Source organism: Electrona antarctica (assembly GCF_951216825.1).
Source record: "Electrona antarctica genome assembly, chromosome: 10".
Classification (NCBI taxonomy): Eukaryota; Metazoa; Chordata; class Actinopteri; order Myctophiformes; family Myctophidae; genus Electrona; species Electrona antarctica.
The window spans coordinates 28933393-29005481 of NC_136791.1; the positions used below are offsets into that span (position 1 = coordinate 28933393).

At 41.4% G+C, this 72089-nt stretch overlaps 1 protein-coding gene across 2 annotated transcripts; it reads left to right on the top strand.

Annotated features, from left to right (window-relative positions):
- The first annotated feature begins 9706 nt into the window (after nucleotides 1-9706).
- rab11fip2 (RAB11 family interacting protein 2 (class I)) lies at nucleotides 9707-36955 on the top strand. 2 transcript variants are annotated; one of them, XM_079512428.1, is made up of 8 exons: nucleotides 9707-9878; nucleotides 10354-11083; nucleotides 18726-19162; nucleotides 20891-21251; nucleotides 23324-23387; nucleotides 29123-29173; nucleotides 29277-29426; nucleotides 36248-36955. In XM_079512428.1, the coding sequence occupies exons 2-8, from the start codon at nucleotides 10731-10733 to the stop codon at nucleotides 36323-36325; spliced, it is 1494 nt and encodes a 497-aa protein (XP_079368554.1). In that variant the 5' UTR covers nucleotides 9707-9878; nucleotides 10354-10730; the 3' UTR covers nucleotides 36326-36955. The 2 variants fall into 2 exon arrangements, with proteins under 2 accessions (XP_079368554.1, XP_079368555.1); XM_079512429.1 differs by lacking the exon at nucleotides 29123-29173 and having other exon boundaries at nucleotides 29226-29426.
- Nucleotides 36956-72089: the final 35134 nt, after the last annotated feature.

The window sequence follows — 72089 nt, forward strand, 5'->3', positions numbered from 1 at the left end:
TCCACGGGACCCCCAGAAAGGTCCACGGATGGGTCCATTATCAATAATCTGCGTTTTGGGATGCAAAATGCACCCTATTAGCATCACTGTATAATATATCATCACATACCTGTCTGTATGTTTTATACTTTTTTCTAACCACCACCTGCTGTTATTTGACCAATTCAGGTTCTAGACCACCTAGGATCTTGATTCCGGTGACTAATCCTACATTGTCAAGGATGAGGAATACAGTGGTACTATTTACATTTGTCTTGTCCTGTGACCATGTGGCATTTTTACTTGCGCAAGCAGAGCACGCAAGTACTGCGATCGGCTGGGTATGTATGTCGGTGTATTCCATCGGCCAATCAGGGAGCAAGAACAGTGATTGGCTGGGTATGTACTGTACTGTATGTCGGTATATTCCACCGGCCAATGAGGGACCACTGTTCTTGATGACGTAACTAAAGTATGTTTCAAAATTGGTATAGGGTCAATAGGGGGTATGTACTGTATCGGCTGGGTATGTGTGTATGTTGGTGTCCTCCACCCGCCAATGAGGGACCACTGTTCTTGATGATGTAAAAAGGGTATACATTTCAAGGTTGGTATAAGGTCAATAACGGAAGGATTTAGAATAGCAGAGAGCTCTAGGACTCAGAGCAGCAGTCGTACCCAGACAGCAGCAGAGAGCTTTAGGACTCAGAACAGCAGTCGTACCCAGACAGACAGCAGAGAGCTCTGTAGGGACTCAGAGCAGCAGTCGTACCCAGACAGACAGCAGAGAGCTCTAGGACTCAGAGCAGCAGTCGTACCCAGACAGACAGCAGAGAGCTCTAGGACTCAGAGCAGCAGTCGTACCCAGACAGACAGTAGAGAGCTCTAGGACTCAGAGCAGCAGTCGTACCCAGACAGACAGCAGAGAGCTCTAGGACTCAGAGCAGTAGTCGTACCCAGACAGACAGCAGAGAGCTCTAGGACTCAGAGCAGCAGTCGTACCCAGACAGACAGCAGAGAGCTCTAGGGCTCAGAGCAGCAGTCGTACCCAGACAGCAGCAGAGAGCTTTAGGACTCAGAGCAGCAGTCGTACCAGCAGTGGTAAGCCCACCTCATGGTGTGCTCTGCTTGCGCACAAGTAGGCCATACATGGCCTACTTGTGTGCAAAGCTCAAGTTGGCATCTCGACAGAGTGCATTTCTAGTTCATAATGGCCGTCAGCTGCTGTTATCTATTCTAGTCAGTCTGTCTGTACACTTCACTTCCTTAGCACAGAGAAAGACTGCTGCTCGCTTAGGGCGCCTTCTCAAAACGCCACGACGCACGGACAGCCTCAAGGAACCTAGTGCCGCACAGCCCTCTCCTCCAGCCTCTTTACAAACACCAAACATTTAACATGTCACATGCACTGTGATGCAAATGTAACCGGTTTGAGCTCTGCGTTGTGTTTAGATGCTTAGGACAAGGGGACTCGGGATCACTCTTTAGCCTTTGGCATATATATATTTCTGCATGAAATAAACACACAGCACATAATGCAGCAGGCATTAGCACACAGCACCCCTGCAACACACCAACTCTCTCCAAGCTGGCTTCAAGCAAGAGAGAGCCAATAACTTAAAGGCTAATAACGGGGAGTTAGTTAGAAGTGCCACGTAGGCTTTTGTTTTTATTTGATCGGTTCACCAGTAGCCGTTATGTTTATTGGTTCGTTGGACACCCAGCAACTGTCTGTCCGTCTGTCTGTCCGTCCGTCCGTCCGTCCGTCTCTATTAGCCTACTTTTGTGCCCAACCCAAGTTCATCTGTAAACAATTCCCTCCCTATCAGTAATGTGATCTATTACATCGCATTACCCACACTGTACATCAATTGCTGTTCATATATATTCAGAACGGGTAAGGACTAGTTTTACCAATAACTCAAGTTCTAGACCACATAGGATCTTGACTCTGGTAACTAATCCACATGTTCAAGGATGAGGGTTTATTTCAGGTGCAGGTTGAGTTGCGACTGACAGGACATTACAGGAGGTGGGCTTTAATCTGACCTTTGACTCGTCCCTCTCAGGCACAGTGTTTGTGGTGGAGAGTCAGACTTGCCTCTCATGACTCATGACATCGTTGCTGCAGCAGTTGATCTCCTTACTGCGAGCGGTGGCACACTCTGCAGGTCTCTGGGGCGTTTGTTTCTGCTCCTTACTGCGAGCGGTGGCACACTCTGCAGGTCTCTGGGGCGTTTGTTTCTTGGTGGCCTCCTGCCAGTGTTTCTCCACACTTCTCATGAGCTCTGCATGTGTTCTGGGGTTATAGTAAACAAACATGGTCTTGGCTGACGGACGGACGGACACATGGACGGACACATGGACGGACGGACATACTCTCTCCCCATGCAAAACATACTCTCTCCCCATGCCTTCGGCCTGGTGGAGACAATAAAAACTAGGCTAAAATGTTAGGGATGGACTATTGGAGAACTAAAAGACAAGTCATTTTATGCTTGGTTGCATCCTTGTAGATGTGCCATTTGCAATATGCGTGTACTGTATGTAGGCTATACTGGAAAACAACATGATGTCCTCAAAATTGATTCTGATGTATAAATACAAAATCATATTGGAGTTCAATAAACTACAATATACCATACCAGAACTAATATATAGAGTACTATATTAATGTAATTACTTTATGTGTGGAGAAAACTACGGTAATACTTTTGGGACTTTTACAAGAACAGCTTGTAGAGAGTACTAGAGGTACTCTACAAGCTGTTGTAGTTTTTAGCCGACTAAAATCGTCTGATATTTAGTCGACTTAAACTAGACTAACACTAAAACATTTCAGATGACTTTATTCAAAAGACTACGACTAATCGTCACTACTACAGTATTGCAATGTACTTCAATACTTCAATACTTCTACCTGCTTACACCGTAGTTTTACTCATTACAGTATACTTACTATTATTGTTAGTAGTAGTACTGTGTGTGCGTGCGTGCGTGCGTGCGTGCGTGCGTGCTTGCGTGCGTGCTTGCTTTATATATTATTTTATTCATCACTTATTACTTATACAGAATTATGTGTACTGTGCTCTATTTCTGCAACTCTTTTGCTCATTTTAATGATTTTCATTAAATTCGACATATTTGTTTTCTGTTGATTACGTAAAATGCTCTGTAACCGTCGGTGCTACACAAATAAACATTATTATAATATTGTTATTATTACATCTAAACGGACAGACTAATCCACAAAAAGCAATATGACATTTTATTGCTTAATAATCATGAAATGTCATGATTATTCCTTTATAGACATACGCCAAAATAGATTATGTTGTCCTCATTGGGCATTCATGAATGCAAAAACTGCCATTGTGGAGTTCAATCTAAACCGTTTGCAAAACATTTCAAACCAAACTGATGGCGGGGATAAGATCAGGAAGGTAGGCAGATGCATGAGTTTAGTTAGAAGCAGGCCAGGGACTCTCATAAATACAGATATATGCATTAATGTATGTAAAATAAACATGCACATATCAGACGGTTATATCTGTATTAATCACAGAGAACTGTTTTAACACATTTAATCTGTGTCATTTTAGCTTTTAACCACTTTAACCATTATTTTGAACTTTATCTGTTGAAAAATAGCAGAGAAATCAAAAACATTTGGTGCAAATCTTTTAGTTCACAGTAAATGGTAAATGGTGCATTTATATAGCGCCTTTATCCAAGGCGCTTTACATAGATTGTGCATTACATTCACCCATTCACACACACATTCATACACCGATGGCGGCAGAAACCATGCAAGGAACCAACCTGCACATCAAGAGCAATTACGGGGTTCAGTGTCTTGCTCAAGGACACTTCAACACTAACTCTGGAGAAGCCCGGGTTTGAACTGGCAACCTTACGGTTACCATCCAGGCTCCAGCCACTCTACCCCTGAGCCACCGCCGCCAGTGAACGTTTTTAACTCAAATCTTTGCTTCTGGGCGGCCCCTGCATGGAACAACATATAAGATGGGGGTCGGCGGCCAAATATATATAATTCTACAGGGTTGGTTCTTGACATAAAAATGTTTAAGCACCACTGATATAGAAACGTAGGATTTTCAGAAAACAGTTTTAGAAGACATTTTAGAATTGTGTGCTCAGGTCTTAATGGGTTAAGATGAAGAGAAATAAAGTGTTAAATACAGTAGGAGTTGAACGTAGCAATTATGGGTATATGGGCAGATGAACTTAACCCATCACAATGTAATACGCAGGTCTCCCTAAAACGGACGTTTGCAAATAAATTACATAAACATGAATCAAGTTGGCAAATAAATGCTCCATGTTCTGGTAAGTTAAAGGCAGCACAACTGGGAGAAACCTGTCTGATCCTATCATGAAGTTCCTGTTGTTATGAAATGATATAATACTGTTTACAGTATGCATCCCAGTTCTTGTCCTATTTACATTCACTGGTCGTCCCCATTAGACCAGTGGTTCTCAAAGTGGGGTCCGGGGACCCCCAGGGGTCCTTTAGGGCAGTTGTTCCCAAACCTTTTCATGTCAAGAACCCCCACATTGACACTAATTAGCCCCGCGGACCCCCATTTGACAAGATATGTCATGCAGGGACCCCAATAAGAGAAGATCTTTATGTCTTTAGCAGTGATTTTCAACCCGTTTAATTTCAAGGACCCCCAGTTTTAGGAGAAAACTATCGCACACCTAGCAATCAGGCGTATGCACAGGTGCGTAGGCCAGTGGACATCAAAGAAAGCAATAATGTACACCCGCACACTGTGTATCTGCTCGGCACAAGAGTATTGTCTTATTTAATGAAGCAACGTTTCGGTCACTAGGGACCTTCCTCAGGCAACCGAAACGTTGCTTCATTAAATAAGACAATACTCTTGTGCCGAGCAGATACACCGTGTGCGGGTGTACCTTATTGCTTTCTTTAAGGACCCCCAGTTTGACATGCATTAGTCTACGGACCCACATTTAATAGCATTTCTATCTGTGGGACCCCCAATTTATATTGTAAAATCAATGCTAATTTAACTCTGAGAGTGTACAAATGGAAAAACCCATTCATTCGGTCCATTTGGTTCCATTTTTGGTTCTAATTTTTGTAAATTATCACCTATTGGGATCTATACCGTCATAATGCAACAAGTCAAGTTATGTCCAGAGTAGAACCGCTGCTCCTTCGCCTGGAAAGGAGCCAGCTTCGGTGGTTCGTGCATCTGGTTAGGATGCCTCTCGGGCGTCTCTCTAGGGAGGTCCTCGAGGCACGTCCCACTGGGAGGAGACCCCAGGGCAGACCAAGGCACAGTTGGAGGAAACACATCAACTCACTGGCCTTGGAACGTCTCGGAATCCCCCAGGAGGAAGTCACTAATGTAAGGAAGTCTGGAGCACTCTGGTGGAGTTGTTGCCCCGTGACCCGACTACGCATAAGCGGTTGAAGATGGATGGATGGATGAAGTTATGTCCAAGTCACACTTTCAATGATCAAGTCAAAGCTGAGTTCATACCTTGATTGTGACCAGGGACGTGCAGAGAGTGTTAGAGAGGCAGGGGCTGAAATCCCGTAAGAGGGCACTTTTGGACGAAAATAGCAGCTATTTTCGGGGTGCAACCCAGCACTCTTTTGCTAGTGGAGATGCGGGTGTGTAACGACATGGATTTCTAAAAAAAACATTTTCAACGCAAAATACTGTGTTCAAGTTCAGGAGAAAAGCAATTCAACGCGACGCATTGTGAGCTTGTATAGATCGGCTATTTTCAAATGGCCAAAATGTATAGGGTTGAAGTGTTTTCTAATCAAAATTAAAATCTCCAAAGTAACTAGTAACTAAGGTTTTCAAATAATTGTAGTGAAGTAAAATGTTGGCTCTGAGATGTAGTGGAGTAGAAGTAAAAGTACTGGAAATTGGAAATACTCAAGTAGAGTACAAATACCTCAAAATTGTACTTGAGTACAGTACTTAAGTAAAAGTACTTAGTTACTTTCCACCACTGGTATATTTGGTTGCTACTTTCACTTAGTCTGTTCAGGAGAAGCCTCGTCGTGAGGCTGGAGCTGACGGAGGCCTTCAGGGAGCCACTAGACTGACATGTTCTTTAGGCTTAGCAACTCTTTTTAGCTCCGCTCGTCACGCGCCAGTCGCACATCTGCACCTATATATCAAAGCCATGCACAGAAACATTCCTGAGAGTAAAGCAGATGTGATTTGTGTGCCTTTCTCCTTCTTTTTTTATTAAATTTCATCTGCGTTCTAAATGTCCGCCTGGCTAAAAAGCGAGGGCCTTTTAAATCAGTCAGCCGTCCCGAGCCTAGACCTGTACCACATTAAGACCCTGCACTGACATCACGACCGTTCCGTTCCCTCTCTCTCCCCACGGTCCCTCTCTCTCTCTCTCCCCACGGTCCCTCCAGCTTCCTTCATGTATGTTCTGTTGTCCTGCGCACAGATGGACAATCTTGCAGCCAGAGAGATTTTTTAAAAGTGTTTAATAAATGTAATACAACCAATATAGTGTTGAAGAAAGGGCTCTAAAGCAGAAACATCTGCCTGGCCGCGGCAAGAGACCCAAAGTGGATGGACGGCCGTTAAAGGGGATGGCTAATACGGCTGAACATGTGGAGCTGGGCCGCCATGCAAACGCAGGTTGACTTTAGACATGCTGGACAGTTTATGGCCGTCAGTGTTGGAAAACAGAGCGAGGCCATACGTTGCTGCTTACTTATTTATGGCGTGACGTATTCCCCCCCCCCCCCCCCCCCCCTATATATATATATATACACACACAATGCACAGTATATATATACTTTGCTGAAGGAGAACAATAAAAGGATACAGGTGATGTTGGAATGTGGTGTCTTTCATGTTTTATCTCACTAAAAGTAATACAGATGAGGTGGTACTGTTCTTCGGGGGAGAGGGGGGTGTTATACTGCATATGAAACTGTCACGACCTTGGTATAGTGTGTAACGCTTGCCGCTTGTTATTATTATTATTAGGTTTTTTTAACAAGGTTTAGGCTGACAAGAGTTACTAGTAACCACAACATAAATTAGGCTACAGATATAACATAACATAAATTATAATCAATTCATATTATTCTGTGTTATCTATAGTCTAGGCCTCTGTTGTTGTAGTGCAACCGTCCGAAAAAAGTTAAAAACCGCTGCTATAATATCAGTGGCGCCAATATGTATTTGACCGCCAACCCCCATCACAAAATGTCCTTTATGTCAGTCCTGTTTGTATTGTTTGATGTTTTGATGTCTGGGGACTGCAGATGGAAATTAGCATGTTTTGCTAAATCTGGTATGTTTACACTGCATTTTTAATGTAATGTTCATCAATATACACTGTCCCGACTAAATAAACGAATAAAGTAAAGTAAAGTAAATATATTTGTTCTATTATAGGGACCCCTTGAGATGCAAAGAGTTAAAAATGTTCGCTTTAAATATATATTTCATTTGCACAAAGTGTTCACGATTTTTAGAAATAGCAGATATATAGCTAAGCACATGTAGATCTGTAGATGTGCAATTTGTTGAAAAGCCAACCAATGTGATATATATACTGTATGTTTATATATATATATATATATATATATATATATATATATCCCTATATATATGAGGCTTTCTTGGTTTTAATTTAACGGTTTAACCCATTTAAAAAATGTCTTCAAAATCCTGACAGTTTTCTGAAAAACCTTATGTTTCTGTATCAGTGGTGCTCAATATTTCATGTCAAAGACCCCAACAATTATATGTAATATGTCTCCGCCCCCCATCTGAAAATATGTTGTTCCAGGGACCCCCCAGAAGCAAAGATTTGAGTTAAAAACGTTCACTCTGAAAGAATATATATTCGCACTACATTTGCACTACATTTTCACGATTTTTCAAAAATAGCAGACCTACAAGCTATGAGCTTGTAGATCTGCTATTTTTCAATAGCTAAAAGTATAACATAATGCTTCAAACACCAAAAGGGGTTCCCGCCCAGAATGGGTCAGCATATATACGTCTAGCAGCATCTAGCGTCTAGCCTATTCACAGTTTCAGGCTTTATTTTTTACATTGTTACATTTTGTTTTACATTTTCATTTCAAATTAAAATATTAGCAAACTTGAATAATTAAGTCAAAGTGGGTTAAACATTATTACATGGTCTTACATTATGGACATTTGAATTTCATTTGCAAATACACCTTTTTTTTCAGTGACTATTATGCAGCCGACCTTTTCAATTTTGTTTCATGCTTTTATCTTGCATCCATTTTATTGTGTTTTGTTTCCCCTGCTTTTATAGTGTATAGATTTGTTGTACAGCACTTTGTGACCTTGTCTAGAAAGGTGCTACAGTATATAAAATTATAAATAAAGTTATTAACTTTATTTAGTTGGTAACTTAAAGTTACTAACTTAAAGTTACTAACTACTAACTTATTATTTTTATTACTGAAAATGGGTTAAAAAAACACAATGATAACATGATTTAGACAAAAAACTATCATCCCAATATACTTGGATTACATACATTTACATGCATTTACATGCATTTACTTGCATTTACTTGCATTTACTTGCATTTGTGGCTTCCTCCAAAACAAACCATGGCATCAGAAAACGGTTGTCATTGGCAGTAATATCACATATACTGTCGTCATAGATAGTCAATGTGCTAAACATGCCAGATCACCGGCATGGTCCCTTTAAAATGCAATTTGTTCATGATGTTTTGCATTGCACAAACGGCCTGCCGTTTGTGTCAACAGCAATATGGGTGAAAAAGGCAGACATGCATTTGATTCAGTCCTAAATCTTTTTTTTTTTCTCCACAGCCTAATATTTCACTAAGCCCATAGCATTTCATTTACAGATGCACTCTTGATAAGAACAGTAATCCTACTTTGATGGATGGCCCAACCTGAACCGCAGGCCTGTGGTATGTACATACGGCAGACGGCAGTATGATAAAAGCAGCCCATATAGGCAGGTGTGTTTGGTTAAGATGTACTTGTCAAGTAGGGTGACATGCACGTTTGGATTCATTTAAGTGCAGCACTCTTATCTGTACCTCCGTGTCCCGTCCCTCTCATGGAGACAAAGGCAGTCCACCATGTTTATATGGCCTCATACCTCTTTCATGTCAAGTGCCACATCAGCCACTATACCCCACCACCATGCCCCCCCCCCCCCACATCACACATACACACATCAGCCACTATACCCCAACACCATGCCCCCCCCCCCCCCCCCACACACACACACACACATATCAGCCACTATACTGCTCCCCCCCCCCCCCCCCCCCCCCCCCCCCCCACACACACACACACACACACACACACACACACACACACACACACACACACACACTCTCTCTCTCTCTCTCTCTCCAAAATAAATATGTTGTATCATAGCGATTAAAGTTATGCTGGCTGCACAGTGCACACTGTATAGTCAGTGTAGTCACGGTATCTGACAGTATTTCACATGTGAGAAAGAAAGAAAGAAAGAAAGAAAGAAAAGAAAAGAAAAGAAAAGGAAAGAAAGAAAGAAAGAAAGAAAGAAAGAAAGAAAGAAAGAAAGAGACAGACAGACAGACAGACAGAACTCAATCAATCAAATAAGAATATTCGTATTGCTACTATACTGTAAGGGGTGGAGCTTGAACTTTGACGTCACACAAGGAAGTGAAGCAGCCGGGCTGGAGCTGTGGAGAGAGCAGCAGCACAGTCTGACATGGATCTGATCAACAGCTGTTAGCTGCCTTGTTGTGGCTCGGATCACAACGCAGAGATGCAACTGAGTAGCCAGTCCTTCTGAGGAAATGAATAACTTACTGTCAGTGAAAATGGCATCGAGGTATGTACATGTACAACTGCTGCTGCTGAGTGGGAGCTCACTTCACTTGCATGGTGGTGGCAGCTAAGTGCGTTAGCCGTCCTAGCTAACACTATAGTCCCATTCCTTAACACTAAAGTCCTGTGTTTAATATTGCATGGATGGACGTGTTTAACATGCCGTTTATAGCTGCTTCTAAAAGCGATGCAAGTTGTATATCTACTGTATATCTAGGCTGTTACTGTATCCATGACAAAGCTATACTGTACGACCAGAGAAGCAGGTAGCATGCTGTGTGTTAGCTGTGTGTGTGTGTGTGTGTGTGTGTGTGAGAGAGAGAGAGAGAGAGTGCTACAAACGCAAGCTGAAACCATTAGCTCGCAGCAGCAATGCCAGTGTTCTGTTCTGGCATTGTGAGTCATGTTGTGTTAACTCACTCTATTGCTGGGAATGATGCCCTCATCTCTCTCTCTCTCTTTGTCGGACACGTTTTCAGATGACTCAGCAGTGGCTTGGACATTTTGTGATGCTGCTGAAACATACAAAAGGATGACGCTAGCAGCAGCTCAGCCTGTCAGATCTGTCACCATCCCTTTGGAAGTCTGCTACTACTGTTGTATGCACATATTAATATTAAGACACAGTAACAAACACATGACCACACCATAATGCATGATGAGCAGATGGCTCTTGTTTTGTTTGTTTTTTGACAGAGAACGTTTTGATTGAAAATTTATATATTTTTTTGTTTCACATTGACATCGATTTTGAATGGCTGACAGTTAACACACACACACACACACACACACACACACACACACACACACACACACACACACACACACACACACACACACACAGAGAGAGCTGACCATGTCACTGGTGGAACAGTCTCAAAAGTGGTTCCCGACCCATGTCCAAGCCACTGTTCTTCAAGCGACCACTTTGCAGCCCAAGGGCAAAAATGGCACCAACGACGCCTACACCATCATCCAGCTGGGCAAAGAGAAGTACTCCACCTCGGTGGCCGAGAAGACCCTCAACCCTGTCTGGAGAGAAGAGGCCTCCTTCGAACTGCCCGGTCTCCTTCTGGAGGGCAACCCGGAGGTCTACGAACTCTGCCTGATCGTGATGCACAGGTCCCTGGTCGGGATGGACAAGTTCTTGGGCCAGAGGACCGTCAACCTCAACGAGATCTTTGACAATAAGGAGCGGAGGAAGATCGAGTAAGTGTGTGTGTGTGTGTGTGTGTGTGTGTGTGTGTGTGTGTGTGTGTGTGTGTGTGTGTGTGTGTGTGTGTGTGTGTGTGTGTGTGTGTGTGTGTGTGTGTGTGTGTGTGTGTGTGTGTGTGTGTGTGTGTGTGTGTGTGTGTGTGTGTGTGTGTGTGTGTGTCCGGCACAAAGTCCAGTTCTTCCGGTTTTCAACCCATTTCATATCGAGGCCCATTATTTATTCGGCATTTAAGCTGATGAGCTTTAGCCTCGCAAACGCAAAACTATACAATATTGTGTTGTTGGATAAGATTTTGTCCACAATTCCTTCCATGCTGTATTGATGTTGGTACCATAGGAGATGGTACCCGGGAGGGTCCATTTGGTTTCATTTAATTTTACGCTCTCAAGAGTTAAAGATCTATAAGGGTCTATAAGGGTCCATTTGGTTACCAACTCTCCATCATTTAGCTGGGGACCCCCTCAAGGGGTTCCAGGTGGTGGTGGTCCCCGGACCACTGGTTGAAAACCACTGATATACTGTATACCATAACTGCCCAACTCTGCCCATCAAACCAGTATTGTACACACAGCATACTAGGCTAGTATAACTGTTGTACACAGCATACTAGGCTAGTATAACTGTTGTACACAGCATACTAGGCTAGTATAACTGTTGTACACAGCATACTAGGCTAGTATAACTGTTGTACACACAGCATACTATAGGCTAGTATAACTGTTGTACACAGCATACTAGGCTAGTATAACTGTTGTACACACAGGATACTATAGGCTAGTATAACTGTTGTACACACAGCATACTAGGCTAGTATAACTGTTGTACACAGCATACTAGGCTAGTATAACTGTTGTACACAGCATACTAGGCTAGTATAACTGTTGTACACACAGCATACTATAGGCTAGTATAACTGTTGTACACAGCATACTAGGCTAGTATAACTGTTGTACACACAGCATACTATAGGCTAGTATAACTGTTGTACACACAGCATACTAGGCTAGTATAACTGTTGTACACACAGCATACTAGGCTAGTATAACTGTTGTACACACAGCATACTAGGCTAGTATAACTGTTGTACACACAGCATACTAGGCTAGTATCACTGTTGTACACACAGCATACTAGGCTAGTATAACTGTTGTACACACAGCATACTAGGCTAGTATAACTGTTGTACACACAGCATACTAGGCTAGTATAACTGTTGTACACACAGCATACTAGGCTAGTATAACTGTTGTACACACAGCATACTAGGCTAGTATAACTGTTGTACACACAGCATACTAGGCTAGTATCACTGTTGTACACACAGCATACTAGGCTAGTATAACTGTTGTACACACAGCATACTAGGCTAGTATAACTGTTGTACACACAGCATACTAGGCTTAGCCTGGCGCAGCCACACTTCACCCGCCCCTATTGCATATGCCCCGACGTAGCCCAGCGCAGTGGTATATTAGTATCGCAACGTGAGGCTATACTAGGCTAGTATCACTGTTGCTTGTAAGGCAGTCTTTGGCATCTTTGTGAGGAGGCCCATCTTTGTGAGGGGGCCCATCTTTGTGAGGGGGCCCATCTTTGTGAGGAGGCCCATCTTTGTGAGGGGCCCATCTTTGTGAGGGGGCCCATCTTTGTGAGGGGGCCCATCTTTGTGAGGGGGCCCATCTTTGTGAGGAGGCCCATCTTTGTGAGGGGGCCCATCTTTGTGAGGGGGCCCATCTTTGTGAGGGGGCCCATCTTTGTGAGGAGGCCCATCTTGGCTTTCAGATGTGTTTGAAAACTGTAAATGTAAACCAAACCACAGCTTTACCCTGATTTAGATTCAGTGTTGATTCGTCGACTAAAACTAAGGTGAAAAATGTTCGCCGACTACCTTTTTCCACTGATAAACTAAATAAATGGAAACTAAATAAAAACTAAGCTATGATGATTAAAACTAAGACTATAATTGACAGTTTCGTCAACAAATAAAAACTAGACTAAAGTGTTAGGAAGGGACTAGTAGACAAGAGATCCAGTATAAGTCATTTTACAATCGGTCGCATGCTGAAAATAGCCGATCTACAAGCGTCGCAGACAGTGCGGCGTGTTGTGAGTCATTACGACGGCATCAAGGCCCGCCAAAATGCATTTTAGTCGACTAAATATCATACGGTTTTAGTCGACTTAACACTAAGACATTCCAGGTGACTAAAACTAAATGAAAACGATTCAAGAGACTATGACTAAAACTAAAATGCAGAATTTGCTGCCAAAAACAACACTGATTAGATTGTATGTACAGAAGCGTACATAATGTTTGTCTAGACAAGACAAACATTAAACCTGTATATAGGAGGGGCTAGCACCCCTCAAAAATGGAATGAAACAAATGGTAAGCTAATTAATTCTTGTACAACAAGAGCTGATTAAACTCATACAATGAATTATGCTGGAATGCATCTTTCAATAACGTTTAATTTGAATGCCACCGATGTGATCTGTCCTGTGAAATATAATTATTTAATGTTTGTTACTTTATAAATACTTTTCCTACTGAATGACATGAGAACGTCAGGGCTTGGTACTGTCTGTACATTGTGGGACTTCCTGATTGAAAGTACAGTACAGTGTACAGTAAATGGTGTTGTGTAGAGCTGTGGTGAGTGACACAGATTTGTTAGTGGGATAGGAACAGGGTTAGGAGGAGGAGGAAGTGGAACATTATTTGAACAACTGTCGGTCATTCTTGTGCAGAATTGGATTTTCGGGTTATATTGTGTTGTGGCTTTAACTGCTCTGGTACAATACACAAATATTTTAGAACCTGAGTTGTGGGTTAACCCAAAAGGGGTTCCCGCCCAGAATGGGTTAACCACTTACAGTAAGCCCTATAGCAATTTCAAGAATAGCCGATCTACACGCTCACAAATACATTGTGAGTTGTGACATGTTGAGCTTAGATTATTATTATTTTTTAAGTTATTAAATGTTTTGAAAATGTTTGTAGATAATTGCATGCCCAAAATAGGGATGAGAAGGTGAAAGTGTTTTTTTAAGAGTTCTACTACTAATATGATTTGTCATAGTGAGCATTCACACCTTGGCTATTTTATCTTTTAGTTCTCTTTCCCATTCTAATCTATGAGTCTGAGATAGCCTCTGTCTTTTATGTTTACTCTTTGAATCACTGTTGCATTTTCTTATCACTTGCTGTTTGATTTGTAGCTCAAACATTCTTTTTGATGGTAGTGGTGGTTAGGCCTACTGGGATATTATGGGCGTAGCCTGGTTTGGCAACTGGTCTAGCAAGAAGGACACCAGTGAGGTTTCTTTATGATTCCTTGGGGCGACTCACACCTTCGCATCTAGCATACAACAGTGATGCATGCTAGATGTATGAAAGGGTTTACTTTGTTTACATCTTGCCCCAATGAATTTCCAATGGAAGTCACATGGTTTGACACAACATTTGTGTTGTACGGCTTTTGGGCCCCCCACCCCCTCATACAACACAAATGTCAAACCATGTGACTCCCATTGGAAATGCATTGTGAGCTTGCATCAGTCAATAAGTCTCATACAACGAGCATACATCAATCTGTTGTGAAGGTGTGAGTCAGGCCCTTCTGTTCAGCCCATACAGTGGTGGAAAGTAACTAAATACATTTACTTAAGTACAATTTTGAGGAATTTGTATTTTGTACTTTACTTGAGTATTTCCAATTTCCAATACTTTCCCTTCTACTTCACTACATTTTGGATCCAAATATTGTACTTTTACTCCACTACATTTATTTGAAAACTTTAGTTACTTTGGAGATTGTAATTTTGATTAGAAAACATCCATTAACCACTCCAGCCTTATATACATTTTGGCCATTTGAAAATAGCAGATCTACAAGCTCACAATGCGTCGCGATGCGACGCATTGTGAGCTTGTAGATCTGCCATTTTCAAAAGATTTTGTACACATGTTGAACTTGTGAAATGGGACATTCTGCAATAGGAGTACTTTTACTTTTAGTACTTTAAGTACATTTTGATGCCGATACTTTTGTACTTTTACTTGAGTACATTTTGAATACGGGACTTCTACTTGTAACGGAGTAGTTATACATTGCAGTATTTATACTTTTACTTAAGTACTTTTCCCACCACTGAGCCCATACAGTACATTCAGTCATAGAGCAAGAAGTGGTAGCGCTGAAGCTCATGTTTAGCTACCGCAAATAATTGTCTCTGGTTGTTGCGACTTGCGAGGTCTTTGTTTGTGGTTTCTTTATTGGTTAATAACTGAATCAAGAATAAGCTTAACTATGAAATGTGTACTGTCTGTATATTGTTATGATTTACATGGATGTGGTTTTTGGTGCGAGCTCTGCCATGTTAGACCCAACTGAATGTGGTGGAGCTGGCCAAACATGTCCTGTTAGTCATTCTTATTAAGTTGAACCCACATGGAAAATATTTTTAGAGATGTTGAATGCACTAGAAAAGAAACTACACACCCGTCCCATTATATCATACTAACATAGCCTAGGCTTATTGTATGGGGGCGTGTGTTCTGTTGGCTCTAAAAGCACAGGGTCAGACAGTCACACCCATATGCAGTTGCTTTAAAAGAAAAGAATGGCCGGATTGGGGTCTGGTGTTAATTAGCTCACGGCCACATTTCAGCTGCATGCGAGAGGACATTAGCACACTTCCCTTCTTTTTTTTTTTTTTTTACCCATCAGTTGGGAAGAATCACAATATGTCATAATCAGTGGGGATGGTTGTATTTGTTTTAGGTGCTTGAGCTGATGCACCTCCAGGCCCCGTACAGTTTAAAATACGGCACTGTAATGTAATGGATATGGGCCTCGTAGCTTGTTGGCCTAATCCCACACTGTAGAAACACTGACAATGAGGCTTAAATTCCAGATACTATATCCATGCACTACAGTGGTCCCGTGTTGCCGCACCGTGGCCCGGCCACAGTGTTTTTGAACTGACATATTGGGGAGGAAAGTCCGTCTCCATATCCGAGCACGCAGGCAGACCCTAATTATCGCACACCTGTGTTTGTTGATTGTGAGGAGGTTCCCAGCGGTCCGGGTAGAGTGGGAGTATTGTGGTTCCGAGCTGAGGGAGAGTTTATCTTGGCCTTGACACGCAGGCACGTGAAGTACAGCGGGGCGGCCCCACTGCTGCGGCGCTCGGCTTGCTGATCAGGCTCGGGATGGTGCACGCCATGGCATGGGAATTAGAACCCCGCCAGGCCCTTTCATCATGCCATGGCTCTTCTCTTGGGCTGAGACGGCTAGACGGCTCTGACGAACATGTACTGTAGACTCAGGTCTGTAGCCTATTCATCAGTCACTGCTGTCACTTATCCCTCCTTAGAAATATATCCTAGGATAACATTAGTAGGAACATCACCGTTTAGGACTTTAGAATCAGCCTCAACGTTTTCTGAAAAACCTATGTTTCAATGTCAGTGGTGCTCAACCTTTTTCATGTCAAGGACCCCGAGAATTATCTGTATTTGGCCACCGACCCCCATCTGAAAATATGTTGTTCCAGGGAACCCCACCCAGAAGCAAAGATTTGAGTTAAAAACGTTCGCTCTGAAAGAATATATATTCTAAGGTTTGCACCACATTTTCACGATTTTTCAAAAATGGCTATTTTTCAATAGCTAAAGTATAACATAATGCTTAAACACCAAAAGGGGTTCCCGTCCTGAATGGGTTAACCACATTAACATGTACTTATTTTGGGGCATTTTGTTGTAGGCCATTTTGAAATGCAAACGTTTATCTACAAGCTCACAACATTGCAACGTGTTGTGAGCTTGTAGATCAGCTATTTTTTCTACCAGTCAATCGACGATGTATGTAGCGCTCAAGTGATTCAATCACACTGACTAGTAACGAGGATTTCTTAAATACGTTGCAAACTAGCAACTTGCAAGGCCTGTTAAAAAAAAGGCCTTGCAATGTATGAGTGCTTCTCATTATCATGTATGAACTGCCGGTTTGTCCTATAGCGTGGCTTAGACAATTTCCCAATCGCTTGTCGTTGCAGATCTGAACAAAGGCCAGATTTGTGCAAATGTCACCTTTTTATGTTGCTCACAGTGAAGGCATAAATCCATTACTTCCAGTAGAAAAAGCACAGGGGTTAAGCACATAGGAGCCAGAAAGAAAGCAGCTTGAAATGGTGGCGACGTGTTCTTGCAGAAGGCCATTTTCTGTATTCAGTTTGCAAGGGATAGTGTTTATCCTTTTTGAATAATAAATGGATGGTTACTTATTACTTTTTTGTTTTTTTAACCCATTTTGGGCTGGAAACCCCTTTTGGTGTTTTAACCCATTTAGACCTGAGGACGATTCTACAAAATGTCTTCTAAATCCTGACAGTTTTCTGAAAAACCCATGTTTCTATGTCAGTCGTTCTCAAACATTTTCATGTCAAGGACCCCCAGAAATATATGTAATTGGCCGCCGACCCCCATCTGAAAATATGTTATTCCAGGAACCCCTCAGAAGCAAAGATTTGAGTTAAAAACGTTATATATTCAAAGAATATATATTCAAAGATTATTAGATAGCAGATCTACAAGTTCATAGCGCGGCACCGAGTGCCGCGCTATGAACTTGTAGATCTGCTATTTTTCAATAGCTAAAGTATAACACAATGCTTAAAACACCAAAAGGGGTTCCCGCCCAAAATGGGTTTGTGTCGAGAAATGTTCAAATTATTCAGGCCTGTGTATTTGTATAGCATTCGGAGAACATGGAATGATCCTTCTCTCCATGATGCGAAAACCCACCAGCTCAAATGTATGCACCACGTAATAATTAAAACATGAAAAGCTATGTCTGTGGGCCATTGTCTTTTGTTTCTTTCACGTTGTTTGTATTTGGTCCTAATCAGCTAATCAAATTATTCGGATTCTTAAGATTTTCACACTTGTACTTTAAAACCCATTCAGGACGGGAACCCCTCTTGGTGTTTTAAGCATTATGTTATACTTTAGCTATGGAAAAATAGCAGATCTACATGCTTGTAGATCTAGCTTGTAGGTCTGCTATTTTTGAAAAATCGTGAAAATGTGGCACAAATCTTTCAATATATATTCTTTCAGAGCGAACGTTTTTAACTCCAAATCTTTGCTTCTGGGGGGGGGTCCCTGGAACAACATATTTACAGATGGGGTCTGCGGCCAATTACATATACTTTTTGGGGTCCTTGACATGAAATATTGAGCACCACCGACATAGAAACATGAGGTTTTTCAGAACTTTTTTTTTTAAATTTCGACGTCAGGCCTACATGGTTTAATATAATTTTACAATATAAAATGTAGAGCATACCTACACGCACCTTGACAGTGGGTGCAGGGCCAATAAGGCAATCGTGGAAGGAGGTAGGGGCCCGCACACCATTATTTTGGTAAAGAATTACTTTATTGAATAACCGACAACGTTTCGATCTTAGTCAGGTCAGTATGAAGATCTACTAAGATTGATTCGAAACGTTGTCGTTTATTCAATAAAGTAATTCTTTACCAAAATAATGGTGTGCAGGTCCTACCTCCTTCCACGATATAAAATGTAACCATGCACCCCTCACCCCTACTCCCCTGTCAAGCTGGTACTCGTTGGAGTCGAGGCCGGGGAAGAAGAGGAAAGAGCGCGGCCGCATCCAGGTCAGCATCCAGTTCGTGCGGAACAACATGACCGCCAGCATGTTCGACCTCTCCATGAAGGACAAGCCCCGCTCGCCCTTCTCCAAGCTCAAGGACAAGATGAAGGGTCGCAGGAGCGACGCCGGCTTCTCGGACACCTCTTCGGCCATCCTGCCTCGCTCCTCCGGTCTGCTCTCCGACTCTTCGGAGCCTCCGCAGCACCACCACCTCCCCGCCGACGCCCAAGAGCCCCCCCACCACGGGGGGCAGCCTGAGCCCAAGGCCAAGAGGTCCCTGCTGGCCGGGTCTCACAAGCTGTCCGCGGCTCACTCCATGTCGGACCTGATCGGAACCCACTTCCGCCCCAAACTGGACTCCATGAACTCCATTGAAGAGATTGGTGAGGATATAAGCATTCTCCGTTTATGTTTAGCTATCGAAAAATAGCAGATCTACAAGCTCATAGCACGGCACCGAGTGCCACGCTACAAGCTTGTAGGTCTGCTATTTTTGAAAAATTGTGAAAATGTGGCACAAATCTTTGAATAATATATATATATAGTCTGTCAGAGCAAACATTTTTAACTCAAATCTTTGCTTCTGAGGGGTTCCTAGAACCACATGTTTTCAGATGGGGATCGCGGCCAAATACATGAAAATGTTTGAGAACGACTGACATAGAAACATGGGTTTTTCAGAAAACTGTCACGATCTAGAATCCTCCTCAGGTCTAAATGGGTTAAAATGTCTTCCTAAAGCCCACACCACACCTAATCTGAGGTTTTAAGGTCAACCACACCAATGCAACTCATTGAGTTGCATTGGTGTGGTTGACCTTTTTAAAAACCGTTTTGTCCCGACCTGACCCTTTGGTGTGGTTTTTATGTATTTTGGCATTATTCTTGCATTGCTGGATTGATTGAATATCTTTTCTTAAGAGCAAAATGTATGGATTTTGTCACATCCATAAAGTACAGACATAAAAATGTACTGGAGTGATACAAGTGCCTTTCCCTTTGTCACCACCTACAGTTCCCACAAAGCACCAACATGGGTCCAGTATTACAGTATTACATTATACTTCCACTGGGAAGTCGTTGATTTTGGACTTTGCACCCACTTTGCAACCATAAGATCCTTATTCTGGGAGGAACATTCTGCAAGCTCACAACTTATCGTGATGTGTTGTGAGCTTGTCGAGCAGCTATTTTGGGGCTAAGAGATTTTGTGTAAACTGGAAGAAAGAGCAGACCAAGTACAGAGCTGACCCCCCAGTAAATTAGAAGTAGACAATCTAATATCTACAGTAGACTTCACCCTTGACGTTTAGAGCACTTTCCTGGGAGTCTTTGTGTGTAATATGTGTTTTTAGATATTTTAGATTTTAGCAGTGAGCCCAGTGTCTCTGATGTCATGGACACTGGGCTCACTTCCTTCCTGGACTACATGTTGTCTCAGTAAGACAGCCCTCCCCCTATCCACAAGGAGGAGCAGGAAGGAAGTGAGCCCAGTGTCCATGACATCAGAGACACTGGGCTCACTGCTAAAATCTAAAATATCTAAAACCACATATTACACACATAGACTCCCAGGAAAGTGTGCAAAAAGGGTGAAGTGTCCCTTTAAGTGGATAAAAATGACAGTATAATAAGTGTTTTTTTGAAACATGAGAAGGAAATCGTATTGAAACATTTAGCATAAATCTGCTTTCTCTTAGAGTTAGTTCAAATGGAGAAAAATATATATATATTTGACTAAATTTGACTGAGGGACTTTTTTTTTTTTTTAATTCTTCAATATCATGAAAGCAGGGAATCATAGCTTCAAATAGAGATATTGGTTGTTCAGTTTGACCCACCAGTTTTGGAGATATGGCTTATAGTGTAATGTCTTGCAGAAAACAGCGAGTTGAGAAAACAAGATTGAAAGGTTCACTTCTGTGGACTCTAACATTACACCTAGCTACATGTTTAAGCATTTATTTCATATTTACATCAGCTCTGACACTTATTTCAGACATGCTCTAGTATGTGAAGAGGCTGCCTGTGCTATTAACTCATTTTGGGAAAAAGCTGGAGGTTGCATATATATATATAATATATATATATATTGCGTTTTTCTCAAACAGGTAAAGATTCAGCTAGCCACACGCGTTCCCAGAGCGAGGTGCCCGGTGCCTTTCAGGACGGAGAGGCACACAGCGACCCTTTCAGCGACATCAGTGACAACCTGCCGCAGAAGTACGCCACGCTCCCACGCAACCGCAACCCCTTCGAGGGGGAGTCGGCCGGGGGGGGGCAGCTGTGGGACCGGAAGGACAAGAAGGAGAAGGTCAGCCTCCTGGAGCGCGTGACGGGCAAGAAGGACGGTCGCAAGGCCGGCGGCAACGTCGGGGGGCGTTCGGGCAGCTCGGGAGACCTCCACTCCTCGCCCAACCCCTTCAGCAGCGACGGAGACACCAACCCCTTCATCTCCGGATACAAAGCCAGGTAGAAACTTCACGTCATGTCCACATTAGTTTAGAGTTTTTGAGTTCGACGCAGGCAGTTGTTGCCACTTTCAAACTGCATTAGTTTAGAGTTTTTGAGTTGGACGCAGGCAGTTGTTGCCACTTTCAAACTGCTGTCATTATAGGCAAAGAATTTCCCTTTTTTTTTTTAAATAGATGATCTACAAGCTCACAATGTATCGTGACCTAACGTGTAGTGAGCATGTACAGTACTGTAGATTGGCTATTTGTGTCACACAACACTATTATGACAAAGTACAGTGTTTAAAAGGGTCCCTGGCTAGTAAGCATTATTTATATGCCTTCTTAATACATTGTAATTGCCCTATATAACTTAAATTAGAGATTAAAAGCACCTTCTATTTTATTTATTTTAGAAATGGTTCATCTTTCACTCAATAGGTTCGGCTGTCCACAACACATGCCCAATGGAATGTATGGAATGCATGATGTGCTACTAAAAGACAACTTAATACTCCCTAAGGTTAATATTAGCATCAAAGCAATATTTTAAATACTTTTTTAAGGTGTTTTTAATTAAAAGGTGTAGTTATTGATGTATTTTAAGGCATATAAGGCTTATTAGCCAGGGATCCTTTTAAATTCTGTATTAATTCTGACCCACTCTTCATCTCTATACTCCTGATATCTTTATTTTGTTTAAGTGTCTTTAAATACAACTGCTCTGATACAATACACACACATTTCAGAACCTGAGCCAAGTCGTTTCTCCTCCTAATGTACTGTATTGTTGGGAACACTTCAACTAAGCCATCTGTATATCCATGTCCCTCATTCCACAACAGATGTACACTAGTTGGTGAGCACTGTGGCTAAGTTCTGGTTTTATCAGAATGGAAGGTGTCATTAGTGGTTCTTTAGAGAGCCCTGGCTTGATAACGGAGCCCTCAGAGCTACGGTAATGAGATCTTCCGGAGAGATAGACTACCCAATTAACCACTTATCTTTCTGAAGGCACTAGTCTATCATTCTTACTGCAGGAGCTTAGTGGTCATCTGTGTTCAGACAGAGATGAGGTGGGGGAGTTGAGCTATAATGTTTGATACAATATACTTGCTTATCCCATTCTGGACAGGAACCCCTGTTGGTGTTTTAAGCATTGAATTTAGCTATTGGAAAAAATAGCAGATCTACAAGCTCATAGCGCGGCACCGAGTGCCGCGCTATGAGCTTGTAGGAGCTTGTAGGTCTGGTTTGGTAAAATGTGGCGCAAATCTTTGAATATATATGCTTTCAGAGCCAAAGTTTAAATTAAATCTTTTTACATCTTTTAAAAGCTTAAATCTTTGCTTCTGGGGGGGGGGGGGGGGGGGGTCCCTGGAACAACATATTTTCAGATGGGGGTCGGCGGCCAATTACATACAATTCGTGGGGTCCTTGACATGAAAATGTTTGAGAACGACTTAGACATAGAAACATGGGTTTTTCAGAAAACTGTCTTAGAAGGCATTTGTAGAATTGTCCTCGGGTCTAAATGGGTTATACTTGCTTAATATACTTGCTTGTGCTAATACAAGCAAACAGGCTAATGACACTTCGATGTGTATGATCACTCTTTCCCACTGCCTCGGTCGGTCATGCCGCTTTGTGGCCATCTATGTTGAGGCAGCATTAACAGTTTGACCTATAATATTTGTTGATAATAAGCTCTGATGCATTACCAAGAAAACGGAAAATGCTTTATCTGTTGCCTTGTCTTCATGTATGAAACTCCCTTTCCTCTTAACGTTCAAGTTGGGTTTCATCAACATAATGTAGGTGCTCAACATGTATCAGATGTAAGTAAATGAACGATGCTCACTCACATCCACCGTCACAAATAGCAAAATTCGTATTAACCCATTTAGACCCAAGGACTATTCTTCAAATGTCTTCTAAATCAGTTTTCTGAAAACCCTATGTCTGTGGTTCTCAAAAGTTTTTCATGTCAAGAACCCCAAAAACTATGTGACGTGAGGCGCAGGATTTCATAGTAAATGACACACGCCTTCGGTCGCAATCACAATAACTTATTGTACATTATTTTTGCAGTGATAAAAAGCCGCCCATGGGCAAACAAGGACGTAAAACCAGAGAGGACTACAGCAAAAAAAAGGTAAACAAAAAAATATATATAAAATATGTTTATTTTGTTTGTTATTTAATCATGGAGTGTGGTTCTCTTATGCCTGGCTAATGTGTGATCGGTGCCAGGTCTGCAAGTGGGAAAGCTACAGTTTTCTACTGAGTATGTTGTCATGTCATTCTGTTCTGTTGTGATTTTATTGTTTATCTTTTGGATTTGGAAGAGCCCTGGACATGTTATTGTTTCCACCACGTCTGACTAAAAGTTGACCCACCTCGGTGAATATTGGTGAAGTCACTACAGCTCTAGCCTCGGAAACCCAGACGTTTTTATTTAGAGGGAGAAAGAAAAAAAGTCTGGGACCGAGTCCACTTCAATTCGGCATAGAGTAGCGCAAACGTCGCTCACTCTCTGCTGATTTCTGATTGTCTGCACCTTTGTTAAATTGACGCACACGTACACACACACACACACTCTCTCTCTCTGTCGCTCTAATTAATTAGTCTCATGTCGCGCAGCTGCGTCTAGATTCTCCGCTGGGAGCTACCCATGCCATAGAAAGCATAGGTGGACCCCAGGCTGCTACAGCTCTTATTCTAGAAAGAAAATACACTTTTATTGTATGATATTGTTATACAATAATTATCTATACGATATATAATGTATATAATATGTCCCCAATGACACTTTAATTAGGACTGACAAAAGCAATGCTTCATTATATCTGCATTGGGAATTGAGCCTCATTTGACATTTCTTGTCACTAGTGAGGTTGATCTCCTTTGAAATGTTCAGAGGTGCCATTCCACTAATTGGCAGCTGAAAACATCGTCCATCATCTCTAATCTGATCGTAATTTGAGGCAGTGTGAAATGTTGGTGTCAAAGGTCAAACATAACAGATGTATGTGACTACAGTGATTCAGTAATTGCAGCTTTTGATTTTTTATCGAAGAGCGGGATTCAACTGCTGACATATTTTTAACTTCATATTTTCCAATGAATTTCAGTTAACATACCATTTCATTTTTTTTCTTACATTTTTATCCCACGATCCCAGTGTCAATTATCTAATGTAATCCTTGGCGCTACACTTCCTCTGCCAACCTGGGGAGGGCAGCGGACTGACCTCATGCTTCCTTCTATGCTTCTTTTCATCTGGCTGGCCAGGGGGAGGTAGTTTAGAGACCAGGATTACTGCATGTTTTTGTGAGGGTACCTACTCTAGGGGACACGGGGAGAACATGTGAGGGTACCTACCCTAGGGGACAGGAGGAGAACATATGAGGGTACCTACTCTAGGGGACACGGGGAGAACATGTGAGGGTACCTACCCTAGGGGACACGGGGAGAACATGTGAGGGTACCTACTCTAGGGGACACGGGGAGAACATGTGAGGGTACCTACCCTAGGGGACACGGGGAGAACATGTGAGGGTACCTACCCTAGGGGACACGGGGAGAACATGTGAGGGTACCTACCCTAGGGGACACGGGGAGAACATGTGAGAGTACCTACTGTACCCTAGGGGACACGGGGAGAACATGTGAGGGTACCTACCCTAGGGGACACGGGGAGAACATGTGAGGGTACCTACCCTAGGGGACACAGGGAGAACATGTGACGTTACCTACCCTAGGGGACACGGGGAGAACATGCAAACTCCACACAGAAACAACATACTATTTTAACATTATTTTGCCTTTTTATACGTGATGAAGCACTTTATGTATGGAAGGTGCAATACAAATTAAAGTTATTAAATAACCAAATTACATTTTCAAGAGCATCAGGATATTGCGGCCTATTACAGTGAAAAATTGGTATTCGCATGGTAGGAGTTTGAACAGTTTGCTTAAGTGACGTCTAAATGAGAAGGAGAACGCTGATAATGGCTTTCCTCACCTCGCTGTGGGTGTTGAGGGCTGTCGGTAGCCACACGTGGCCCCATGCGTCTGCAACGGCGGCCAGCAAGAAATGGCAGTTCCCATTTCCTCTCCTTTCCAGGCCCTAATTAACCACCCAGGGGGAGGGGGAGGACAGCGAGAGATTTCAAAGGACCGAGCTTTTAGATTCTCAAAGCTGAGCTCATTAGAAACGGTAATGAGACAACTGGAGAATGCCAAGTGTGTGTGCCTTATCTTCCCCTCACTACCGATCGCACAAAAATGCTCATCATTACTTGGCCAGTTCATGGTCACTTCCAGGCCTGTCACCAGCCACTACAGGTCTTGATTACTCTGTGTGTGCGTGTGCACGCACGCGTGTGTTGCATTTGTGTGAAACCAACATCCACTTCCCTGTGGCTGTCAGCACTCGGGGGTTGATTTATGCTTGGTTGCTCGCCAGCCGAAAATGGCCGGTCTACAGCTCATGAGTCGAGCTTGCAGATCAGCAATTTTTGGCAAGCAACTAATGTATAAATCACCCTTTATTCGAGTCCTCAAATAGGCTAAGACTGATTATCTCATAACTGTTACTTTGTACTGTTTGCAAAGAACTACTTAGTGTTTTTTTCTGTTTTACTTTACTCACAGTAGATGTAATGGCAACAAATGTTAATTTTGCTTTGTAGATGTTCCTTTGCAATTCTTTCATTCCATACTAGTCCATATTGTATTGTAATTGAAGCCTCTGTAACTTTATTAATAATAATAATGAATTGCATTTTATAGCACTTTTCCAAATGCTCAAAGCACTTTACAATGGTGGCGAGCTCACACTGACTGACTCATTGGAGGCAACGTAGGGTTCAGTGTCTTGCCAAAGGACACTTCGACATGTGGACAGGAGGAGCCGGGATTCGAACCGCTGACCCAAGGATCATTGGACGACCTGCTTTACCTCCTGAGCCACAGCTGTGCAAGCTTAAATTGACAAAAATACAGGATTATATCGGCACGCAAAATCTCTAAGTGACAAAAAAAAGAACAGAACGTTGAAATATGGAGATCCAAGGGTTCTGCCCGACCGCGACTATAAACCAAATCGATTGGACAACATAGTGAGGAGAAAAATGGTTGAGGGCTAACAGTTTAGAGTTTTCTTAATTTTATAGTGGGAGTTTTGGGTGGTAGATAGACTGTAATGCTTAGTTTGATTTTAATTAATAACAAGCTACATTGACGTAGATTAATTATTTGCCTATCCAGGGAACTCTTGACTGTTATTTTAACTCTGAAATAGCAAGTCTGCTTTTATACTTTCAAAGTTATAGAAACACTCAGGATTTTGTCTCTTACAGTGAGTCAGACCATTGCATTTCTATCTACAGTACTACAGTATATCCCAAATTAAGTTTCAAAGAGTAAAATCTCATTCAAACACTCAGTGATCTTACAGTGTGTTGACTAAATGTCTTCCTGAAGACACAACTTTTGAGGGAAATATAAACGACTGCATTAGCTCTCACTGCAAATCGGTGCAAAGCAGTTTAGGGTTCAAGGGATATAGGTGAGATTGTGTACATAATAAATCAACTGTGGCTTTTGGTGAAATGTGTCCTTAACGGAGCTGATAAGATACGTCCGTTTGTCAGTTCCACTCTTTGTTTCTCTCCCAGTCTTTACACATCACTAGTAGCTTGACGAGAGCCTGGGAGTGGAAGCGATAAGCTGGGTATTTTAAACAGGGTGCTCCCTATCCGTTAGGGGAGGATGCACAGTACTGAAGTGATAGTGTGGTCCCTCATTAACCCATTTTAGACGGGAACCCGTTTGTGTTTATAGCATTATGTTGTACTTTAGCTATTGAAAAATAGCAGATCTACAAGCTCATAGCACAGCACCGAGTGCCGCGCTACGAGCTTGTAGGTCTGCTATTTTTTTAAAAATCGTGAAAATGTGTCGCAAATAAATATGCTTTCAGAGCGAACGTTTTTATCTCAAATCTTCCCTGGAACAACATATTTTCAGATGGGGGTCGGCGGCCAATTACACATATTTTTGGGGGTCCTTTACATGAAAATGTTTGAGTACAACTGACTCAGAAAACTGTCAGGATTTAGAAGGCATTTGTAGAATCTTTTCTCAAGTCTAAATGGGTTAAAAAGCCTTCCAGATCTTCTGGTGCACATATTGTACCATAACACCCTGGTCCTGCAGCAGTGTCCCACAAAACACCACTTTTATTTCCCTAGGGAACAAAAACAAAAGACTGTTTCAGCGTCTGTAATTGTTGTAATCAAAAGTGCTAATACTGTATACAGGCAACCCCTGTCTAGTGTCTGCTACCTTTGTTGGACTCAATAGATTATAACTTGACAGTGATTTTTTAACCTTTTCTCGAGCATAGGTAGTTTAAACCCATTTAGACCTGAGGACGATTCTACAAATGTCTTCTAAATCATGAGTTTTCTGAAAAACCCTATGTTTCTATGTCAGTGGTGCTCAAACATTTTCATGTCGAGGAGCCCCAGAATTATATGTATTTGGCCGCCGACCCCCATCTGAAAATGTGTTGTTCCAGGGACCCCCCAGAAGCAAAGATTTGAGTTAAAAGCGTTCGCTCTGCCCAGGCGGTGGCGTAACCGTCTGGGCACCCGACTGGTAATCCAGTCGCAGTGTGCCGCGGGTTCGACTCCCGAGCCCGACACGGCCTTTACTGCATGTCTTCCCCCATCTCTCTCCCGTTTCCTGTCAGCCTACTGTCTGTCCCTTCAAAAACCAATAAAAGGCGTAAGCCGCAAAAAAATATCTTAAAAAAAATAAAAAAAAATAAAGCGTTCGCTCTGAAAGAATACCGGCATATATTCAAAGATTTGCGCCACATTTTCACACATTTTCAAAAATAGCAGACCTACAAGCTCATAGTGCGGCACTCGGTGCCGCGCTATGAGCTTGTAAATCTGCTATTTTTCAACAGCTAAAGCATAACATAATGCTTAAAACACCAAAAGGGGGTCCCGCCCAAAATGGGTTAAAATGTAGTAGGCCACAAGCCTCCATTTGATGAAACATTTTCAAAGTGTTAGTTTAACCCATTGCCTATACGTTCATATACCTGTAAAATCATTTGCAATGTATATAGCAACAGGACTTTCTTTGACATGTTTGGAATAATAAATTCAGGTTTTCGAGACGTGATTCATTATTTGACACCAACAAATAACATCCGTCATAAATATTTTGTGACGGTAACCCTAGCCCTCTTATCATAAGCTCTCAATCAGCCTTGATTAGCAACAGGGAACATAAGAGAAAAACACATGACAGATTATTTCACATTCTGGCAAGACATCCAATTACCAGTAGTCCATTTCAGTTTGACCCACCAGTTTTGGAGATATGGCTTATAGAGTAATATGTCTTGCGGAAAACAGCGAGTTGAGAAAACGGTCTTGAAAGGTTCACTTCTGTGGTCTCTTAACATTACACCTAGCTACATGTTTAAGCATTTATTTCATATTTACATGTCTTCTGTGGACTGGATAAAAAAAACTGTTGCGGTCTCTGTATCAAAAAGAGAGTTTTTGAACAGTGGTTCTCAAAAATAGCAAGCTCACCATTAATACAAGCTCTCTGCAAGTTTGTACATCATTTTAGAAAAATCTTGAAAGTGTAACATTTTTGAAGAACACAAATCTTCTCTTCCAAAAACCTTCGCTCTGAAAGAATATATATTCAAAGATTTGCGCCCACATTTTCACGATTTCTCAAAAATAGCAGACCTACTGCTATTTTAATAGCTTAAAACACCAAAAGGGGTTCCCGCCGCCCAGAATGGGTTATTTATCCATTTAACTTAACAGTATTTGTGTTTTTCAGGAGACTCCCCAGGAGAGTGTGGCTGCGTACAGCAGCCTATCCTTCGAGGAGGTGGTGCAGGAGCTCCTGAAGCGCATTTAACTTCAGTATTTGTGTTTTTCAGGAGACTCCCCAGGAGAGCGTGGCTGCGTATAGCAGCCTATCCTTCGAGGAGGTGGTGCAGGAGCTCCTGAAACAGAAGGAGGTGGTGAAGAGGAAGGACGGCCAGATCAGAGAGCTGGAGGACTACATCGACAACCTGCTGGTGCGTGTCATGGAGGAGACGCCCAGCATCCTACGGACACCCTATGAGCCAAAAAGAAAGGCGGGTAAAATTTCTAAAAAGTAAAAAGAGTTCTAGGCAACAACGTTGTATGCACACCTATTATGCTCTGAGACGGGTGCGTAGGCAGGGCGCAATGTACTCAGAAGACCTGCACATAAGGTGCACAAAGACCCACACACAGTCGGCACTTGCAATACGAACTTTATTTAGACCTCCTTTCAGGATGCCTGAAGAAGGTCTTTGACCGAAGCGTTGCCTAAATAAAGTTTGTATTGCAAGTGCATGAGTATAAAAAGTAGAGTTCAAAAGAAAGATGGAACAAAGTGTTAAAAAATAATAATAAAATAAATGAAGGTTTAGCGGTAGATGTAAAAAAAATAATAATAGAATAATGCCAAATGTAAGATTAGTTCTTTGTTTTTACTTTTTTATTTTATTTTATTTTTTTCTTCCAACATTTTTATTCAATGATATAGTTTTTATATCTCGATTTTTGTACCTTTTTGGTTACTTGTTATATTGTGTGCATTCGAACACAGACTTCATCCCAGGAGTGGATCATGTTGTTCCACTTTATTATTATTAAGCAAGCCGTGTCTTCATCTGATCATCATTAAATTAGGTGCGTACCACTGGGGACCTTTTGAAAAGAAAAAGGAGAGGATGTTTACTAGTCACAAAGGTGATGGTTTGTTGGTTCTGCACACGGTTGGTTGGCATTGAAGTTGGTAGGTACTCAACTCTTTGGTTCATGGAAAACGTACCGTATCTCATTCGCTCAGTACCATCTTAAAATTCTCTTTATATCTCTTATTTGTTGCAATACGGTATACAGTATATTCTTACTGTAGTTAGGTACGCACTAAAATGAGGAGAGTCACCTGCTTCTAAAGTCAAAGCAATTCATACTGTTTTCTTTTTTCCCCCCATGTACAGTATGCGTTTGATAAATCACATGCACCAATTGCAAATATGGCTACCATCTTGTATTCAACGCAGAACGCTCTTACAGTGTGACTGTAGCCAGAGTCCTGTTTACCAGATGCCGTAGTATAGCAGTTTGTCTGCTTCTTGTAGTATAGCGGTTTGTCTGCTTCTCGCGTGAAAGAGGTGTCAGTGGTCAAAGTGGTTGATAAGATGGAGCTGTTAACGACTGCGTTTACTATTCAATACAAAGCTTGAAATTTGCTACCCAGATACCTACTGTACGTACGCTGTACGGTATAGGTAAACACTTGGCTAGTCGGTGTCAGGACTTTCTTGAGAGACTGTATCCTATGCTGCAGATGTTCTCTACCCTGGCACACCTGCTTATCAATGAGTTACAGTCCAAAATTGTGTGTGTGTGTTTGTGTGTGTGGCTCAGTATTCAATCTTACATTTGAATATTATAGTAATCATGTTACACATTTGGAAAACGATTTTACAATGAAACTCTTGAAGTACTGCTACAGTTGAAGAATGAATGAATGAATGTTCTGTGATTTAAACAACATGGTGGTCCGGTTGGTTTTTCTACCCAGTGATGTTTTACAGAACACAGTTGACAACAAGAAAACAAAAAAAATGTACCGGTATCTATAGATATCTCACATCCAGCACTTATATTAACAAATTGTCAGCTTTGTTTTAATTTTTTCTTTCTTGTGATGACTATCATTTTAATGGTTCCAAGACCAGGGGGGTCTTCTAGTCACTACACATGTCATAGTTTTACATAGAATAAGTGCAATAATCATGATTTTAAAGCAAGTTTGATAGCTATTACATTATGCTGTTGGTGAAAATTGTTTACATTCTAATAATTTTCTGAAGTTGAGCGCATCTTCCATATTGCTAATCTGATTCCATTAGAATGTGATTTGTTACTGCAGTTGTAATTGCAGATCTACAAACACATCCTTTTAAAGATTGTATTACGGTACCAAGTTGCATTATGTACATATCTGCTTGACAAACTATTTATAAATGATACACTGCCCATTTATGGATCAATATTATTTTAACTTAATGTATTGTATGTACAAGTAAATTATTGTTTGGCAGTGAGCCCCCCTCGCCCCTGCGCTGCTGGTAAAACAGTGTTTTATGTATTAATTAAAAGTTTGGCTTTTAATTTGCAACACTAAATGTATCAACATTGGCTAAGAAATCAATTATTCTATGAAGGACTGATTTATGGAAACAACTTTATGTCGCATTGTTTGTTGCAATTCTCGCTGCAATTGCATTGAATGAAAGTTTATTTTCTGCTGTGCCTTGAAGTGATATTTCCATTTGGTAGATCGTCATCGTATACTGTATGCCCTGTTTGAGCCATTTAGCAGTTCACCCATTTTGACCTGGGAAGGATTCTACAAATGTCATCTAAATCCTGACAGTTTTCTGAAAAACCCTATGTTTCTCCCAAAATTATCTGTATTTGGCCGCCGACCCCCACCAGAAGCAAAGTTTTGAGTTGAAAACGTTTGCTCTGAAAGAATATATATATATTCAAAGATTTGCACCACATTTTCACGATTTTTTAAAAATAGCAGACCTACAAGCTCGTAGCGCCGCGCTACGAGCTTGTAGGTCTGCTATTTTTCAATAGCTAAAGTATAACATAATACTTAAAACACCACCATTATTGCTGCCCTGGTTATCCTTGGTGAGATCACTTAATTTTATTAAAGTTTAGAAGGACAGACAACAGATCCATAACAAACACAGTACTCGGATCACTCAAGTTTTTTTTTAGTTTAAAAAGTCATAGTTCTAAGTGAACTAACTTTATGAAATAATGGCTTGCATCAGTGTTGATTTCGTCGGCCTAAACTAAGCAAAACATGTTTGTCGACTACCTTTTTCCACTGAGGAAAACTAAATGGAAACTAAGCTATGATGACTAAAACTAAGACTAAATATACTGACAATTTCGTCAACAAATAAAAACTAGACTAAAATGTTAGGGAGGGACTAGTGGACAGAAGTCATTTTACACTTGGTTGCATGCTGAAAATAGCAGATCTACAAGCTCCACAACGCGTCGCGCTGCGGGCTTGTAAATCGTCTTTTCAGCAAGTGAAAAAAACAGTCATTACGACGGCATCAAGGCCCGCCAAAATACATTTTAGTCGACTAAATCAACTGTAGATTTAGTTGACTAACACTAGACACACTAAAGAAAACACTAGAAACACTAAAACTGACTAAATGTGACTAGTTTTAGTCACTAAAATGTGACAAACTATTCAAAAGACTGACTAAAATCAAAAATTGCTGCCAAAAACAACACTGAACGGCTGTGAGAACTAAGGATTTCCAAGGGCAAGTCTTTGGTGAAGTGTTGGCAAACATGTTAAAGCTACAATCCGTAAGTTTTATGTCCGTTGTCTCCCTCTTCCGTCGGAAAGAGGACATTGCAAGAATGTCCGCAACACGACAATGAAAGACGGTGCATCTAATTTCCACTTTTCCAATCGGTTTGCATCATCTGCTTCAAATAACTTTATTTGGCATTGTCAAGCAGTTGACTGCCTGACACCAGGGTCGTAATGTCCTGTCAATATGAAATATCACTTCTATGCAGTTGACTTTTTTTTTCTTTTTGACATGCAACGATGGATGTTCATTCACTAGCAAACTGTTAATTAATGGAGTATTTGACAGCCTGCTCAGTCTTGGCTTGTATCACAAGCTAACCATCCTCATTTCACCTTTTGTGCAGATCATTGCAATGACAAAAGAATATGTTCTTTGCTGTCATTTGAGCTTTTTTTTTTTTTTTTTTTTAACTTTAAGGCCATGTTGTCTACAGTCCAAGACAATGCTGAACACGAACACTACTTAAGGTTACGACCAGAATCAATGTAATGCATATGGATCCTGTTGAAAGGCTGTTTTAGAAAGTAGTTTTTTCCCTCAAGCAACTAATCGATTTGAAGGTTTACATTTGTACTTGTTTATCCCTGTTGGCTCTTAAACAGTACCATGTACAGTGTTAAGAAACATGCTTTGTAACGGGATATACTGTACGATCATGCAAACTTGTACATGTTGAATTTGCACATATAATTATGTCAAACATCTCAATCAGACGACACATCTCAGCTATAGTTTTATTTTAGGTGTTTTGGGTGTAATTTATAAATCTTTGCTTCCACACTTGGTTACATTTGACCTTTACACTGTATTACGCCAAACCATAAACGATACAAAAGTACAAATTACTGTATCTTTTGTTGTTTTGGTATAAAAGCTGAATATCTGTCGGGAGGTTTAATTTATCATAGACATTATTTTTCATTAGCTGTGTTTAGTTTCTTTTCTACAGTATATAAGTGTATGTTCTGCTGCTGAGAATGGATGGTTTCATATGAATGGTACCCGATCTACTACTGGACTTTGTATTTATATATTTCAGAGCCAAAATCTCCTACAGCTGAATGTATTTTGGTTGGCTTTGAAATGTACCCATTCTTAGAAATACAAACTGGTCTCCGCTAATGAGGATGTTGAACCTTGTGGGCCTTTGTGCGTTTTTGGTCTATTCCAAAGAAACCATTTCATTTTGGGGGTGACCATTTTTACAGTCGTACTGTATATAATGTCACTAGATATACAGGTGACTTGGTTATGGAAAGCCGATAAGGGTACATGTTTTGCTTCCTTTTCCCTGCTGTAGCTTTTCTAAATTTGCGGATTTAGGGAGAAGTAAAAGATACAAAAAAAAAGAGAGCATGGAAAAGGAGACAAATGTCCTTATCGGTCTGTACTGTGTACTTCAACTATTAATTCATTTGCTAATTATGTAAATGTATGCTTTTTTAATGTATGTACAGGGCCAAAGGTTTGCTCAATTATTTTTAAATGTACAGTACATGGAGATACTACAACGTGTCTTGGTTGAGGGGTCAATCATTTGATTTAGAAAACTTTCACAAACTACTTCCCACTGTTGGTGAAGTGTAAATCAACTATCTTTTATACATTCTTTGTCACTTACTTTAACAAACAAGCCTGTACCTGTATCTCGCCAAACTGCCCGTGGGTATATGTGCCAAGCTCTTAAAATCTCTAATGCAGGCCTACAGTACATACAGTGGGCTTGGAAAGTCCCTTCACCACCCTTGACATCAAAATTATTTCAAATATGTTTTTTTTGTTTTGTTTTAAGATGACGAGGAAAAAAATTGCATATGTTTAGAAGACAGTAAATCTGGAGGAAAAAAAATCTGTAAAACGATAATGGTAGTATTCTGCTGTTAATATTTGTTACTTGGAATTCTTCTTTATGTAGTGGTTATAGGTTATTCATATTTTCCCTGTTACTGTCCCCAACTATTTTATTCTGAAATAAAAGCAGAAAATAGATCCCTGTAAGACTTTTTGTAAAGAGTCGAGTGTGTAGAGCGGAAGAGTCATTCTGTGCCATTTTGATCAAATATATTCACGACTCCTGTCATAGATTTATTTTTACTTAATATTTACAGATGAGCATCTGTCTCTTGTCACAAATCATTTGAGTGGAAAAAGATTTCTCTGTTAAAAATAATTATATATTTTGACAGAGACTAATATAATGCTGAAGTAATTAATTAAGTCATTAATGTTATTATACTCTGGTGGTATGATTGACACCGTCGTACTACAAAGTATAAATCAGGACTCTTGTTGAACCTTGCCATAGTGGCACGTATTACAGCTGCCACACACTACAGCCCAAACACCAGCCAACTGCCCAGATGTTGCTTTAAAAATGTGAGCTTTTGAAGAAATGACGACAGTCTAAGAAAATATCTCAACACTGTAAGGAAAGGCAAAACTAGATGGGTTTTGCGTTTAATATGTTACCTAACATGGCATGTTACACACTACCACCCATGTTACCTAACATGGCATGTTACCTAACATGGCATGTTACACACTACCACCCATGTTACCTAACATGGCATGTTACCTAACATGGCATGTTACACACTACCACCCATGTTACCTAACATGTCATGTTACACACCATCCATGTTACCTAACATGTCCTGTTACACACTACCACCCATGTTACCTAACATGCCATGTTACACACCACCCATGTTACCTAACATGTCCTGTTACACACTACCACCCATGTTACCTAACATGTCATGTTACACACTACCACCCATGTTACCTAACATGGCATGTTACCTAACATGGCATGTTACACACTACCACCCATGTTACCTAACATGACATGTTACCTAACATGACATGTTACATAACATGACATGTTACATAACATGACATGTTACATAACATGACATGTTACACACTACCACCCATGTTACCTAACATGACATGTTACACACTACCACCCATGTTACCTAACATGTCATGTTACACACTACCACCCATGTTACCTAACATGTCATGTTACACACCACCCATGTTAACTAACATGTCCTGTTACACACTACCACCCATGTTACCTAACATGTCATGTTACACACCACCCATGTTACCTAACATGGCATGTTACCTAACATGGCATGTTACACACTACCACCCATGTTACCTAACATGACATGTTACCTAACATGACATGTTACATAACATGGCATGTTACACACTACCACCCATGTTACCTAACATGACATGTTACACACTACCACCCATTTTACCTAACATGTCATGTTACACACTACCACCCATGTTACCTAACATGGCATGTTACACACCACCCATGTTACCTAACATGTCATGTTACACACTACCACCCATGTTACCTAACATGGCATGTTACACACTACCACCCAATCAAAGCCTTGGCATAGTTGCACTTTGTTCTCTGCTAATTGTACTAAACACCCATGTTTTTGCTTTATTTCTCCGAATCACAGGCTTTGTACAATAGCAGGAAAGGAAAGATTGTTCTACACTGTAAGTTTATGGGCGCAAGTGGATTCCCCTATACATAATTTCTGCATGTGAATCGTTTCTTGTAAAAATAAAAAACTGTAATATGCAATTTTTTAAAATAAAATTACAGTGCATTTTCTTGATGTGGGGATCCAAATGATTGTCTAAATCTGTATTATGTCGAACCAATTGACGACATATTGACGATGTATTAATTCAAACTCAAAGAATTGTACAGAATTTACATTTTTGTCTCATAAAAGTGTACCTTCCGAAGAAGAGGAAGCAAATGGCTAATTTGTTTTCCACACTGGGCTACTGTAATTAATAGGCAAGATGTCTTAAAATCTGATATGAAGAGAGAAGAATGAATGGTTTTGTTGTCATAATGGCTGGATTTCTGGAAGTGATGTGTGATCCATATAACATTGTATGATAGTGGGAACAGATTAAGGTTGGTCAGTGTTGATGACTACGGCATACTATGTAAAGTGGAATCGTAAACATTACATAACTTCATTTACATTTAGTGGTGTATATCTTTTTCTCTCCACACAACAATTATTGTTCTCCGTTTGGAGCAGTACAGTTTCATTATGAAATGCCAATGATCCACTAAATGCCATTTGAAAGGCACAAGCAAGATTGTATTGTTCTTTTCAATAAACTCACTATTTAAACGTTTTCAATCCTGCCGTGCCTTGTTTTCATTTTGTATGTAAATAGTACATTGGCCCCTGTTGGAGGCACAACGATGAAGCTACATTTATCATGATCATTTTACCACACATCCTTACGTTGGTTATAGTTTTCACAGGAGCATACAGTACATCTGATGCCATCTGCCACTAACTTCAATACTAACTAAGCGCTGAACAGTGGAACAGTGGTGGAAAGTAACTAAATAAATGTACTTAAGTACTGTACTTAAGTACAATTTTGAGGAATTTGTACTTTACTTCAGTATTTCCAATACTTTCACTTCTACTTCACTACATTTTGGATCCAAATATTGTACTTTTACTCCACTACATTTATTTGAAAACCTTATTTACTAGTTACTTTGGAGATTGTAATTTTGATTAGAAAAAATCCATTAACCACTCCAGCCTTACATACATTTTGGCCATTTGAAAATAGCAGATCTACAAGCTACTTTTGTACTTTTACTTGAGTACATTTAGAATACTAGGGATTTCTACTTGTAACGGAGTAGTTCTACATTGCAGTAAAACATTTGAGTACTTTTTCCACCACTGGCGCTGAATACTTGCTTCGTTCTTTTGTACAAGCTAAAGCAACCCTTGTTTCTGCACGCAGACTGATCCGAGGCAGCAGTTTAACCATGATTAGGGTTTAGTTGCTAATTGTGTTGAATTTGTGTCCAGCTTTTGTTCGCTTACAGGCAGAGCACAGCAGCTCCTCCTGTTCTTGAGAAAATCCCCATGCCTTCCTCTGGATGAGAGAGACGAGTGGCATCATTTGACAACCGAGGAGCAACATTGCTTGACTTCAAGGACCCCCAGGGGGTCCCCATCTAAATGATGGTTATGAACCAAATGGACCCTTATGGGTCTCTAACTCTGAGAGTGTACGAATGGTTACATTTGTACACTCAGAGTTAAAGTAATATTGATTTTACTGTATAAATTAGGGTCCCATAAATAGAAATGACATTGTCTGTATACTCCGTAGCAAAATGCATGTCAAACTGAGGGTCCTTTACATAAATGAAAATGGGTGAGAATCACTGCTAGGGCCGTAAAATAAAAATCTTCTCTTGCCCCTGGGGCATATATTTTCAAATGGGGGTCTGCGGGCTAATAAATGTCAATTTAGGGGTCCTTGATATGAAAGTTTGAGAACTACTGGACTAGGGTGCAGTGTTGAGGGCTGGATGATTGTTTCAAAACTGGTGAGCCAGTGTTTTGGGACGATGTTGTGCATACTTGCTAAACCACGTGTTAATGGCTCTATATACCACCAGTAAGATGCCTGAGGGTAATTTAGGGCGAGGTAGATTGGGTGACAGCAGACTGCTGGGCGAGCGCTGGCGCTTTGGCATGGGGGGGTAAGATCTTAATTTTCGGGCCTGTTGAGAACTCTAGTTTTCGCCGACTGCCGGGCGCGGCTGCACTAATAACCTTGGGGCAGGCCCGTCTAGAGTTTAAATGGACAGGTATCAGTCAAAAGGGAGACATCGAAGAGGAAGGATCAACATATGGAATGTCAGCTCTAGGTCAGCTCCATATATGGAGATCTAAGGGTTTGAGGTCAGATGTAGAGTTGCTGGCCAATATTGATGATCATCAGGGATCCTGATGATGTCACGTGCTCTCTCACCTGGTCACCTGGGGTGACCAACCAACCGAACAACACACTGACGGGAAATGCACCATTCCATAGTTAAATCTGTGCTCAAGACATCTCAAGACGTCTTTAGAACTAACTGCAACCTTTGGTTGCTATGAATCCACCTACTATACTAGTATACTACTATAGAGTTTTTGTTCAGTAATGGGGTTCTCCCCGTCACTCCAACTCTTTAGAAAACGGAAAATAAATGTTCAGGTCACGAGGTAAATTTGTATCCAATCAGGAGAGACGACTCCTACAGGAGGACAGAATAAACAAATGCAATAGGAACTTGAAGTAATGAAACAAACAAATGAGCGGAAAATCTGGAATTGGAACGCAAAACTATTTGCTGAAAAATTGGTTCTCTCTCCTGATTGGATGAAATCTGAAATCTTCTGATTTCACAACGCGTCGCAGCGCGACGCGTTGTGGGCTTATAGATCGGCTATTTTCAGTAAGTCATTACGACGGCATCAAGGCCCGCCAAAATACATTTTGTTCGACTAAATCAACTGTAGATTTAGTCGACTAAAATCTTATGATATGTAGTCAACTAAAACTAGACTAACACACTATTCAAGACACTAAAATTAAATGAAAATTTGCTGCCAAAAACAACACTGGTGTTAACGTGCGGTTGATTTGAACAGATATATCAGCTGTGCTAACGTGCAGTTGATTTGAACAGATATATCAGCTGTGCTAACGTGCGGTTGATTTGAACACTATGTGCTTCAGTGTGCTATACATCCAAAGACTCATGCCACATTCAACAACTTAATCTCAATCTGAACCATGGAATAATATGGCAAATTGTTCTGAAGCGCAAAGCATTAAAAAAGGTTTACGAATGTGGTTTGCATGTTTTTGGCTAATTGAATCGTGAACACATACAATCATTCACAACTTTGGTTATACTGTATGCGTTGAGTTATTTGGTAATTAGTCATTTGCATGGCTCTCTATGGTTGTGCATAGAAATATCCCTCGACAATATTATTCAGCGTCATGAAGGAAAGAGATAATAGGTGTATTTGTTTACTATTCAACGCTAATATTTCTTAGAGTCATTGATAGCGTGGTTTGTGATTAAAATTTTATCCTCAGGTGTGAAGTTCTATTCTACCCAGCAAGACGCCGAACATAAATACGTGTGTAATTGGCCTTTATGTAGCTGTCACCTGTTGCATTCATAAGCTAATTGGAATACCCTCTCATTTTTTACACATTCATCAACAGATTGAATTTCACACAGACGCCATGAGGCTATTGTATGGCCGCTGCGCGGCACGCGTCACCCCCAACACCTCCTAGATTAAAGCCCCATTAGTTCATTGTTCATTATATCATATTGCTGTAATTTGAGGAAAAAGAAAGGTGGGGGAAAAAAAATCCAAACAAACGTGTTATGTCAGGGAGTATGGCTGTTCGGGAACGGCACGGGGGGAGGGGGGGGATGACAGGTGAGCCGACAGAGGAGAGAGTCAACGTGTATTAAGAGAGGACACGCGTGCCACAGGGGGCCACACACAGGTCACCTGCACTAGCCCTTTAAAAATGGATGGGCATCGTAGCCGGGGATCGGTGTCACCCCACACGTGCCTCTGAATGGAAGTGCCTGTGGCAATCATAGACAGACTCGTATACGAGGAGAGAAGTTTAGCAGATGGATGAGGTGTGCTTCGGGGGAAAAACCAGGCCTGTTTTGGCTGCAGCTGCCCTGCAACGTGTTGGATGATCGGGGGCCAGATGTCAAGGTTAAACCTTCCTCCACTCCCTGGAGTATTGGCACCCCACCCACTTCCCCCTCTTGTTGTCTATGCTCTGTTGGATAGTCAGCTTATAGTCGGAAGATAAATCAGGTGTCAAACGTGCTGAGGACTCTCATGGACAGTGCTTTGTGCATTGTGTGTCCATTGTCTACCTTTGATAGGTGCCACGCGTCTGGTGTCCCATGAACAAAGGCCAGATGAGAGAGGAGAGGAGAGAGAGAGAGAGACACACCACACACACACACACACACACACACAAACACACACACACACACACAGTAGAAAGGGAGAATCTGCCAAAACAGTTATTATTGCTTAGTCAACTAAATGTTATACTGTAAACACAAGTCTTGTTTAACTTTCACTCTCATTGGGCCCTTTACGTTAAGGAACGGTAAAAAAAAAAGTAAGCAGTGTAAAAAAAAGACTTCATTCTTTGATCACCGTAAGTCATAACAGCACTTACTTCAGCCCAAAGAAGGAAAGGCCATTAGCCGACTTAGCCATTTGATCCTCCAGTCTGTATATAGGCTACATGTCCCACCATACACAACTTCCACCTACAAACATCACAAACAAATCACAAAAAGTGTTGTCTTTTGGCCAGAGGAGTAAAAGATCACCACTACAAGGGTTCTGTGCACTGCGTGTCATTCTGTACAGTGTCCACAGCAGTGGTGTCATTCTGTACAGTGTCCACAGCAGTGGTGTCATTCTGTACAGTGTCCACAGCAGTGGTGTCATTCTGTACAGTGTCCACAGCAGTGGTGTCATTCTGTACAGTGTCCACAGCAGTGGTTCTGTGCACTGCGTGTCATTCTGTACAGTGTCCACAGCAGTGGTTCTGTGCACTGCGTGTCATTCTGTACAGTGTGTGTCATTCTGTACAGTGTGTCATTCTGTACAGTGTGTCATTCTGTGCACTGCGTGTCATTCTGTACAGTGTGTGTCATTCTGTACAGTGTGTGTCATTCTGTACAGTGTGTGTCATTCTGTACAGTGTCCACAGCAGTGGTTGATTTCATGGACTAAAACTAAGACGAAAAATGTTCGTCGACTACCTTTTTCCACCGACGAAAACTAAATGGAAACTACATGAAAACTAAGCTATGGTGACCGAATCTAAGACTAAATATACTGACAATTTCGTCAACAGCTAAAACAGGAGGGGCGAGATCCAAGTTCGACCAACTTGGATCTCGCTGTCTCTCAGCTAAAAACTACACTAAAATGCTAGGAAGGGACTAGTGGACAAGAGATCCGGTATAAGTCATTTTACACTTGGTTGCATGCTGAAAATAGCCGATCTACAAGCTCACAACGCGTCACAGCTGTAGTTCGGCTATTTTCAGCAAGTGTAAAATCAGTCATTACGACGGCATCAAGGCCCGCCAAAACACATTTTAGTCGACTAAATCAACTGTAGATTTAGTCGACAAAAATCTAGTCACATTTAGTCAAAAGTCACTGAATGGCAGGTGGATCCACCACCAGGGATGTGCACACATAGACATCAAAGGGGGCTTCAGCCCCCTGCCCTTTTTACCCGTCTGTAAAACAACTGCCCTTTCCAGACCACGAAGGCAGCATTTACTACGGTGAAATAAATGCAAATGCCACTCCTTTCCATGCCATATATATATATGTATACCAGAAGGCAGCATTCAGGAGTTGCTTTTCCCCCCAAAGTCTCCTGAACTTGAACGCAGCATTTTGCGTTGAACAAATTTGTTCAGAAATGCAAATTGTTGTAGAAATGCATGTCGTATACACCGCCACATCTCCACTATAGCTAAAGTGTGCTGGGTTGCGCCCCGAAAATAGCTTGATCTACAAGCTCTCAACGTGTCGCAGCGTGACGCGTTGTGAGCTTGTAGATCTGCTATTTTTGTCCAAAAGTGACCTCTTAACGGGATTCCAGCCCCCTTGCCCCACTCTAACACTCTCTGCACGTCCCTGTCTACCACCTCCACCACCACCCGTCCCTGACGACAGCGACAGAAAGGCTTCGTGCGCCCAGACGACTGACTTCTAGCACTGTGTCGGCTGTGTGTGTGTATGTGTGTGTGTGTGTGTGTTCGTGTGGGGGGGGGGGGGGGGGGGGGGGGGGACAGGTTGAGCACGTACCGTACAAGCACACACTACACACACCTTCATTCTGTGAGGTGACATAAAGGAGCGCTGCTCCTCCAGCAAGCTGCTGGCGAGTGCCTGCTGATGGTCTCATTATCACTCTGACTATAGCACGTGCCGAGAGGACTTATCACCTCAGAACCCTCTGAAACGTGAGCTGTCAGCAGACCATATAGGTTTGCATTTTGTCTTCTTTTTTTGTGTGCCTGTAATTGGAGGCACACAAAGTGCTTTCGGGAAGATTACCGTAAGTGTGAAAACAGTGGGAAAAACCCCATACGGTATGACCGCTTGTGATCTGAAGGCTGCACCAAGCACTAGGATGTTATATTTACTACTGTAATATAATGACATGCTGTAATATTATACGGTAATAGCAATCATTTTGTAGTTTCTTTGTGTATTTATTTGACCACGATCATGCATTTCATTGTGTTTCTTCTTTCTTTTTGGGTGATCGTTTGTACGTGGTTACAACTTTAAGCTCAATGTTATACTTTTTTTCCTATGATGGTGTTGCATGAAAATATCTTATCTATAAAGCTCCTATCTGCTGTTTTCTCCGATTTATTATTTGTCTTTCATTTTCATCAATGAGAAATGGGGGGGCGGCAGGTTGAAAGTGGTTCAATGTGTTCACACAGAATAAATCAGTTTCGAGCGGCTGTTGTTTTTTCTTGTTTCTTTCCCCCTGCAGGTTGTTTACCGCTTACATGAGACCTAGCCGTAGCCTGCTTTAGCCCGTTGAGACCCGACGACAGATTCTACTAAATGTCTTCTGAATCCTGACAGTTTTCTGAAAAATCTGTGTTTCTATATCAGTTGTTCTCAAACTACTTCATGTCAAGGACCCCAAAATGTATATGTAATTGGCCGCCGACCCCCATCTTAAAATATGTAGTTCCAGAGACCCCCACGGAAGCAAATATTTGAGTTAAAAAAAACGTTCGCTCTGAAAGAATATACATTCAAAGGTTTGTGCCACATTTTCACGATGTTTCAAAAACAGCAGATCTACAAGGTCGTAGCGGGGCACTCGGTGACGCGCTATATGAGCTTGTAGATCTGCTATTTTTCCAATAGCCAAAGTATGCTTAAAACACCAAAAGGGGGTTCCCCCGTCCGGAATGGGTTAGATAGATCACATTAGAAGTTTACGGCAATAGCTCAGTAAAAACCCATGCTAAAAGAAGAGTAATACAATCAATCAATCAGTCATCTCCTGACTTCACAGCACAGGGGAGCACTGCTGGAATGCTGCTAAGCTGCAGCTGTACCCCGCCAAATTACTCCAGTGGGGAATTACCAGGCCATAAATCCAGATGTCATAGGGACGTCTGTAGCCTATTTCACGGTAAGAAAAAGAAAAAAAAATCCATGCAACTTGTTTCCATTACCATCATAAAGAAATGTCTCTCTCCGCGGGGCTCAAACGTATCGCCGTTGGCAAATCTAAACACGCTTCGCATCCAAACACAGGGCCCCAAATCACAGGGATGGCGGCGGGGCGAGAGAGAAGTGCCGAGAGAGTCACTGCGTGGCTCTGGGCCATCGTGTCCTAACAGGTTCCTCTGAAATGAGTGATCCGGGAAGATGTCAAAACTGTGAGAACAGCTAATAATCATCTCCAGCTCGTTCATGTAATCCGTTGTAAAATACGAGACATGTTAAAACATGCTGCCCCCCCCCCCCCCCCGATATATTCAAGCTTATAGTTATTGTTTATAGATGCCATGTTGAGCCCATTCCTTCATCCTCAAGTGTTACAGTATCTACAGTTTAAGATTCATCACCATTTACTAGTTTGTTGTCAAATCTAATGAATTCATTGGAAAAGAATCCTTTCAGGGTTTTCTTTTGCACGTAGCTAGTGGATAAACAGCAGCCAGACAAGCAGTCCAGTCAACAACACCACACAGACTAGTAGTAACCACTGGCATCAGATGTTTGGCAGGTATACTACTGGGCCTATAATTATTGCTTATTAAGATGTATAAATATGCTGTCTGGCACTTCGACGTGTCATTTACAATATGCCGTTTTTCCCCCCCACCCCATCAAACTCCAAAAGTGCCAAGGTAGACAAGGTGAGGGCATGGGTGCAGCTGGTACAGTGATGCTGCAGCGTGCGTGCGTGCGTGCGTGCGTGCGTGCGTGCGCTGTGGGCACACTTCACCTCAGCTGGCAGACGGCTGACTGACAGACAGATGGGTGCCAGTGGCTAAACAAGCGGCAGGTTTGAGGGAGAGAACGTTGTATATTTGGGCCGTGCTGCAGCCAAGTGTTCTGCCAATGTCTTGTTGGGTGTCTGGCCTCACTGTCTCTCTCACACAGAGAGACAGTGTTGTGGCCTTGTTGTTATGCCCCGCGGGACGGTGTCCAGTCAGCAGCTACAGCTACGGACCAGCGCACTGTAGCGTGCAGCGACAGCCAGCAGGATATGACATCACTTAACATCACTTGACGGCGTTCTAATAAAACACTGTGAACCTTGTTGTTACTTGACCAGAGTAAGACAGAGTTATATGACAATTCCGTTCACTTCATGGGGCCAGTCCAAATGGCGGCTCTTCTACATATAGACTTCTATTGGCGAATAGTGACAATTTAAGGCCTGAACCGGAAGTTTACGGAATGCATTGGAGTCTATATATAGGCTTTACAGTGACAAAGGAGTTATGCATGAACCACGTGATCGACCGGGCTGTTTTCTGCCCCCTCAATGTCGTAACTCTGTCTTACTCTATGGCTCTGTACTTGACTGAAGCAAGATTCAAGTCACACCTGTTGTTGTTGGCGAAGTTAGCATTCCACGAATTTTTTTCCTATCACCTCCTGCTTGTAGATCGGCTATTTTCAAAAGATTTGTGTATACATTTGAAAACTTGAAATGAGTCATTCTGCACAATACTTTAGGTACATTTTGAATTCCGGACTTTCACTTGTAACGAAGTATATACTGTACTTTGCAGTATTGATACATTACTTGGTACTTAAGTAAGACATTTGAGTACTTTTTCCACCACTGCTCAAGGCAGTGTTGATTTCGTCGACTAAAACTAAGACGAAAATGTCCGTCGACTACCTTTTTTCACTGACGAAAACTAAATGGAAACTAATTGAAAACTAAGCTATGATGACTAAAACTGAGAAATATACTGACAATTTCGTCAACAATTTAAAACTACGCGACGCGTTGTGAGCTTGTAGATCGGCTATTTGTGTTTAAGCAAAGTGTTATTACGACGGCATCAAGGCCCGCCAAAATACATTTTAGTCGACCAAATCAACTGTAGATTTAGTCAACTAAAACTAGACTAAACACTAAAACATTCCAGGTTACTAAAATGTGACTGAAAGTAAATGAAATTTTTCAACGAGACTATGATGACTAAAACTAAAATCTAAATGTTTTGCCAAAAACAACACTGTGCTCAAGAAGAAGGGCACTTTGACAGCTGTTGAGAGGGAGGAGAGAGCTGTCTATGTGTATATATATATACTTATTCACTTTAACCCAGAACATATTCTCACAGCTGGTCCAGCCAGGGATTCAAAGTGGTGACCTTTTAGTCACAAACGTGCCACTCTCTAACCTTACGTATACTTATAGCCGCGCGCCAGTGTCACACGGCGGAAATATAGCAGGTCTACAAGCTCAGAATGCATTGCGGACGTGACGTGTTGTGTGCTTGTAGATCTGCTATTTTCCATTGCGCGACACTACCCTACGAAGTGGCATAAATTTGGGGTTTAAGCTTCGAGTGGCTTTGGGGCTTCCCCCGGCCCGTTCCTTGTGGGAAAAGCTGCCACGGGACGCCATTCCCACACCCGTCCATAAAGATTCTCCGCCGGGGATATTATCTGCTGTAATTATGCGGAGAAAGAAGGCATATGGTTAAAATCATGGTATACTGTCATTCAACACCTCTGGTTTCTCCATATAGGAGAGAGTTGTCATCCTGGAAGACATTAGAGAACGCATCATGAGAAGAGGGCTGGCCACTGGCTGCTGACGTTGGTGATGAGAATAATTCTGAGCCCTGCAGGGATATTAGCCCATTTAGACCTGACACAAGATTCTATAAATGCCTTCTAAATCCTGACAGTTTTCTGAAAAACCCATGATTCTATAGTCAGTTGTTCTCAAAAGATTCCATGTCAAGGACCCCCAGAATTATATGTATTTGGCCGCCGATCCCCATCTGAAAATATGTTGTTCCAGGGACCCCCCCCCCCAGAAGCAAAGATTTGAGTTAAAAACGTTCACTCTGAAAGAATATATGTTCAAAGATTTGCGCCCCATTTTCACGATTTTTCAAAAATAGCAGACCTACAAGTTCATGAGCTTGTAGATCTGATATTTTTCAACAGCTAAAGCATAACGCTTTACACCAAAAGGGGTTCCCCGTTCAGAATGGGTTAAAGTTGAATCATGTCACGAAACACAGCCCCAGTGCATATAACCACCAGACCTGCTGCTGGGCCATTTGATACCAGTGTTTCCTTTACTTTGATTATACCAGATGGCTCTCCAGTTATTATTACCCATTATGTTTCCCCCCCACAATATTCACAGAGCCTTGATAAACAGGACAGAACTGGGGCAGCAGTGGGCCATTTATAGATGTGTACTATAGCCTACTACACTGTGTTGCTTTCGTCGACTAAAACTAAGACGAAAAATGTCCGTCGACTACCTTTTTCCACTGACGAAAACTACATGGAAACTAAATGAAACCTATTCTGTACTGGCCATATAAGGAGCATGTCTTGAGTGAGTGTACAGGGTTTGATGAGGGCCCAGGTAGAGCAGGGCCAACATTTTCGGGCCTGTTGAGAACTCTAGTTTTCGCCGGCTGCCGGGCGCGGCTGCACTAATAACTTTGGAGCAGTCCCGTCTAGAGTTTGAAATTTAAATGGACAGGTATAAGTCAAAAGGGAGACATTGAAGAGGAAGGATGTATGGGGAAGGATCAACAAATCAACTGCAGATTTAGTCGACTAAAATCGTATTATATTTAGTCGACTAAAACTAGGACCAACACTAAAACATTCCACGGTGACTAAAATGTGACTAAAACAAAAATTAAAACTATTCCAGAGACTATGACTAAAACGTGAATTTGCTGCCAGAATAATACAGTGCTACTACTACACCTCGGAGACGAGCACCTTACCGTAAATGAGGGCCATTGAACAAAGACACTTATTTTTCTACAGTGACTAATTCAGAGACGGAGCAATTATAGCAATTGACCAATTAATTGCAATCCTCTAATCTACAAAAAAAAGAAGAAAAAAGTATTGACTGGAATGATCCATTGCGGTTCTTCTGTGTAGAAATGAGAAGCTCTGTGGGCATTCTACACCAGGAGACTTTAATGACTCTTTAATCAACTTGAGATAAACCTCAGATAAAGCTTTGTCATTATAAAAATGTCTGATAGAGGGGATTACAATACCATAAATTACAAAGTAATCATTAAGTATTGTCAGGCTACCTCTCTCTCTCTCTCTCTCTCTCTCTCTCTCTCTCTCTCTCTCTCTCTCATGTGATTACGACAAATCACCTTTTACTGCATAAACAGTGCACGTTTTTGTATTACGTTTTGGCTTTCGCATTGTCTATGCGGTTTTACAGCCGTTGCTGAAAAATCGTATCCGTAAATAAACACATGTTCCAGAAACACTATTTAAAAGCCCAGCCAAAGTCAACATGCCAAGCGGTCACAATCCCGCAGAGGGGCTAACAGCGTGCCTGTTTGAATGTAACTGTGATGGTTTATTTTTCAAATAGATGTTCAGCGCAAACAATTTGTGAAGCACTTCTCCAAACAGTTCATAGTATGTGACCAGCACTAGTCTAGTCTAAAGAGGCAGGGGCTGAAATCCCATAAAGAGGGCACTTTTGGACAAAAATAACGCGTTGTGAGCTTGTAGATCAGCTATTTTCAGCACTCTTTAGCTAGCGGAGAAGGAGATGCGGTGTAACGACATGGATTTCAAAAACAAATTTGCAACCCAAAACAGTGTGTTCAAGTTCAGGAGACTTCGGGGGAAAAAAGCAATTCTCCTGAATGCTGCCTTCCGGCATGGCATGGAAAGGATAGGAGTGGCATTTTGCATTTCTTTCACCATGTAGTAAAAAGTAAATGCTGCATTCGTGGTCTGGAAAGGGCAGTTGTTTTACAGACGGGTAAAAGGACAGGGGCTGAAGCCCCCTTTGATGTCTGTGTGTGCACGTCCCTGACCAGCGCTGTTGCGCCCCCTCTGGCCATGTGGACTATTGGGACTTTGCCAGCTCTTTTTCCACCCTATACACTAGTAATCAGTGGTGGAAAGTAACTACTGTACATTTACTTAAAGCAGCTATAACATGAATTTTAAAACAGTTTTTAATATTTAATATCATATTGTCTATGTCCCTCAAACTTATTTCTAATGGTTTCAGCCTCAATCACCACTGCAGTACCACAATGTCCTGAGGTGGTGCAACTTATTTAATATTTTAGTCATTATAATACTGATGCTAGATAAACACAGGCTTGTTTCCATTCCATGCCAGCTTGGAAAATCAACAATGGCGGACATTGTAAACAAAGTGGAAATGCAAATTTAGGAGCTGAAGACTGAAGAGAGGGGAGGAGTTATACAAAGTAGGGTGACATTGATGACATCACAAATGCAACCAAATTAGTTGAGCTGTTCCTGAGAGCAATTTCCATAAAAGCGTGATTGTTCAAAATTGCATATTTGTGGGGATAGAAAATACACAGGGGAGCTCAAAAAACACACAAACAAATGAAGTTGAATTTTATGTTATAGGTCCTTTAACCCATTTCAGACCTGAGGCCGATTCTAAACAGTTTTCTGAAAACCCTATGTTTTTATGTCAGAGATGCTTAGGGCTTTCACATTTTTACTATAGTTGACAAATTGCCTAGTTTACTAGTTGACTAGTTGTTTAACCACCTGTTTTTTTTTTAAATAATATTTGTACATTTAAAAACTGTGTACATTTGTTACACAGTAGTGTGAACAATAATTCAAATACAGTTCTAAGATGTGACCATAATTGGGAGACACCACACACACAAACCACACAATGAGGCAAAGTCCAAAGTCAATGTTATTTTAATCCACTATGGAATAATAAAAGTAGAGCAGTGGAATGTTCAATGTCCAATAAAACAAAGGTTTATCTTTCGTAGCTGTCCAGGTTTAAAGCACTGTATAGGATGCAGAATGCATAGTCATTAAAATGCCACAATTTCCAATGATTCGAATCTGAGTGCAGATTAAAAGTGGCTTAATTGTGCATTTACTTCCCTTTCCAGTGGGGGTCCATTCGGTTCCTTCTCAAATCCAGGTCCTCTCCTCGATCTGTTCTTGCTGGAGTCCTCTTCTTGTGTCACTCACAGACCATGTCTAGGGCAAAACTGGTTCAGTCTCCAACACGGGGCCTTTAAATAGGGAGAGCCTTCCAGGCAGCACCAATGGCAGCCTGCAATGAAGTCATTAGTCCATATGCCCTGCACCTGTTCTACTTACTTCTCTAATTAGAGTCATCAATGCTGGCTGCTGCCACTGCTACTATAGACTGGCTTCCAAAACACTGCAACTCAAAATGAAATAATAAAGAAAAGCATGCCTGCACACAAAATCAACATCGAAAGAAAACATAAAACCAGCTATAATGCATGTGAAATCAATAGTCTGTCAGCATGACACACAACTATAATCTATCTGATCTTGAGGCCTATAAAAAAACGACAAAAAAAGCTTTTTTTCCCTTCTCATCAACTAGTTAACCCAAATTTGTGCATGTACAACTTCCTGGTCTCAACTGTGCATGTTTCTTTCCTTCCATGGAGCACCATGGAGCAACATGGCGTCGCCCGTACGGTCTTCGCGTCTCGTCCTCTTTAGACAGTCCTTGATGTAGTCCAGGAAGTAAGTGAGCCCAGTGTCCATTTAGCTCACTGCTAAAATCTAAAATATCTAAAACCACGTACAGTATATTACACACATACTGTAAAGACCCCTAGCTACATATACTTTTTTGCAAAAAGGGTGAAGTGTCCCTTTAAGCTGGGCGTGCAGGTGGCTCAATTTGTCTCCCTGTTTTCGTACAAAGCCGACGCAGTAAAGGCGACTCGGTATAGAGCTCTAACAAGTCTTTGTGAGTTGAGGGAGTGCTGCAATTAATTATGTCTCCCAAGTTTTGACACACATAACATTATGCTGTCAGTCCCTTGGAGGAGTGACGTTGATGTCTTCATCCCTTGGAGGTAATTGCTAGCTGTCGTTTACTCAACCCGCCAAGAGCGAGACACAGGAATGGTCAAACCAGTTAGATAAAATAAAAAAAAGTCTATAGGCAAAACATATATAGCCTAGTCAGTAAATCTAGCAGTGTGTCCACTTTTAGACTGTTTAAGCATATAAGAATAAATAATAATAATAATCTATTAAAAAATATTTTAGAGCCTATTGAAGCATGCCAGGTCTGGGATCAGTTTCACCTGGATGCCGGATATGTTGTTCTATCAGAATGTACATGGGTGTATTATTCTAATTTCTAACGTACGTCAGTGCCTCATTTGTAACCTTGGTAATCAGGTCATTGTAACACTGGCCATGGATAAGGACCGCGTGGTCTTGAAGGTATACCGGCCCTGTCTATAAACGATGAAGCTCACAAACAGAAGATGGGACTCGTGAAAAGAGAAGAGAAGAGAAGAGAAGAGAAGAGAAGAGAAGAGAAGAGAAGAGAAGAGAAGAGAAGAGAAGAGAAGAGAAGAGAAGAGAAGAGAAGAGAAGAGAAGAGAAGAGAAGAGAAGAGGAGGTAGGTAGGTAGGTAAGGTGGTGGCTAGCCCATGGCGGGTATGGAGGCTGGAACATGCAGTCCTTCTCTCCTGGAGCGGTGAACCAGAACCAAGTGGAGTGGGGCTGACGGGCCACAAGAGCGCCATTGTTCTTCACATTAATCAAACCGAGGAAGGGCAGGTAGCATTTCCCTCGGCCCACCCCACGCGCACACCCTGCCAACCCCTCCATGAATGGACTGCTTTTTTAGCTGGCAGCCATTGGCCATCGGAGCTCAGAGAGGATGTGTGTCTGTTTAATTAGTGTGATGAGCTCAGCGGAGTTTATGTGCTGTGTTGGACACCAGGTATTAACCCCTCGAGTTTGACCCCTGGGGGGGGGAAGGGGGGGTCGGGGCGACCTCAATCTCCACTGCATCTCTTACTCCCCCTTGTTCTCTCTCTCTCTCTCTCTCTCTCTCTCTCTCTCTCTCTCTCTCTCTCTCTCTCTCTCTCTCTCTCTCTCTCTCTCTCTCTCTCTCTCTCTCGCCTTGTCCCTACTGGTGAAGGGGGAAAAAAAAACACCTGACAGATTTAGACAGTTAAAAGCAGCCCATGCCCACTTTACTTTACAGACAGCAGATGAAAAGAATTATTACCAGAGTGATACTTCTAATTAGGATGTTGAGTATAGAGGACAGTGCTGTGTTGCAGTCAGTCAGTCAGTGTTGATTTTGATTTAGTTTTAGTCATAGTCTCTTGAATTTAGTTTTCATTCAGTTTCAGTCACCTGGAATGTTCTAGTGTTAGTCGACTAAATGTCATAGGATTTTAGTCGACTAAATCTGATTTAGTGGGCTAAAATGTATTTTGGCGGGCCTTGATGCCGTCGTAATGGCTGATTTTACACTTGCTGAAAATAGCCGATCTACAAGGCGTTGTGAGAACTGCTATTGTGTGAAATTACTTATACTGGATTTCGTGTCCACTAGTGACTATAGTCCCTTCCTGACATTTTAGTCTAGTTTTTATTTTTCGACGAAATTGTCAATATATTTAGTCTTAGTTTCAGTCATCATAGCTTAGTTTTCATGTAGTTTCCATTTAGTTTTCATCAGTTGAAAAAAGGTAGTCAACGAATAGTTTTTGTCATAGTAGTATTAGCTGACGAAATCAACACTGGTTTCAGTCAGTGTCTTCTTTTACTACTGTAAATCACATGCATAGATTATAGCCTACATACATGTATGCGTTTGGATTTCATAATATTTGCAAGCATTTGTGTCGCATCATGCTGAAAATAGCCAATATTTGGGGTCACACAACGCATCACAGCGCGCCAAACTAAGGATAAAATCAGGCATTATGAGGGCACTGAACCACCAAAGGGACTCAACTTAAAAATTTCGTTCTCAAGGATCCCCAAAAATATATGTAATTGGCCGCCGACCCCCATCTGAAAATATGTTGTTCCAGTGACCTCCCAGAATCAAAGATTTGAGTTAAAAACGTTCGCTCTGAAAGAATATATATTCAAAGATTTGCGCCACATTTCCGCGATTTTTCAAAAATAGCAGACCTACAAGCTCGTAGCTATGAGCTTGTAGATCTGCTATTTTTCAATAGCTAAAGCATAACATAATGCTTAAAACACCAAAAAGGGTTCCCGCCCAGAATGGGTTAAGGTCACGTCAATGTAAACATGCAGAACCAAACCAGAACCAAAAAAACAGATCAAACAGGACCAAATGCATGTGCCTGGAGGGGTCCAAAAAGTACTTATTTACTGTACTAGTATTAGGTTGGAGTTGTGGTCTGCCCGTGTCGAGTACCATCAACACTCAAAACAAATCACATGCAGATGATTCATTGGCAGTACGTACTGTACGTCGACTTCATCTGCTCTGGGTGAGAGGATATGATGTGGTAACATCAACCCAGGGGCGCTAAAAGCTGTTTTTTCCTAATTCATTTAACCACAACAGTGTTTTCCTAACAGCTTCGGATTGGCAATTAAAAACCATGAAAAGATATGGAAACATTCTTAACCATGGTGTACGCACTTTCCACAAAGGTGAAACAACCACTTCAGGCAGGATCAAAGCATAGGATATGATCCTTCATCGGATTATACACTTTATTAGTTCAGTGGAACAAACACAAGCACTTCGGGGGTGGGGGGGCGGGGCGGGGGGGGGGGCTTGGATTTAGGATTGTAATGCATCTGTGCTCACAGAAGGTTCGTTTATGCAGGAGCTATTAATTACTAAAAGAGTTTGCTCTCCTTCTAATATTCTGGCTAATGGTTCTTGGGGACGTGACACAGTTTTAGTGAACAGTGGGAACGCTCACTCTGAAGTTAAAGGGCAGGCGAAGGGCAACTTCCATGGGATGAGTCTTGGTAACCATTTAGAAACTATTAAGATTAATTCCATAAATGGTTATAATTTGTCAACCCGTCTGGCCACCATTTAAAATACTTTGTTTTAGGTCACATGGCCTCATCTTGCAGAGAGTTTTGATTAGGATTATAGAATAAGGTCATTCTTCGAAGAACACACAGTATGAACTCCACTGAGAAAGGAAAGGTATGGAAGGAATTTGAATACTATAGAGTAAAATACATTAATTTGGCAAGAATGACTATATATATATATATATATATATATAGTAATTCTTGCCAAATTAATATATATATATATATATATATGGTTATATTTTTCGACATTCTTTTAAATGAATGAACAGGTTCAGAGGTTTTAGGGATCTTGTATACTTTGCGAGAATAAGCACGGCGTGTGTCTTTGTTTTTATTTAGAGCAGTACGCTTCAGGCTGGATGGTTTGTGATTATTAATATCGTACTACTTGCTACCATAAGGCGCTGATTGAACAAAGGACTGGAGTCACAGCATGTCAGCCCACTGAAAAGCAGTGTTTGCTGCACCCCCCCTACACCCCCCCCCCCCCCCCCCCTCTGAAAACGCTTTATTAATTGGATTTAGATATTTGCAAAATGATCTATTTAATGGGATTACCACTGGTATAATGATCTTATTTATGAGGGAAGCAATCCAAGCTTTGGGGCGCGCGGCGGCTAGATAATGCATTTCCAGCTCTTTGGCAGTTAATGTTGTGTTACGAAGAGGGGGGGGAGATAAAGTTGAAGTCCCATTGTAAAAAAGCGAAGAGGTAAGTTAGACCTGCTGAAAACGGAGCTGCAGGTATACGCGCCGGTGCAGCAGGCAGGTCAGACGGGCTTGAGTGGCCGCAACTCGCATTCCAGAGGCCTGTCTGGACCGTAAGGCAGGTAGAGACCCAGACCCACTGAACTCCTTACAAGTTCAAGGCAGACATAAAGAGGGGGAGGGAGGGAGGAAGGACGGGGAGGGAGGGAGGGATGGAGAGAGATAGAGTCGTCGTCTCCCCCCCCCCCCCCCCCCCCCCCGGCAACATAATGGTCCTTTCTTATGTCTTTATCCACCTCGATATCTCCACCGAAGCTTTTACAGACCCTGTTTCCACTTAACCCATTTTGAGCGGGAAAACCCCTTTTGGTGTTTTTAAAGCATTGTGTTATACTTTAGCTAGTTAACAATAGCAGATCTACAAGCTTGTAGGTCTGCTATTTTTTGATCGTGAAAATGTGGCGCAAATCTTTGAATATATATTCTTTCAGAGCCAAAGTTTTTTAACTCAAATCTTTGCTTCTGGAGGGGTCCCTGGAATTACATATTTTCAGATGGGGGTCGGCGGCCAATTACATATATTTCTGGGGGCCCTTGACATGAAAATGTTTGAGAACGACTGATATAGAAACATAGGTTTTTCAAGAAAACTGTCAAGATTTAGAAGACATTTGTAGAATCGTTCCCAGGTCAAAATGGATTAAATGCCTTGGAGGTAATGTCCTACCTTTCCCCTCTCCTCTCCTCTCCTCTCCTCTCCTCTCTAGGAAATCACATTTCTACCTGTCAAGTACAGTGTTGGTGATACTCAAGCGATACTCAAAAGAAACAAGGGGAAAAAAATATGTAGTATATGCGTAAAACAGTATGCACAAAGAGACTATTTACAGTTGTTTATTGTGCCTATCCAGATGGATTCCCTCCCCCCCCCCCTCCCCCCCACCCGGTAACATATTTAAGCTCTTGGATGGATATTTTTTCCCCTCATGGTGGTTTTAAAGCATGGTTTTGTATCTCTGCAATGTAGTATGTGGATCACTAATGCAAATTTAACAAAAAAAAAAAAGTGTATATGTAAATGTGCTTGTTTTCTGCACACTGACTTTAAAAACATTAACATTTCAATATACCATTTGATTTATGTGTTAAAAAAAAATTGCCTATAATCTTTCACTTTAAAAGGATGTATTCTCAAATGAGATTATGCTAATAGAGTGCCATTTGCATAAAACGGGTGGAAATATTAAACCAGATTAAAAATTCAGAATATTTAAGAGTTTTATCCTCGCTGTTAGTCAACAAATATATTCATTCTCCTAGAGAATATTAGAGCCTAAATGTGACACTTGTGTAGCCTACAAAAATAAAGAAAAGAAAAGAAACTGCAAGTACTATAACAGCAAGCAGTTGCAATGATCACCTGCAATGAATTTACTTGCTTTCTGTTTGATATCTCCCTATGAACATTTGTTGAAACATGTCCAATATAATTTATATTATATATTATTATATTATATATTGTTGCCGGCCGTCCAGGTGTAAACCTTATATGGGCTCCATTTCCGTCACCTTATCCCTAAACTTATTTTCCTACATTTTTGAATAGTTCAACTAGCCAGTCTACATTGACACATTGTGAGCTTGTAGACTGGCCATTTTAACTATTAAAAAATGTTTTGCAAAATAGTAAAAAAGAAAAAAAGAAAAAAAAAGCAAAGAAGTTTAGGGATAAGGGGTTTAGTGGTGACAGAAATGGAGCCCATGTCCAAAACGGTTACCTTTCCGAATTCAAATTCAATATGACACTGTCTGTCATATGATGAAGTATAGGGGATTAATTTACGAAAAGACATAAATGTTATAACAGTCCCGTTTGGATGATCGTTGGAGGCTGGTGTTCTGGGGCTCAGGAGGTGAGGGCCAATTTAGGTAACGTGAGGCCAACCACAAAGAGAGCACCTTCAACAAGCCTCCATTCAGAACATTAATCTGTAAAGAAGTGTTTTTTTGTGTGTCCAGGAGTCTTATTTTCATCACCATCATTTTAGTACACAGATTGAAAAGCGATTCTGGTTGTGCTATCGATGTCCAGACCACACCCTCTCCTCCAGTGGTGGAAAGTAAACTACTCAATTACTGGACGTAGTTACAAGTTACTCGAGTATCTCCAATTTTCAATACTTTTACTTCTACTCCACTACACCCACAAGGCATTATTTATTTGAGTGGTGCAACCACTACCTTACGGAGCTATGTGTGTGTGTGGGTGGCTGGCTGGGTGGCTGGCTGGGTGGCTGGGTGGGTGGGTGCGTCTGAGCACGAAAACAGCATGGTTGTTTTTCACCACCTGTGCGCAACCTAACACACACACAATCACACACGCACATATTAACTGTATATATGGTGATTTTGGGTGTGCCAGTACAGTACAGTGACAGTACAGTACAGTACAGTAGAGGGTACAATAGACGGACCCCTACACGGTAACTCTGTCATTTCTCAACCGTTTCGGACGCGGGGTGGCTCGCCGGAATCGGGCCGGCACCCTGGGTGTGTTCCTGTGTGTCTGGAGCTTCCACCCCACCCCCCACCCCCACACGGAGTTGCACCACTCACTTCACACGGTTGTGATTTTTTTTAAAGATTTGTTTTGGGGCTTTTTATGTCTTTATTGATAGTGAACAGTATATAGACATGGGGAAAGGGGGAGAGAGATGGGGGTTGACACGTGGCAAAGGCCCGTCGGGCTCGGGAGTTGAGCCCGCGGCACGCCGTCCGGCTGGCTTGGCAGCCTAGGGGCCCAGACGGTTGGGCTAACCGTCTGGGCCCCACAAGGCATTATTGTACCTTTTACTCCACTTCAATTATTTGAAAAGGTTTAGTTAAAGTATACTTTGCAGATTTGTTAAACTAGGGGTTATTCATGATTCCAAATCCATTCCAAGCATTAGTTTTGCACGAAAAACACTCCTTGGGCTAAAAACGGCCATCGCCGTCTTCAGAAATGTGATGAGCCAGCACATTTGGGCACATTTGGGCAATTGGCTATATGGCCGAATTTAGCCCAAGGAATGTTTTTTGTGCAAAACTAATGCTTGGAATGGATTCAGAAGGATCATAAAAAAACCTTGAACAATTACTATTGCAATTTATTTCGGGTCATGCCCCTTTTTAGCTTAGATTGACTGGCCTATATAGTATGCTTCGGCTATTTGATAGCAATCTATAAGTTCACAAGGTGCAGATCTGCTATTTTGTAAAAAAAAAATTATACATTTTGGAAACGTGTGAAATGGGACATTCGACATAATGAGTAGGCCTACTTTATATTTTGATATATAACTTACTTTACTGAAAACTATAGACGTTTATACTTATTTCTGCATTGCAGTATTCAATGGGACCACAATGGAAATAATCTAATGTGTGATATGTAGATATTTCTTTGTTTCTTGTTTGATCTCTATTCCCACTTGACCCTATAAAGTCCCCCCCCCCCCCTATCTTCTTCCCTTTCATTTCTCTATGGAAATAACGACCAGAGGTGGAAAAAAGTACTCAATTGTTTTACTTAAGTAAAAGTACCAATACTGCAATTTAGAACTACTTTGTTACAAGTAAAAGTACAGAATTGAAAATGTACTTGAGTAAAAGTACAAAAGTATCGGCATCAAAATGTACTTAAAGTACTAAAAGTAAAAGTACTAATATTGCAGAATGTCCCATTTCACAAGTTCAAAATGTGTACAAAATCTATTGAAAATAGCCGATCTACAAGCTCACAATCACAAAATCACAAAATCAATCAATCAATCAATCAATCAATCAATCAATCAATCAATCAATCAATCAATCACTTTTACTACAAGTAAAAGCACTACTTGTACTACAAGTACAAAATGTGAGTACTTCTTCCAACACTGACCCCCTCAGTAGGTCGGCTGGCAGCTTCTTCTTAATTCGCTGCATGAAAAATGAGCCTTGCCGGCCACCATCAATAAATGGTAAATAAATGGTAAATGGTGCTTTTAGATAGCGCCTTTATCCAAGGCGCTTTACATAGATTGTGCATTACATTCACCCATTCACACACACATTCATACACTGATGGTGGCGGAAACCGGCACCAACCAGCACATCAGGAGCAATTAGGGGTTCAGTGTCTTGCTCAAGGACACTTCGACACTAACTCTGGGGGAGCCCAGAGTTAGTGTCAAAGGACAAAGTCACAAATCCATAACATAGCACGGCCAACCTATAGAAGACATGTACTGTACTACTACTGTACTCATCTCACACACACTCGCACATCATCATAGCACATAATGCTCACGCATGCATAGACACACCATACAATATAGGCCTTTGTCCAGACCATAGCAACCACTCATTTCCTCTCTTTTGAAACAATCTAATCTGATGAATTAAAAAGCGAAGCAAAACTGCCTTCTAATTCTAATGAATTCCATCCACTAAGAAGCTATTAATTGGCAATATAAAATATTCAGCATTCACTCTCGACCCATTTTAATGACATCCTGAAAATGAATAGTATATTAATAGTCTACAGCTCAGGTTCCTTGCCTAGGATAGTGGTACATTGCATAGATATTTTTTTCTTAGTGCAATAATAGTGTGGGCTGGAGATCACAAAGGACCCATATACTGTACATGAATTTATATCACAGAATGTTTTGCCCTGAATCACTTTGTACAAAGATGTCTAGTTTATAATGTGCATGAGAGAAGGTGTATTTTGTGTAATCTTTATACGATAACATGTCAATTTCAAGGATTCACAGCTGCAGAAGCATGTGCTTCATGCATAGCTCACCTTAATTGACTCCTATGTACAGTATATTGACCCCTACATGTACAGTATATTGACCCCTACATGTACAGTATATTGACCCCTACATGTACAGTATGTTGACCCCTACATGTACAGTATATTGACCCCTACATGTACAGTATATTGACCCCTACATGTACAGTATATTGACCCCTACATGTACAATATATTGACCCCTACATGTACAGTATATTGACCCCTACATGTACAGTATATTGACTCCTATGTACAGTATATTGACCTCTACATGTACAGTATATTGACCCCTACATGTACAGTATATTGACCCCTACATGTACAGTATATTGACCCCTACATGTACAGCATATTGACCCCTACATGTACAGTATATTGACCCCTACATGTACAGTATATTGACCCCTACATGTACAGTATATTGACCCCTACATGTACAGTATATTGACCCCTACATGTACAGTATATTGACCCCTACATGTACAGTATATTGACCCCTACATGTACAGTATATTGACCCCTACATGTACAGTATATTGACCCCTACATGTACAGTATATTGACCCCTACATGTACAGTATATTGACCCCTACATGTACAGTATATACCCCTACATGTACAGTATATTGACCCCTACATGTACAGTATATTGACCCCTACATGTACAGTATATTGACCCCTACATGTACAGTATATTGACCCCTACATGTACAGTATATTGACCCTACATGTACAGTATATTGACTCCTATGTACAGTATATTGACCTCTACATGTACAGTATATTGACCCCTACATGTACAGTATATTGACCCCTACATGTACAGTATATTGACCCCTACATGTACAGTATATTGACCCCTACATGTACAGTATATTGACCCCTACATGTACAGTATATTGACCCCTACATGTACAGTATATTGACCCTACATGTACAGTATATTGACTCCTATGTACAGTATATTGACCTCTACATGTACAGTATATTGACCCCTACATGTACAGTATATTGACCCCTACATGTACAGTATATTGACCCCTACATGTACAGTATATTGACCCCTACATGTACAGCATATTGACCCCTACATGTACAGTATATTGACCCCTACATGTACAGTATATTGACCCCTACATGTACAGTATATTGACCCTACATGTACAGTATATTGACTCCTATGTACAGTATATTGACCTCTACATGTACAGTATATTGACCCCTACATGTACAGTATATTGACCCCTACATGTACAGTATATTGACCCCTACATGTACAGTATATTGACCCCTACATGTACAGCATATTGACCCCTACATGTACAGTATATTGACCCCTACATGTACAGTATATTGACCCCTACATGTACAGTATATTGACCCCTACATGTACAGTATATTGACCCCTACATGTACAGTATATTGACCCCTACATGTACAGTATATTGACCCCTACATGTACAGTATATTGACCCCTACATGTACAGTATATTGACCCCTACATGTACAGTATATTGACCCCTACATGTACAGTATATACCCCTACATGTACAGTATATTGACCCCTACATGTACAGTATATTGACCCCTACATGTACAGTATATTGACCCCTACATGTACAGTATATTGACCCTACATGTACAGTATATTGACTCCTATGTACAGTATATTGACCTCTACATGTACAGTATATTGACCCCTACATGTACAGTATATTGACCCCTACATGTACAGTATATTGACCCCTACATGTACAGTATATTGACCCCTACATGTACAGTATATTGACCCCTACATGTACAGTATATTGACCCCTACATGTACAGTATATTGACCCTACATGTACAGTATATTGACTCCTATGTACAGTATATTGACCTCTACATGTACAGTATATTGACCCCTACATGTACAGTATATTGACCCCTACATGTACAGTATATTGACCCCTACATGTACAGTATATTGACCCCTACATGTACAGCATATTGACCCCTACATGTACAGTATATTGACCCCTACATGTACAGTATATTGACCCCTACATGTACAGTATATTGACCCTACATGTACAGTATATTGACTCCTATGTACAGTATATTGACCTCTACATGTACAGTATATTGACCCCTACATGTACAGTATATTGACCCCTACATGTACAGTATATTGACCCCTACATGTACAGTATATTGACCCCTACATGTACAGCATATTGACCCCTACATGTACAATATATTGACCCCTACATGTACAGTATATTGACCCCTACATGTACAGTATATTGACCCCTACATGTACAGTATATTGACCCCTACATGTACAGTATATTGACCCCTACATGTACAGTATATTGACCCCTACATGTACAGTATATTGACCCCTACATGTACAGTATATTGACCCCTACATGTACAGTATATTGACCCCTACATGTACAGTATATTGACCCCTACATGTCTTCCATGCTTGCCAGAACAAAGTGTATTACAGTAGTGATTCTCAACCTTTTCTGCAGATGTTTATTTTAATTATCAATCAATCGATTGTGTGTTCTGCCTTGGATCAATGGAACGTACATAGTAAGAGTTCTTATGTATGGGCATTACTTTTAATAACAACTATTTAACCCATTTAGACCTGTATACGATTCTATCAAAATGTCTTCTAAATCCTGACAGTTCATGTCAAGGACCCCCAAAAATTATATGTAATTGGCCACCAACCCCCCCATCTGAAAATATGTTGTTCCAGTGACCCGCCCAGAAGCAAAGATTTGAGTTAAAAACATTGGCTCTGAAATAATATATTCAAAGATTTGCACTACATTTTCAGAATTTGTCAAAAATAGCAGACCTACAAGCTGAGCTTGTAGATCTGCTATTTTTCAATAGCTAAAGTATAACATAATGCTTAAAACACCAAAAGGGGGTACCCGTTTTGAACGGGTTAACTATTAATGTGACATTATCATTATCATCGGACCACAGGTTGAGAATTGTATCATAGCACTGTTTTGATTTCCACAGCACACTGCCCCTTGTGGCGTGTTACTGCAAAACAATTGACATTGGTGGATCTTGGCAGCAAGAACCTCTTTGCCCTGAGGCGAACACATTTGTACACTAATTTATTTATTGGTTTATCTGAATAGCGCCATGACTGTGAACTTATGGGAGACATTTTCACCCATTTGGGACTGAGACCAGATTCTACAAAATGTTTTTGTTTTGTTAAGTCTGAATTATACTTCGTCATATGACGGCGTTGGCCATAGACGATCCACAAGCTCACAACATGTTGCGGATGTGACTTGTGTGAGCTTGTAGCTCTGCGATTTTTGGGGCTTACAGGAATGTATATTTTCTCCATCTGGGCAATGCTATTTCTGTGGCATTTGTTTTTCTAACTCCAGTTGAGAGATAACATTTAAATCATTCACAATATGAAAAAGGCCAAAAAAAACGTTCTTGAGATATCTGGAGCAGGAAGAGACTATATTAAATTAGTGTGAAAACTTGACATCACTCGTCCTCCTCATTGTAAATTTGTGAGGCCTTAATCAGCTGCAGATGTCCTCGCGTCCTTTCTTCTTTATCAAGGACTTATTACTTTCTAAATGATTGCTCAACGGGTTGCTTTTAATGTATACGTGAACCTTGCCTATTTGACCTTAAACTGCATTTCTTTTAATTGAACGTATTACGCATATATTTGCTATATTATGTGTTTTTTGAAGTTCTAATTTTGCTGATATAGATTTATGACGTGCTGGAGCCCCGAGGTCACTGCTCTATTAGAGATTTATGAAATAGGCAGGAGGCACCAGTTATTCAAGCTCAATCAATCATGCCAGCCACTTTTATTATTGTGCTGCTATATGAGTCATTTACAAGCTAGATCAAATGCATCTATTGGGCCCAGAAGTCAGAAGTGCTGGGAATTTAAGCAAAAAAAAGTATACAGTAAATATAATTCAGATGTTTGTCATCTGAATGGAGACTATCATCATATGCCCGAGTATAAAAAAGCACAATTCAATAAACGTTTTTTATTTTCTTTGAATCTTTCGATCTTGTTCAGAGTAGACGTTATCCCTCGGTAAATTTACAATGTGGCATTTACGGCAATCGGAAAAATGTGTGTATGCTTGTCTAGGTTCCATATTTATAAAATGCAAGCATATGTTTTGACTGCTGGCTATGTATATTAGAGCCGAAAGATCCACACACCAAATTGCTCCCATTAAGAGGATTTTATTTCAGTCGGTGACATTTGGAGCAACACTAAGGCTCTTCCTCAGACTTCTTCTGACTGCTGGCAAAACATTTTAAGCTATTTCAAGATGTCTGCTTCTTGGCTCCGATCACTTGTGATGAGCATTTACAATCATATGGTGTAATTTCTGTTAGCTTTTTTTGTAATTGTATTTAACCACTTACTGTAAACCCTATATACTTAATTGACCGGAGTCCCCCAGGGGCTCTAAAAGCACCCCCCCCCCCCCCCTTTACTCCCAATCTCTTTGCCAAAAATAACCGATCTTCAAGCTCACACATCGCCCCCAGAATAGGGCCGCTAGGGTTCATGTGGTTAATTCAAATAAATCAGAACTATGTATGTGAAAACACTACATGTTGCCAAATGTTCTTTAAGCATCTGCACCTCCTGACAACATACTGTATACTGTAAGGTTTGTTTCCTTGAGGGTGGGTGGGTGGGTGTGTGTGCGTGTCGTGTTGTGTTGTGTTGTGTTCTGGTGGGCAGAGTCAGTCAGTCACTGTCCCAGATCTACGGTCTACATGAATAAAGTCATATTGTGAAGTGTGTGGGCTGATATGCTTGGCAGTCAACCCTGACAAGCAGATTAGCTCTTATACTGGGCCACCTCTGAATGGTATGCGCAAGACTCCAGCATTTCCCAGTCTCTGGAGCAAAACATATCAAACATCTATCGCGAAGAGTGAAAGCTCATCAAAACGTGGAGAGAGAGAGAGAGAGAAAAAAAAGAGAGAAAGAAAACACTGTGTGATACAGTATGTGGCTTCTCCACAGCTGCAATGGTTAATGAGGAGTCAAAAATTGGCATGTCTAAAAAGTGGGATAATGATTATAAATATGACAGGCTGAAAACTAATTACAATTGTCTCACTGTGTTTTCCAATAATGCCTCTAACATTTCTATAAAACTCATTTAAATCTTCCACAAGTCCAAAATTTCAGTCTTGCTCTAAAGCCATTTGGCACATTTTCCCCACTCAGTTTACATTTAGAGGGGATTAGCTGAAGAGCTGAAAGTAATCACGCCAGATGTCTTCTACAGTGAAGCCGACCCGATGGGCATTTGATTTTATTGAGTTTTTATCAATCTTAAGTGAATACACACTGGGATCCTCTCATAATGCACGTCCTCGTCTAGTGATGTCATGCACGCAAATTGAATATCATGTCACATTTGACAATATAACAGTTTTTCAAAGCCCGCCCTTTTGCTCGTGCAATTGTCTAAGGGGGAGTTCAAACAGAAAACCAGCAATAGTGTCTTTTATAGCCAAGTTAAACAGACAACACAACGCTTTAACTGGGCAGACGGGTGGAACAAACAGCGTAATAAATATAAGCCTGATTCAGTGACAGGTTTAAGTGCTAAACCACATCTGTAGAAGACGGGCAGAAGGCATGGTCAGTGTCGCTCTCTAATAAAAACGTGTCTGAGAAGTTTAGCTGTCAATCACAATGGTTCATATAATAAAACTCATTGAACTAATTGAGCAAACAAAATTAATAACGACGATGACACTGTCGCAGACGTCTGACCCTGCAGCTCTGCAAGAACAGACAGCATGCAGTGTAGCGCTAACAGCAGACATGATTCCACCCTGGTCATGATATACATATTTCATTGTGCTCCTTCAGCAACATGGGGCAGTGTTTGTTGGATTTGTTTTTGAGCTTTAATGAGCTCCACTGGAATGCAGTGTCTCCCACATGTCTTGCGGAAAGGCGGGGCCTTTCTTATTGCTGCCACATGTTGGGCTCCTAGTGGCTCCTCCAGGCTTGTGTGGTCAGCCCAGTTCAAAGAATCCAGGCTCATTTGTTATACAACTTTATGTAACAACAAGCCGATGCTTCAGTGCGTCTGAAGAGGCAAACAAAGGAATGCCGCCATACTTTTCGTCCTCTCAAGCTGGGCCCTGCCCATGATGCCCATAGAGAGAGAGAGAGAGAGAGTTTTGGATCATCTGTTTCTGTAATTAGCATGTTTTGGTGGACGATAATGTTGGCTGGGGCGCATTCTGTATCTCTAGCCCAGCGCAGAGCTCTCCTCTCTCTATCAGACACCCCTCAGGCCCCTTTTCCACCGGTTGGTTCCCAATGGGAACCGGTTCAGTTCTTTCTGGTTCTTAGTCCATGAGCCAGAGCTCCAAAATTGGAACAATAATTATGAATTGAGTGGGCAAAACCATACTTATATTAGATTGTTATCACCATGAAACTTCCCCAATTGAGTACTTACACGAAGACAATGATTTATTGTATTACAAACTTTACATTTTTAAATATGCAAATGAGGCATTATGTAGGAAAATATGCAAAATAATCGAAAATATGAAAAGGCTACTACTGTGGAAGGGTTGTCATGTATTAATTTACTTGTATTGATCCTATAAACAATTTAATATAGGTCTAGTTTTTCCCACCAATTTTGGAGCTCTGGCTCATGGACTAAGAACCAAAAAGAACTGAACCAGTTCCCATTGGGAACCAACCGGTGGAAAGGGGGTCTCAGTGTTTGAACTCATGTTGGTTTGGATGGCGACGGTTGAACACAGTAGTAGTTGATCACTGTCATTGTGAGAGTGCTGCGCCGTGCCACATATGGCAACAATCTGACATGGTAATCCACCTCTCCAGGTTATGAGTGACTAGGTGTGGGCTCCCTGGATCATACAGGGTCCATCAATTGTTGAGCCATTTCTCGGGGGAGTTCGCAGCAGAGCAGAGACCCTGGTAGTGGTTGACAGGACATCTCAACAAGAGCACGAGCCCCCAGGCCTCACTAAATTCACCCCGCGTGCAGTTCTACGCTCAAAAGTAACATTATTATTTATTCATTGGAGGTAAGAAAGAAGGAACCTGTCAATTGTATTTCACACGTATATGCCACAACATGGTTCCCTCACTGGATGCATAGATTGTAATGTTCTACAAATGCCATCCAAGTTTGCAATGGATGGATTGATACGATACATTTACTTATTCAATGGCTATTTCCATTTCAAAATACCAGTGTGGAACCCCAACCAAAGTCTTGTTCGTATACATTTAATGGTAGCCATGTGGGGAGGGTATATAATCACGCTGTGTTCTCCATATCACACATTTACTGCAAATAACCTGTTTTTCCCTTTTTCACACATCAGTTCCCCAGGGACATTTTTCAGCTTCACTAGACTGGCGAGTCTTCAGGGACCACAGGTCCACTGCATGTGCTGGCTAGTACTAGGCCATTTGCAATAATCTCCTTTTTACCGTTTAGAGGCTAATTATGTAACATTACACCTGCCTCCCTGAGCCTTGGCTCTGGCACGGTGCAGAATGAGTTGCTTCCCCCCCCCTCCCCTACTCATAGGGTGGTTAGAGTTTCTTAATGAGATTAGCCCAAAGCTGAAATCTGCTTTGTCCCTCTGCTATATGGCGAGATACTGGATCAACTGAATCAAAGCTAAGAGAGAGAGTCATTGGAAGATGCAGGCGGCCCGACCTCGTTTCTGGTCCCCCTCCCCGCCCCCCAACCAGTACCCCCCCCCCCCCCCCCCCCCCGCGTGTGACTTGGACAGGATTCGCCGCTATCACACATGACATTGTGTGTGAGCTTTGCATAGGAAATATCTTTGTCTCTCGTTGTGTTGTTTGCCCGCTGCAATGTTTTCGTGCTTCTCCTTTATCTTGCTGTCCATATTCATATTTGTTGTCGGATCAAACTCCTCAACAGTCATTTTGGGGGGAATTGAGGGGACAGATGGGTGGAATATTGAACAAAATAAAAAAGATAGCTTTTCCTGCAGTCTGGTACAGTATAAAAACTTGTCTAGTTGTGGTTGGCTGTGTTTGCACTCTTCCTTGTTTTTATTAACACAAAGTATCTAGCGTTCTACCACAACATCTAAGACCTAGACTATACTCTTTATTTGTCAGTAACATCATAATGTACAAGAAAGAGCTCTATAAAGAGAGCTCCACCGCCCAAAAAGAGACCATCTGCAATGAGAGCCTTTCTTCTTCTAATTTACAGGGACTCTAATTCGTTGTGATTTTCATTTCAGACAAAGGATCAAAAACCAACAACCAAGCCATGGGACGGAATAAAACGCACGCACGCACGCACGCACGCACGCACGCACGCACGCACGCACGCACGCACGCACGCACGCACGCACACACACACACACACACACACACACACACACACACACACACACACACACACACACACACACACACACACACACACACACACACACACACACACACACATTCATATACATGCTCACAAACAACTTTGGGGATGAAATTTCCAGACTGAGAGTGAATTCTCACTGAACACTGCAAGAGATAACATGTAAATATTTTGCCCGCTTGCTCAGAATATGATGTTGATTAAGAGAGTAAAGGTTAGGGTTAAGGAAAGGCCGAGGATTAGTACTATGGGCCGTGTGTAGGGTTACCATAACAGCCTGGCTGCTGGGACTAGTAATAACAACAGAAGCAATAATAATCACAGACTAATTGATTGAACCCTGTGGCTTCCTCGCAAGAGAGTTAAATTTGTAAAACGTAATGCCTCTCCCTTATAAGCATGATCTGCAGTTATGCTGCATCATTTACTATAATACTATAATTTGTCATTTTGTGCAGATACAGTATGGTTTCAGTAAATGAATATAAAACCACGGTTAAAAAAAAAAAAAACATAAAAAAACATGAACTCTACATTTTCAAATTGCTCCTGACTGCAGTGACCACTGACCATTTTTATATTTATCTAACCATTATTTTTTTCTTTTAAAAGATCATCTTATAGGTTTCTACTGTGCATGAAGATCCTATCATTGCATTGTGTAGTTTGTTGAATTTACAAGGAGCCCCAGACGCCCTGCAGGCTATATATATATACTGCTACAGAGAGCTATTTGCTCTGCGTCAGCAGAGTATCCTGTCATGGAGAGAAAATCCCGTTTGAAGTATGGCCCGCGTCTTTCACACTGACGATAATGCTCCTGGCTTTATCATGTCCTCCGTGCAAAGCCCATGTCTTCCCCTTTTGTCCGGCTCTCTCTCTCTCCCCCCCACTCCTGCGCACCCCCCCTGGCTTTCCTCTTTTGTGTCACTCTCTGTCACATTGCTACCCTGTTCACTGTCTGTGAGGGAGAGAAGTGGTCCAAACCTTGCCCCCCCCACCCCCTCCCCCCTGAGGCATGCTGGGTAATGTAGTTCTGGAGACTGTGGATTTGTATTGTTGGCGCAATTGTTGTTGGGGACTTTGCATATTTTCATATTCACATGCATTTTAAAAAATACAACTTTTTTTATGTGACGAATAAAGATTGATTGATTGATTGATTGATTGATTGATGACCGTTGATTTGGTTCATAAATTAAAGATTATATACTGATGAAATTCATAATACATTTCATGTCACCAAAACACGAGATTTTACACCTACAATAATGCATCCGCTGATTAAATTGTAATGTTATAGATATGAGATCATTGGGATGAACACGTTTTCGTTCTTTTTTTTTAATGATTTTATGGCAGGATGAAATTCTAAGGTAAATACTTAGCATTTTAAATAAGATACATTATTAGTATTCATTCTGCTCTAGTCTGTTCTCCAAAATCCACAGCTTAAATGCAAATGCACTCCAGTTCGCCATCCTTGGCTTTTGTTGGCCTCTCAGAAACCTTAAGCCGGCATCTTAAACAGGGGCCTCTCTCATGGCATATGCATGCGCTGTATCTTATCTGTAGAATATCACAAACATTCTCTAGGACATCAAATATTGAAACAGGCCATACAAACAAGAGACAGGAGAAAAGGGCACATGGAAACAGGGCCTGTTCGAGGGGGCCTGCTGTGTGAAAACAATAAATGTGCTATACCAGCCCTCAATATTTTCATATTCAATGACTTTGTATGAGCCATATGATCCAGACATAAAGAGGGTCTCCGAACCCTCTCTCTTAAACTGTAGCAGGCATATATTACCAGGCTTAGCGCTTGGCAAGCCCCCGTATCCCAAAATAGATTTCAACAATACTCTATGAGGATGCATTAAATAAATCTCTGCTCGGCTAATCCGTGGAACAGTTCACATTTTCGAGAGAGAGAGAGAGAGAGAGAGACACTCCGGTAGGACAAAAGCACATGCTCTGCTCGCCGCGCCTTCATCGGGGGGGACAGACACACATAAAGAGAGATATTTAGGCAGGGGAGGGGATTGTTGGTGGAAGAGAAATCCTCCACTAATGTGACAGAGAATTGTCAAAAGGGGTGGGGGGGGGAGGAAATCATCATTGTGCGCTCTCGCACTGCAAAGCAGATTCTATATCACTGCTGTGTATTTTCCCCTCCGTGGGTATAAGTGCAATAACTTAACCCATTTCCACCTGAGGACGATTCTACAAATGTCTCCTAAATCTTGACAGTTTTCACATGTCAAGGAGCAGAGACATTTTCATGTCAAGGAGCCCGGGGCCCCAGAAATATATATAATTGGCCGCCGACCCCCCATCTGAAAATATGTTGTTCCAGAGGGACCCCCACAGAAGCAAAGATTTGACTTAAAATGTTCGCTCTGAAAGAATATATATATTCAAAGATTTTCACCACATTTTCACGATAAAAAAAAAGAAAATAGCAGATCTACAAGCTCGTAGCGCAGCACTCGGTGCCGCGCTACGAGCTTGTAGATCTGCTATTTTTCAACAGCTAAAGTATAACACAAACCTTAAAACACCAAAAAGGGGTTCCCCGTCCAGAATGGATTAATCTGAAGGCAAAATGTGGACACGACGACGAGGGCCATTTGGAAACATGTTGTAGATAAATGTTAATCACATTAGCATTTCCCAGACTTCCGTAAATCTCCATAAATAGCATGCTGAGGTTGATCCCTCTTCTTTTTTTTCCTTTTTTTTTTTTGCCCATTGAGGCAAAATTACAGTTGATGAATTGCTTTTGCCATGCATGTAGGCTAATGAAAGCTTTGCTCCTGGGCCTTACTCAACAAAGGCTCATCATTTTTTTTCTCCACTTTCCACTAAAATAAGAACCTGTTCCACTTTTTAACCCATTTTGGGCGGGGAACCCCTCTTGGTGTTTTAAGCATTATGTTATACTGAAAAATAGCAGATCTACAAGCTCATAGCGCGGCACCGAGTGCCGCGCTACGAGCTCGTAGGTCTGCTATTTTTGAAACATCGAGAAAATGTGGGTGCAAATCTTTGAATATATGCTTTTATAAGCGAACGTTTTTAACTGAAATCTTTGCATCTGGTCTGCTATTTTTGAAAAATCGAGAAAATGTGGGTGCAAATCTTTGAATATATATGCTTTTACAGCTGAAACTGTAATCTTTGCATCCGGGGGGGGGGGGGGGGGGGGGTCCCTGGAACTACATATTTTCAGATGGTGGTCGGTGGCCAAATACAGATAATGTTTGCTGGTCCTTGACATGAAATATTGAGAACAACTGACATAGAAACATAGGGTTTTTCAGAAAACTGTCAAGATTTAGAAGACATTTGTAGAACCGTCCTCAGGTCTGAATGTGTTAATTAATAGTCCTTTTCCCTGCTCCCATTCAGGAGTGTGTGCGTATATACTTTCAAATGAAAATCCTTTAGGTGATGCTTGCTTATTAATCCTTAAGAAACAAACCCTTTTGTGTCAAAGTAACAGGGAGGTATAATAGCATCCTTTTCTCTCCAGTTTACAAACATTTTCCTCTCATGCACTTCTCTGCCTGCATAATGAAAATTCATGACACGTGTATTGTGTCACGAATTTGTCATTATGCAGTGAAAACAGTCCATGATGTGTGTGTGTGCGTGCGTGCGCGTGCATGCGTGCGTGCGTGCGCGCGTGTACAGTATATGTATTAACTCCATTTATTTGCATAAATGTGAGCACACACACACACACACACACATCACCGGCCTGAATATGACAAGTAAAAAAATGTGCTTAACTGTGATTCCGCTGACCACACAGACACAAGGTTAAGAAGTAGCAATTAGCATGCATCAGTGTGCACACTGCCATGCATAATATCGAGCACTTGAGTATGATTACTTAGACAGCTTGGTGTTGGAGTGAGCAAATAGCCCCTGTCTAGCCATATGTGGTTGTGGGACAACCCCTCGCTATCCCTTGACAGATCTAATTGATGTGGTTTTGACACTGAACTGTCACATAATCTCCTCTCACAGCAGTGTTTTATCACTAGAGCTGTAGTAATAAGCACTTGTCTCCTGCGCTGCACAGGGCTAAACATTTCTTTAAAAAGGAAAAAAAGGGGGAAAAAATGCTTGAAATATTGTGACAATTTGTCACCCCTCTCTTACCTCCTACCACCACTCCGATCCGAGTCACAAAAACAGACTCCCAGCTGTACTGCGTTTGAAAAGCATTTCACAAGAGAAAAAAAATGTTCATGTCACTTGT

Coding starts and splice junctions, on each gene's coding strand:
- rab11fip2 (XM_079512428.1), top strand. CDS start 10,731: ATGTCACTGGTGGAACAGTCTCAAAAGTGGTTCCCGACCCATGTCCAA. Junction 19,163..20,890: donor GAACTCCATTGAAGAGATTG/GTGAGGATATAA, acceptor TTTCTCAAACAG/GTAAAGATTCAGCTAGCCAC. Junction 21,252..23,323: donor ATCTCCGGATACAAAGCCAG/GTAGAAACTTCA, acceptor TTATTTTTGCAG/TGATAAAAAGCCGCCCATGG.